Source organism: Leptodactylus fuscus, chromosome 2 (assembly GCF_031893055.1).
Source record: "Leptodactylus fuscus isolate aLepFus1 chromosome 2, aLepFus1.hap2, whole genome shotgun sequence".
Classification (NCBI taxonomy): domain Eukaryota; kingdom Metazoa; phylum Chordata; class Amphibia; order Anura; family Leptodactylidae; genus Leptodactylus; species Leptodactylus fuscus.
The window spans coordinates 47,298,079-47,370,167 of record NC_134266.1 but is presented as its reverse complement, the minus strand read 5'-3'; the positions used below and the strand labels follow the sequence as shown (position 1 = coordinate 47,370,167).

At 42.5% G+C, this 72,089-nt stretch overlaps 2 protein-coding genes across 3 annotated transcripts; one reads left to right on the top strand and one right to left on the bottom strand.

Moving 5' to 3' along the window:
* Window positions 1-21,974: 21,974 nt before the first annotated feature.
* On the bottom strand, window positions 21,975-38,247 carry CTNS (cystinosin, lysosomal cystine transporter). The gene is made up of 11 exons (XM_075263699.1): window positions 38,167-38,247; window positions 36,638-36,719; window positions 36,440-36,551; window positions 34,756-34,840; window positions 32,523-32,626; window positions 31,163-31,294; window positions 30,152-30,251; window positions 29,942-30,061; window positions 28,846-29,016; window positions 25,659-25,776; window positions 21,975-23,252 (listed from the first exon to the last, which is right to left on the bottom strand). The coding sequence occupies exons 2-11, from the start codon at window positions 36,708-36,710 to the stop codon at window positions 23,122-23,124; spliced, it is 1,146 nt and encodes a 381-aa protein (XP_075119800.1). The 5' UTR covers window positions 36,711-36,719; window positions 38,167-38,247; the 3' UTR covers window positions 21,975-23,121.
* On the top strand, window positions 38,228-63,369 carry SHPK (sedoheptulokinase). Of its 2 annotated transcripts, none has more exons than XM_075263698.1 (7): window positions 38,228-38,315; window positions 42,364-42,505; window positions 47,204-47,387; window positions 53,462-53,614; window positions 54,053-54,228; window positions 56,103-56,303; window positions 61,095-63,369. In XM_075263698.1, the coding sequence occupies exons 2-7, from the start codon at window positions 42,472-42,474 to the stop codon at window positions 61,484-61,486; spliced, it is 1,140 nt and encodes a 379-aa protein (XP_075119799.1). In that variant the 5' UTR covers window positions 38,228-38,315; window positions 42,364-42,471; the 3' UTR covers window positions 61,487-63,369. The 2 variants fall into 2 exon arrangements, with proteins under 2 accessions (XP_075119799.1, XP_075119798.1); XM_075263697.1 differs by lacking the exon at window positions 38,228-38,315 and adding an exon at window positions 38,493-38,669.
* Window positions 63,370-72,089: the final 8,720 nt, after the last annotated feature.

The window sequence follows — 72,089 nt, the reverse complement described above, 5'->3', positions numbered from 1 at the left end:
CGCGCACATAACTACCATATATATGCGCGCACATAACTACCATATATATGCGCGCACATAAATATGCGCACATAACTACCATATATATGCGTGCACATAGATATGCGCGCACATAACTACGATAAATATGCGCGCACATAACTACCATATATAAGCGTGCACATAAATATGCGCTCACATACTACCATAACTACGCGCGCCCATAACTACGCGCGCCCATAACTACCGTATATATAACTACCATATATATGCGCGCACATAAATATGCGCGCACATAACTGCCCTATATATGCGCGCACATAAATATGCGTGCACATAACTACCTTATACATAACTACCATATATATGCGCGCACATAACTACCATATACATAACTACCATAACTATGCACGCACATAACTACCATAACTATGCGCGCACATAACTACCTTATACATAACTACCATATATATGCGCGCACATAACTACCATAACTATGCGCGCACATAACTACCTTATACATAACTACCATATATATGCGCGCACATAACTACCATAACTATGCGCGCACATAACTACCTTATACATAACTACCATAACTATGCACGCACATAACTACCATAACTATGCGCGCACATAACTACCTTATACATAACTACCATATATATGCGCGCACATAACTACCATAACTATGCGCGCACATAACTACCATATACATAACTACCATAAATATGCGCACACATAAATATGCACGCACATAACTACCATATACATAACTACCATATATATGCGCGCACATAACTACTATATACATAACTACCATAAATATGCGCACACATAACTACCTTATACATAACTATGCGCGCACATAACTACCATATATATGCGCGCACATAAATGCCCTATATGTGTGCGCACATAAATATGCGTGCACATAAATATGCGCGCACATAACTGCCCTATATGTGCGCGCACATAAATATGCGTGCACATAACTACCTTATATATAACTACCATATATATGCGCGCACATAACTACCATATACATAACTACCATAAATATGCGCGCACATAACTACCATATATATGCGCGCACATAACTACCTTATATATAACTACCATATATATAACTACCATAAATATGCGCGCACATAGCTATGCGCGCACATAGCTACCTTATATAACTACCATATATATGCGCGCACATAACTATCATATATATAACTACCATATATATGCGTGCACATAAATATGCGCGCACATAACTACCATATATATGCGTGCACATAAATATAAAATTTATGTGCGCGCATATTTATGTGCACGCATATATAGTAGTTATGTATATGTTAGTTATGTGCACGTTATGTGCGCGTATAAATATGCGCGCACATAAATATGCACGCACATAACTACGATAAATATGCGCGCACATAACTACCATATATATAATGTGGGGGAGGTAGGCTCAGCGGTAGCAGCAGCGGACCCAGACAGTCAGAGACAGACACCAAAATCAGTTTGAACAGGGTTTTAGCCCTGTGCGTTTATTTTGCAAAAAGGTTTAAAGGTGCAGTCAAACAAAATAAACAGGCCTTTACTTCAGGCAAAAACAAACACAAATACTTGCCCGGCTAGGCGACTAACTACACAGAAGCAATCTGTCTATACGTGTGGCTTGCTTCAACCACACGGACAAAACAAAGCAACAAAAATACAAGCTGTGGAGCACTCACTGGTCTCACCAGTTTTCAGTTAGGATGGCCAGGACCTGGCTCCACCACTCTCCCCCAGGAACTGCCCAGGACAGAAGTCTGGAGAGGCTTTATAGGCCTGTGATTAGGCCTAACTGTTCCCACCTGTGCACACAAGCTCCTTCCTGCAGTAGGATGAGAAGAGGTTAACCTGCTAGATGCCTTGCTACAGCTATTGAAGCCCTCACTCACCACACATATGAGAGGACTCTGGGGGAGATATATCGTCCTTCCAGGACTTTTCCTGTCACTTTCTTACAATAACTACTATATATATGCGCGCACATAAATATGCGCGCACATAACCACCATATATATGCGCGCGCATAAATATGCGCGCACATAAATATGCGTGCACATAACTACCATAAATATGCGCGCACATAAATATGCGCGCACATAACTACCATATATATGCGCGCACATAAATATGCGCGCACATAAATATGCGCGCACATAAATATGCGCGCACATAAATATGCGCGCACATAAATATGCGCGCACATAAATATGCGCGCACATAACTACCATATATATGCATGCACATAAATATGCACGCACATAAATATGCACGCACATAAATATGCGTGCACATAACTACCATAAATATGCGCGCACATAACTACCATATATAAGCGCGCACATAACTATGCGCACACATAACTATGCACGCACATAACTACTATATATATAACTACCATATATATGCGCACACATAAATATGCGCGCACATAAATATGCGCGCACATAAATATGCGCGCACATAACTACCATATATATGCGTGCACATAAATATGCGCGCACATAAATATGCACGCACATAAATATGCACGCACATAACTACCATATATATGCGCGCACATAAATATGCGCGCACATAACTACCTTATATATAACTACCATATATATGCGCGCACATAACTACCATATATATGCGTGCACATAAATATGCGCGCACATAACTACCATATATATGCGCGCACATAAATATAAAATTTATGTGCGCGCATATTTATGTGCACGCATATATATGGTAGTTATGCATATGGTAGTTATGTGCGCGCATATTTATGTGCTCGCATATATATAACTACCATATATATGTGCGCACATAAATATGCGCGCACATAACTACCATATATATAACTACCATATATATGCGCGTACATAAAAATACGCACACATAACTACCATAAATATGCGCGCACATAAATATGCGCGCACATAACTACCATAAATATGCGCTCACATACTACCATATATATGCGCGCACATAAATATGCGTGCACATAACTACCATATGTATGCGCGCACATAACTACCATATATATAACTACCATATATATGCACGCACATAAATATGCGCTCACATACTACCATATATATAACTACCATATATATGCGCGCACATAAATATGCGTGCACATAACTACCACATGTATGCGCGCACATAACTACCATATATATAACTACCATATATATGCACGCACATAAATATGCGCACATAACTACCATATATATGCGCGCACATAACCATGCGTGCACATAAATATAAAATTTATGTGCGTTCATATTTATGTGCGCGCATATATATGGTAGTTATGTATATGGTAGTTATGTTCGCGCATATTTATGTGCTCGCATATATATAACTACCATATATATGCGTGCTCATAAATATGCACGCACATAACTACCACATATATGCGCGCACATAATTACCATATATATAACTACCATAAATATGCGCGCACATAAATATGCGCACACATAACTACCATAAATATGTGCACACATAAATATGTGCACACATAAATATGTGCACACATAAATATGTGCACACATAACTACCATAAATATGCGTGCACATAACTACCATAAATATGCGCGCACATAACTACGCGTGCACATAACTAGCATATATATGCGTGTACATAAATATGCACGCACATAATTACCATATATATAACTACCATATATATGCGCGCACATAAATATGCACGCACATAACTACCATAAATATGCGCGCACATAGATCTGCGCGCACATAACTACCATATATATAACTACCATATATATTTGCGCACATAAATATGCGCGCACATAACTACCATATATATAACTACCGTATATATGCGCGCACATAACTACGATAAATATGCGTGCACATATATATACGTGCACATAACTACCATATATATAACTACCATATATATGCGCGCGCATAAATATGCGCGCACATAAATATGCGCACATAAATATGCGCACATAAATATGCGCACATATAACTACTATAAATATGCGCGCACATAAATATGCGCGCACATAACTACGATAAATATGCGAGCACATAACTACCATAAATATGCGCGCACACAATTATGCGCGCACATAACTACCATATATATAACTACCATATATATGCGCGCACATAAATATGCGCGCACATAACTACCATAAATATGCGCGCACATAGATATGCGCGCACATAAATATGCGCGCACATAACTACCATAAATATGCGCGCACATAGATAGGCGCGCACATAACTACCATATATAAGCGCGCACATAAATATGCACGCACATAACTACCATATATATAACTACCATATATATGCGCGCACATAAATATGCGCGCACATAACTACCATATATATAACTACCATATATATGCGCGCACATAAATAGCGCGCACATAACTACGATAAATATGCGCGCACATAACTACCATATATATGCGCGCACATAACTACCTTATATATAACTACCATATATAAGCGCGCACATACATATGCGCGCACATAACTACCATATATATAACTACCATATATATGCGCGCACATAAATATGCGCGAACATAACTACCATATATATGCGCGCACATAACTACCATATACATAACTACCATAACTATGCACGCACATAACTACCATAACTATGCGCGCACATAACTACCTTATACATAACTACCATATATATGCGCGCACATAACTACCATAACTATGCGCGCACATAACTACCTTATACATAACTACCATATATATGCGCGCACATAACTACCATAACTATGCGCGCACATAACTACCTTATACATAACTACCATAACTATGCACGCACATAACTACCATAACTATGCGCGCACATAACTACCTTATACATAACTACCATATATATGCGCGCACATAACTACCATAACTATGCGCGCACATAACTACCATATACATAACTACCATAAATATGCGCACACATAAATATGCACGCACATAACTACCATATACATAACTACCATATATATGCGCGCACATAACTACTATATACATAACTACCATAAATATGCGCACACATAACTACCTTATACATAACTATGCGCGCACATAACTACCATATATATGCGCGCACATAAATGCCCTATATGTGTGCGCACATAAATATGCGTGCACATAAATATGCGCGCACATAACTGCCCTATATGTGCGCGCACATAAATATGCGTGCACATAACTACCTTATATATAACTACCATATATATGCGCGCACATAACTACCATATACATAACTACCATAAATATGCGCGCACATAACTACCATATATATGCGCGCACATAACTACCTTATATATAACTACCATATATATAACTACCATAAATATGCGCGCACATAGCTATGCGCGCACATAGCTACCTTATATAACTACCATATATATGCGCGCACATAACTATCATATATATAACTACCATATATATGCGTGCACATAAATATGCGCGCACATAACTACCATATATATGCGTGCACATAAATATAAAATTTATGTGCGCGCATATTTATGTGCACGCATATATAGTAGTTATGTATATGTTAGTTATGTGCACGTTATGTGCGCGTATAAATATGCGCGCACATAAATATGCACGCACATAACTACGATAAATATGTGCGCACATAACTACCATATATATAATGTGGGGGAGGTAGGCTCAGCGGTAGCAGCAGCGGACCCAGACAGTCAGAGACAGACACCAAAATCAGTTTGAACAGGGTTTTAGCCCTGTGCGTTTATTTTGCAAAAAGGTTTAAAGGTGCAGTCAAACAAAATAAACAGGCCTTTACTTCAGGCAAAAACAAACACAAATACTTGCCCGGCTAGGCGACTAACTACACAGAAGCAATCTGTCTATACGTGTGGCTTGCTTCAACCACACGGACAAAACAAAGCAACAAAAATACAAGCTGTGGAGCACTCACTGGTCTCACCAGTTTTCAGTTAGGATGGCCAGGACCTGGCTCCACCACTCTCCCCCAGGAACTGCCCAGGACAGAAGTCTGGAGAGGCTTTATAGGCCTGTGATTAGGCCTAACTGTTCCCACCTGTGCACACAAGCTCCTTCCTGCAGTAGGATGAGAAGAGGTTAACCTGCTAGATGCCTTGCTACAGCTATTGAAGCCCTCACTCACCACACATATGAGAGGACTCTGGGGGAGATATATCATCCTTCCAGGACTTTTCCTGTCACTTTCTTACAATAACTACTATATATATGCGCGCACATAAATATGCGCGCACATAACCACCATATATATGCGCGCGCATAAATATGCGCGCACATAAATATGCGTGCACATAACTACCATAAATATGCGCGCACATAAATATGCGCGCACATAACTACCATATATAAGCGCGCACATAAATATGCGCGCACATAAATATGCGCGCACATAACTACCATATATATGCATGCACATAAATATGCACGCACATAAATATGCGTGCACATAACTACCATAAATATGCGCGCACATAACTACCATATATAAGCGCGCACATAACTATGCGCACACATAACTATGCACGCACATAACTACTATATATATAACTACCATATATATGCGCACACATAAATATGCGCGCACATAAATATGCGCGCACATAACTACCATATATATGCGTGCACATAAATATGCGCGCACATAAATATGCACGCACATAAATATGCACGCACATAACTACCATATATATGCGCGCACATAAATATGCGCGCACATAACTACCTTATATATAACTACCATATATATGCGCGCACATAACTACCATATATATGCGTGCACATAAATATGCGCGCACATAACTACCATATATATGCGCGCACATAAATATAAAATTTATGTGCGCGCATATTTATGTGCACGCATATATATGGTAGTTATGCATATGGTAGTTATGTGCGCGCATATTTATGTTCTCGCATATATATAACTACCATATATATGTGCGCACATAAATATGCGCGCACATAACTACCATATATATAACTACCATATATATGCGCGTACATAAAAATACGCACACATAACTACCATAAATATGCGCGCACATAAATATGCGCGCACATAACTACCATAAATATGCGCTCACATACTACCATATATATAACTACCATATATATGCGCGCACATAAATATGCGTGCACATAACTACCATATGTATGCGCGCACATAACTACCATATATATAACTACCATATATATGCACGCACATAAATATGCGCTCACATACTACCATATATATAACTACCATATATATGCGCGCACATAAATATGCGTGCACATAACTACCACATGTATGCGCGCACATAACTACCATATATATAACTACCATATATATGCACGCACATAAATATGCGCACATAACTACCATATATATGCGCGCACATAACCATGCGTGCACATAAATATAAAATTTATGTGCGTTCATATTTATGTGCGCGCATATATATGGTAGTTATGTATATGGTAGTTATGTTCGCGCATATTTATGTGCTCGCATATATATAACTACCATATATATGCGTGCTCATAAATATGCACGCACATAACTACCACATATATGCGCGCACATAATTACCATATATATAACTACCATAAATATGCGCGCACATAAATATGCGCACACATAACTACCATAAATATGTGCACACATAAATATGTGCACACATAAATATGTGCACACATAACTACCATAAATATGCGTGCACATAACTACCATAAATATGCGCGCACATAACTACGCGTGCACATAACTAGCATATATATGCGTGTACATAAATATGCACGCACATAATTACCATATATATAACTACCATATATATGCGCGCACATAAATATGCACGCACATAACTACCATAAATATGCGCGCACATAGATCTGCGCGCACATAACTACCATATATATAACTACCATATATATTTGCGCACATAAATATGCGCGCACATAACTACCATATATATAACTACCGTATATATGCGCGCACATAACTACGATAAATATGCGTGCACATATATATACGTGCACATAACTACCATATATATAACTACCATATATATGCGCGCGCATAAATATGCGCGCACATAAATATGCGCACATAAATATGCGCACATATAACTACTATAAATATGCGCGCACATAAATATGCGCGCACATAACTACGATAAATATGCGAGCACATAACTACCATAAATATGCGCGCACACAATTATGCGCGCACATAACTACCATATATATAACTACCATATATATGCGCGCACATAAATATGCGCGCACATAACTACCATAAATATGCGCGCACATAGATATGCGCGCACATAAATATGCGCGCACATAACTACCATAAATATGCGCGCACATAGATAGGCGCGCACATAACTACCATATATAAGCGCGCACATAAATATGCACGCACATAACTACCATATATATAACTACCATATATATGCGCGCACATAAATATGCGCGCACATAACTACCATATATATAACTACCATATATATGCGCGCACATAAATAGCGCGCACATAACTACGATAAATATGCGCGCACATAACTACCATATATATGCGCGCACATAACTACCTTATATATAACTACCATATATAAGCGCGCACATACATATGCGCGCACATAACTACCATATATATAACTACCATATATATGCGCGCACATAAATATGCGCGAACATAACTACCATATATATGCGCGCACATAAAAATGCGCGCACATAAATATGCGCACACATAAATATGTGTGCACATAACTACCATAAATATGCGCGCACATAAATATGCGCGCACATAAATATGCGCGCACATAACTACCATATATATAACTACCATATATATGCGCGCACATAAATATGCGCACACATAAATATGCGCGCACATAACTACCATACATATGCGCGCACATAAATATGCGCGCACATAATTACCTTATATATATGCGCGCACATAAATATGCGCACATAAATATGCGCACATATAACTACTATAAATATGCGCGCACATAAATATGCGCGCACATAACTACGATAAATATGCGAGCATATAACTACCATAAATATGCGCGCACACAAATGTGCGCGCACATAACTACCATATATATAACTACCATATATATGCGCGCACATAAATATGCGCGCACATAACTACCATAAATATGCGCGCACATACGCATATATAAAATATAAAATTTATGTGCGTGCATATTTATGTGCGTGCATATATATGGTAGTTATGTATATGGTAGTTATGTTCGCGCATATTTATGTGCTCGCATATATATAACTACCATATATATGCGTGCTCATAAATATGCACGCACATAACTACCACATATATGCGCGCACATAATTACCATATATATAACTACCATAAATATGCGCGCACATAACTACGCGCGCACATAACTACCATATATATATGCGTGCACATAAATATGCGTGCACATAACTACCATATATATAACTACCATATATATGCGCGCACATAAATATGCGCGCATGTGCAGGGTGTCCCAAAAAAATGTATACACATTTTAGAAGCTGATAACTCAATTATTTATTCTTTCTTTACAGACTGAACCCATTAAACCGAGTGATGGCATACAGACTTGACTTTGAAGAAAGGAAATTTATTCTAAAATGCTACTGGAAGTGTGAAAACGCAGTGGAAGTGCAAAGACAATTTAGGAGACAGTGCCGCACCTCCCATGAGGCGACCTGAAGCGAGCGCTTCAGGCGGCACTATGCCAGGGCCTCAGGGAGGGCGGCATTTTTGCTAACCTAAGCCAGTCCTGGACTGGCTTATCACGGACCGGTGGTTTGGGGAGGCCACTGGAGTAGCGCTGCTCCGGCAGCCTCCCCTCACGCTCAGGCAGAGAGCAGGCAGTCTCCGGGCCTACTCTCTGCCGGCGAACGGGGCTAAGCCCCTTCACCCGGCCACGCCCCCGATCCACCCGGCAACGCCCCCAATCCACCCGGTCACGCCCCCGATCCCCCGGTCATGCCCCCGATCCGCCCCCTCCTCCCGGCGGGGGGGGGGGGGGGGCGGCTTTCTGCAGTAAGCTCGGGCGGCGAAAGGGGAAAGTTCACCCCTGTTAGGAGGGAGTTTAACAAAGAACCACCTACACAAGTTACCATCACTCGAATTAGAGATAAGTTTGAAGCTGATGGAACTGTTCAGGACGTCCATAAGAAGCGTTCTGGAAGACCATGTACCTCGACAAGCCCCATAAAAGAAGAAAGATGGGGCACCTCCACACTACCATGTGTTATTCTCAGGTCCCCAGTAGGTGCAATTGTGTCTGTTAATCGAACCATTTAATTTGAATGTGGCCTCATCACTCCACACAATCTTTGTGGGAAAGTGTGCATCTTTGTTACATCGTTCCAAGTACCATTCGCAATACTCTTCGGTCTGGATCATCGTCATTAAGAGCATGGACTAATCTTGGAATGTAACTTCTCCACTGACAACGTTTCATGATGCGATGGACTGATGATTTTGAAATCCCTACCTCAGGACTAGCTTGCCGCAAAGAGTTTCTTGGACTTCGTTGAAACGTTTCCAGTAATCTTTCTTCTTTTATGGGGCTTGTCGAGGTACGTGGTCTTCCGGAACGCTTCTTATGGACGTCCTGAACAGTTCCATCAGCTTCAAACTTATCTCTAATTCGAGTGATGGTAGTAGCATTTTAGAATAAATTTCCTTTCCTCAAAGTTCCAAAACACCGCTGTCCATGCTCGGCAACCATCAAACTTAACTGAACTTGAATTGTTTTGTAAAGAGGAATGGTCCAAAATACCTTCATCCAGGAACTGAGTAAAAGATACAGGAACCGACTAGAGGCTGTTATCTGACTAGAGGCAAAAGGAGGATCTACTAAATATTAATGTCACTTTTCTGTTGAGGTGCCCATACTTTTGCACCGGTCAAATTTTGGTTTAATGCATATTGCACATTTTCTGTTAGTACAATAAACCTCATTTCAATCCTGAAATATTACTGTGTCCATCAGTTATTAGATATATCAAACTGAAATGGCTGTTGAAAACACCAAAATAGTTAGAACTAAAAATTATTAAGATTAATAGGGGTGCCCAAACTTTTTCATAGGACCGTTCGCCTGAAATCCCGGTTTTTGTCTGTATTCAAATTAGTTCTGTTGCAGCACTGGGAGTGGGCCTCAGCGCTGAAACAGCACCGGGGGCGTCCCCAATTCTGCGAGAGAACTCTCTCCAGCGTCGCCTCCATCTTCGTCAGCAACGGCCTCTTCATCTCCTGCGTTTCGTTGTCTTCTCTGCGCCGCCATTCACCTGAAATCCTGTTTTTTGTCAGTATGCAAATAAGCTCTCACAGCACTGGGAGCGGGCCCCAGCACTCAGACAGCACTGAGGGCGGCCCTAATGCTGCGAGAGAACTCTCTGCAGCGCTGCCTCCATCTTCGTCAGCAATGGCCTCTTCATCTTCTTTCGGTGAGTGGTGGGTCAGAATTCAACGCATGCGCAAGTCGGCTTTGCCAGCGGACCTCAGCCATTTTTTTGTGGCCGCTTACATGAGCAGTTGCAGTACACTCCTGTAGTTCTATGGAGTTCTTACTGCGCCTGCTCGTGTAAGCGGCCACAAAAAAAAAAGGGCCACCCGCATGTGAAGTTGGCTCTGCCCGAGGCCCACTGGCAGAGCCAACTTGCGCATGCGTTGAATTTTGACCTACCGTGCGCCGAAAGAAGGTGAAGAGGCCGATGCTGACGAAGATGGAGGCAGCGCTGCAGAGAGTTCTCTCGCAGCATTAGGGCCTCCCCCAGTGCTGTCTGAGCGCTGGGGCCCGCCCCCAGTGCTGTGAAAGAAATCATTTGCATACCAGTAAAAAGTCCTTGTGTCGCCCTCTACTGGTCCATCGGAATAATGCTGCTTAATTGTTGCTTCTATATCTCTGTAAACTCACTTAACCTATTCTACTACTGCCAGTAAACAGTGTATAAGTGTTGTCACCCTGCTTTATCCAACCCCTGAATGAGGTATGGAAACCTGATGTTGACCCTTCCTTGTGCAGCAATACCTGCATCTGAACATTTCTGAACCTTTGCACCTGAAGAAGGGCAGAGTGTATGCCCGAAACGCGTAGTGTGTTGTTCCAATAAAGTCGTTTTTTTCACCTAAATCTATCAGCGCGGGTCCTCCTTGTCCTGGATTTGTAATCACAAATTGACAACTTGGTCCATTCTTGCATTTTCATACACCCACGTGGTGTGAGGTACCTCACAGCTGTACCCAACTATAGGATCCCTGCTTAGTGATCTTGTTGCTTTGTGAAGTGTTGTGTATCTACACAACTTTTGAAGGTGAGCCTACACTGTTATTTCACCAAATCTTAATTATACAGATCTACACTACGGTTTGCTCGGTGTCTTTTTTCTTTTGAGTTCTTCCAGCTGGGGTCACACTCCAGTGCCTGCACAGTCTGCTCTGCCATCAGGACTCAGGCAAGAGCCGAGTGTACAGGCCGGACAGCGGCCATTTTTTTGGAGGCCGCTACTCGTGCATGCACAGTACACTTCTGTAGTTGTATGGAGAACAGGAGCGTACTGCGCATGCGCGCATAGCGGCCTCCAAAAAAATGGCCGCCGGCCGGCCTGTGCACTCGGCTCTTGCCTGCATCCCGATGGCAGACAGACTGCGCAGGCGCCGAAGTGTGACCCCAGAGAAGACGCAGAAGAGGCGGTTGCTGTTGAAGATTGCTGTTGAAGAGGCGTCGCTGGAAAGAGCTCTCTGGCAGCATTTGGGACGCCCCCAGTGCTGTCTGAGCGCTGGGGCCCACCCCCAGTGCTGCGAAAGAACTCATTTGCATACCGGTAAAAACTGGTATTTCTACCGAACGACGGGCTGCAGATGGACAAAGGTAGGAGACGAATAGCCTTTCTTAAGGCTATTCCGATGGGTCAGCTAGAAAAAAAAAGTGTTTAAATGATAGGATCCCTTTAAGGCTATTCCGACGTGTTAGTCATAAAAAAATGCGTTTGAATGATAGGATCCCTTTAAATAATTGTACCCCTTCCCGACATCCGTAATAGTACATGCTGGACCTTTAAAGATGGTGGCCATCATAGTCACTGGGTCTTCACAGTATTGTATAATGGAGACCCGATACTAATGAGTGCAGCTATAACTACATCCAGGTATATCCCACTATCCCCCCATGTCCCACCAGTGTACCCCACATTACTAACAAGCACCGCACTATCCCCCATGTCCCTCCAGTGTACCCCACATTACTAACAAGCATCCTGCTATCCCTCGAGTGTACCCCACATTACTAACAAGCACTGCACTATCGTCCATGTCCGTCCGGTGTATCCCCACATTACTAACAAGCACCACACTATCCTCCATGTCCCTCCAGTGTACCCCACATTACTAACAAGCACCGCACTATCCCCCATGTCCCTCCAGTGTACCCCACATTACTAACAAGCACCGCACTATCCCCCATGTCCCTCCAGTGTACCCCACATTACTAACAAGCACCGCACTATCCCCCATGTCCCTCCAGTGTACCCCACATTACTAACAAGCACCGCACTATCCCCCATGTCCCTCCAGTGTACCCCACATTACTAACAAGCACCGCACTATCCCCCATGTCCCTCCAGTGTACCCCACATTACTAACAAGCACCGCACTATCCCCCATGTCCCTCCAGTGTACCCCACATTACTAACAAGCACCGCACTATCCCCCCATGTCCCTCCAGTGTACCCCACATTACTAACAAGCACCGCACTATCCTCCATGTCCCTCCAGTGTACCCCACATTACTAACAAGCACCGCACTATCCTCCATGTCCCTCCAGTGTACCCCACATTACTAACAAGCACCGCACTATCCCCCATGTCCCTCCAGTGTACCCCACATTACTAACAAGCATCCTGCTATCCCTCATATGCCTCCAGTGTACCCCACATTACTAACAAGCACTGCACTATCCCCCATGTCTCTCCAGTGTACCCCACATTACTAACAAGCACCGCACTATCCCCCATGTCCCTCCAGTGTACCCCACATTACTAACAAGCCCCGCACTATCCCCTCATGTCCCTCCAGTATACACCACATTACTAACAAGCACCGCACTATCCCCCATGTCCCTCCAGTGTACCCCACATTACTAACAAGCACCGCACTATCCTCCATGTCCCTCCAGTGTACCCCACATTACTAACAAGCACCGCACTATCCCCCATGTCCCTCCAGTGTACCTCACATTACTAACAAGCACTGCACTATCCTCCATGTCCCTCCAGTGTACCCCACATTACTAACAAGCACCGCACTATCCCTCATATCCCTCCAGTGTACCCCACATTACTAACAAGCACCTCACTATCCCCCATGTCCCTCCAGTGTACCCCACATTAATAACAAGCACCACACTATCCCCCATGCCCCTCCAGTGTACCCCACATTACTAACAAGCACCGCACTATCCCCCATGCCCCTCCAGTGTACCCCACATTACTAACAAGCACCACACTATCCCCCATGTCCCTCCAGTGTACCCCCACATTACTAACAAGCACCGCACTATCTGCCATGTCCCTCCAGTATACCCCACATTACTAACAAGCATCCCGCTATCCCTCATATCCCTCGAGTGTACCCCACATTACTAACAAGCACTGCACTGTCCTCCATGTCCCTCCAGTGTACCCCCCACACTCTTACTATCCCCCATGAACCTTAAAGGGCTTGCCTAGTCCCAACAAGCATTGTTTTATACTTTGGCTTTCTCCAGTGGTCTGAAATCACTGAAATGGATGGAGAGCAGCCATTCCATTCAGACTGGTGTGCAAAACACCCAAACTCTTATCACCCCTGTGCATGATGCCCACGGGAAGGGGTTACCTTGTGGTGACCAGATAGCTCCTATAAGCCTACCCCCGCAATGCTAGCATTTCACCAATATCCATATATTTCCTGTGCACCCCCTCACAAGCATTCTACATCTCTCTAGTGCACTCCCATAGTGTTAAGCACTCCACAGCTCAGAGCCCCCGAAACAAGTTTCCCACAGCTCCCCATGTGTCTTTTAAGGCTGAAGCCCAACGTGGCAGAAACACCACAGCAAAAACCGCAACATTTTACAGTCCCTGCAAAGTGGATAGGAGTCTAGCGAATCCCATCCACAAATATCAGAAAAATACCTGGGGAGTTTTTGTACATTGCAGCACATGGAAACGCTGGCAGACTCCCTATAAGTGTGACTAAAGTAGAAAGTCCGCAGAGGAAAACTGCACATTTTATGTGAAAGGCGCTGTGGGAAGATCGCAATGTGTTTCCACAGAGGTTTTTCCTGCAGGGCTTTTTGGCTGTGGCCCCTTATGTGGGGCTTTAACCTAAAGTACATTGTCAATCACCTCTGCACCGCCAATGGAGGAGTTTCTTTGTGCCTCTTATGCAAACCTTAGGCTGGGTTCACATGGGGTATTTTGGACCGGAACCTGAGGCAGAGGCTGCCTCAGGTTCCGGTCCAAAATGCGGGTAGCCGCAACTGGATGTCGGTGCAGTGCACCAGCATCCAGTTGAACACTCCACCTGAAGAATGAGCATGTCGGTTCTTTTTTACGGGAGCTGGAACAAACGGCTCCAGGAAAAAAGAATTGAACCGCTCCCATTGATTTCAATTGGAGCTGTCTTTATGGTCAGTATTTTGAGGCGGATACGGCCTCAAAATCCTGTCCAAAAGAACCTGTGTGAACTTACCCTAAATCCACCAAGCATCAACCATAGCTTGGCATCCCCTAAAGGAACACAGATCTAATTCCCCCCCAATTCACCAGGCACCCAACACTCCCCCCCAGTTCACCATGCGCCCCACATCCACCCCCCACAGTTCACCATGCACCCCACATCTCTCCCCCACAGTTCACCATGCACCCCACCTCTCCCCCACAGTCAATCGTGTACCCCACATCCAACCCCCACAGTTCACCATGCACCCAACATCTCTCCCTGTTAAATATCTTGTATTTGCAGGTGAGACTTGTGCCACGTGTTGTAGGCCTTATCACGATGGGAGGAGTCAGCTTGTTATAAATCAGTGTAAGGGTTTATTAATATCTTGAAGGAAAATACAAGAACAGGGAAATTGTCCAAAATAACACATATATCAGTCAATGTCAATAGGTTACATCCAGTGGCGTAACTAGGAATGGCGGGGTCCCATGGCGAACTTTTGACATGCCCCCCCCCCCCAACCGACATCAACATCGAAGACCTCGACCGGCCTCCTCCTCCGCACTCTATTATGTCCCTTAGTAGCCCCTGCACACAGTATTATGCCCCATAGTGGCCCCTGTACACAGTATTTTGTCCCTTACTGGCCCCTGCACACAGAATTTTGTCCCTTACTGGCCCCTGCACACAGTATCATCCACAATAGTCGCCCCTGCACTCAGTATTATGCTCCTCTGTGGACACCCATAAACAATTATTATACTCCGGGGTCTTTTCAGACCCCGGAGACCCGAGGGAATAAAAACATTAAAAAAATTACTGTTTCTTGCCTGTCCCCGGCTCCTACGCTGTCTTCTCCGCTGCCGTCCTTCTGAAATGACGTCAGACGTCACATGACCTGGGATGCAGGCCGGGTTCATGTGACGTCAGAGACGTCAGGACGGAGGCCTGGCAGGATCGTGGAGAGGTATGTAACAGTGTTTGTTACGTTCCCTTACCTCTCCCGGGCCTCCGATCATTATACTCGGGGGTCTGCAAAGACCCCCGAGTATAATAATAGTATTTGTGGGGCCTGCGGTGTCACTTACCGATCCCGGCCCAGCCAGGATTGGCAAGTGAATAGGGCCCGTAACGGCGTATTATAAACAAAACAAAAAAACGCAGCGGTAGCGGCTGTCACCGGGCCCCCTAATGGCCCGGGCCCTGTGGTAGCCGCCTCCGCTGCCTCTATGGTAGTTACGCCCCTGCTTACATCTTCAGATAAGTTAGGTTTCTTCATCTGGATATCTTGTAGTTACAGCTTGGTTCATGCTCGATCATCTGGTCTGGTCATCTGGGATATTCACGACATCTTGTCCAGGATGACAGAGAGGGATAGCAGACAGACCTGCCATAGATTCCCCATGGATTCCCATCATGGATGACGACCCCGACATGTGTGTCTGTCACTCATTTATGTTCATGACAGTGGGCGTTACCTTCCATCTTACAGCTATGTAAGGAGATGTCTACTATGGTGTACTCTAACCGCACCCATGTTCCCAGAATATAGCAAATATGATGTCAGTAGAGTGTTAACCCCATGTCTGCTAGAGAATATTGTAAATTTAATATTTAACACTACACCACAGTACACCATGCACCCAACATCTCTCCCCACAGTACACCATGTACCCCACCTCTCCTCCACAGTCAATCGTGTACCCCACATCCAACCCCCACAGTACACCATGCATCCCACATCTCTCCCCCACAGTACACCATGCACCCCACATCTCTCCCCCACAGTACACCATGCACCCCACATCTCTCCCCCACAGTTCACCATGCACCCCACATCTCTCCCCCACAGTTCACCATGCACCCCACATCTCTCCCCCACAGTTCACCATGCACCCCACATCTCTCCCCCACAGTTCACCATGCACCCCACATCCCTCCCCCACAGTTCACCATGCACCCCACATCTCTCCCCCACAGTTCACCATGCACCCCACATCTCTCCCCCACAGTTCACCATGCACCCCACATCTCTCCCCCACAGTTCACCATGCACCCCACATCTCTCCCCCACAGTTCACCATGCACCCCACATCTCACCATGCACCCCAAATCTCAGCATGCACCCCACATCTCTCCCCCAGTACACCATGCACCCCACATCTCTCCCCACAGTACACCATGCACCCAACCTCTCCACCACAGTCAATCGTGTACCCCACATCCAACCCCCACAGTACACCATGCTCCCCCACATCTCTCCCCCACAGTTCACCATGCACCCCACATCTCTCCCCCACAGTTCACCATGCACCCCACATCTCTCCCCCACAGTTCGCCCTGCATCTTCCCCCTCACTACACCCTGCACCTCGCAGGTCTCCATGTTGCTCCACTACACAGGATACAGTGGTAGGTCCTATCCAGTCATGTGACCTTGTGATGTCAGAAGGTCCTTTCGGCGTCTAGTATTTAGCCTTTACCGAAGTAAAATACCCCCATTCTGGGGATTATTGAGGGTATCATTGGTCGGACCTCCACTGGTCAGCAATTGGATAGGTTAGAAATAATTCTAGTGGCATAACCCCTTTAACACTTTATTTGCAGAAATTTCTCTCCCCCACATTTCACCATGCACCCCACATCTCTCCCCCACAGTTCACCATGCACCCCACATCTCTCCCCCACAGTTCACCATGCACCCCACATCCAACCCCCACAGTTCACCATGCACTCCAATTCTCTCCCCCCAAACTACACCCTGCGCCCACACCTCTCCCCCAAATCTTACTTCTCTCTCCCTATACATTACTCCCTGCAATCCACCTACTGTATCTTCCCCCTCACTACACCCTGCACCTCGCAGGTCTCCATGTTGCTCCACTACACAGGATACAGTGGTAGGTCCTGCTTGCAATTAAAGACACGCCTATCCAGTCATGTGACCTTGTGATGTCAGAAGGTCCTTTCGGCGTCTAGTATTTAGCCTTTACCGAAGTAAAATACCCCCATTCTGGGGATTATTGAGGGTATCATTGGTCGGACCTCCACTGGTCAGCAATTGGTTAGGTTAGAAATAATTCTAGTGGCATAACCCCTTTAACACTTTATTTGCAGAAATTTCCTTAGTTTACATACGTTTGTCCTGCTTACTGCCATATTCACTGCTCCTTGCTGTTACACAATTAACTTGCTCTGCAGGAACGCTGTAAAATAATGCAAAATTTGCAAAAATACCTAAAATTCGAAAATATAGGGATTAAAGAAAAATAAGTTTATATAGGTAAAGCAAGTTCCTGTATATAAAAGTCAGAAAGAGTTGCTGGAAGCTGGTAATGCACCTTGTGTAACAGGAGCTTCTTCAGGGTCCTATAGAGTAGACATGTCAAACTCAGGGTACCACGAGGGCCACATGAGTAACAAGAGGTTGTTGCGAGGGCCACACACAGCAGCTAATGGTTAGGGCCTAGGGGACTGATCACTAATACCATGCATCGCAAAAATCCGGCATTTCTATTGCAGGCTACATAGAGTAGCCTACAATAGAAAGTATAGAATGACAGGCTGGAGCCTCACAAGGCTCCCGGCTGCCATAAAAATGCACGCAGGCCCCGAATCTTGCTCCAGGTGCCTGCGATTGCCGGTAAAATGGCACCTCAGTTAAAGCTGGCAGACACTATTATTGTGTTGAAGTGCTGGGGAAGGGTTGGAGTGCTGGGGGAGGGGGGCTGCTGGACGTCTGGCCCTTCCTTGGGCCTGAGGACTTTTTTCCCACCCACTTGCAATTCTTGCACTTGGGGGTTAATAGGAGCACTACAGACTGTAATGCTCCAATTAACCCCCAAGTGAAAGAATTACAAGGTGGGTGGGAAAAAAAAACGGTCCTCAAGCCCAAGGAAGGGCCAGACAGACATCAAAAAGCCCCCCCTCCCCCAGCACCCCAACCCTTCCCCAGCACTCCAACCCCTCCCCCCCCCCCCCCCCATCATCATAAATCTACTATGAAATCCCCTAGGGGTTAAATACTTGAAAAATCACAATTTCTTCTGCAGAAGCTTACCTGCTTCTGCTCTTCAGCCTGCGCAGCGGTCTTGTGAGACCGCGTAGGACGCAGGCACACGTCAGGTGCCCGGCGTGTGGGGAGGAGGGGGCAGAGTGGAGGGGGCGGAGAGGAGGGGGCGGAGCAGGCAGGGAGACCTGCTCTCTGCGAAGGGTGAGGGGCAGCCGCTGGAGCAGCGCTGCGTCCAGCAGGGCCGCCCCAATCCACCGCTCACTTTCCCTATCGAGATGGTGACACTAAGCCAGTCCAGGACAGTTTGTCCTGGACTGGCTTAGGTCAAAAAATGCCGCGGTCGCTTCAGATCGCCTCATGAGAGGTGCTGCGCTGCATATGACCTGCTTACGTGATCAGCAGCCAAAGTACACACGTCATGGATTGACACAGAGCTAGTTGGTCGGCTGCTGATCACGTAAGCAGGTCATATGCAGGGATGTGGGATATATCGTGAGTTTTGTACATCTGCAGCCCGCACAAAAGTCTCAAACTTTGTCTCTAAAGTTTAGAGACAAAGTTTGAGACTTTTGTGCGGGCCCAGGGGTCGCATGTTTGACATGCCTGCTATAGAGTACACAGAGAACCAGAATAATAATAAGATATTACCTGATATCCAAAGGAGCTGCTCATCCTGGTACAGTTTGAGAGAAGTACAGGGAATGGCAGTACAATACATGTAGAAAATGATAGAGAGAAGTACAGGAAAATAGTACAGTACTTGTAGTTTTGGCAGAGAATATTACAGTACACTTAGAAAGCAGTACAATACATGCAGTTTGGGCAGCTAGGTTAAGGGGATATTGTCACTCCTTAGGGAGAGACCACCATATAGCTGTGTGGAGTCTTATCAAGCCATTTGCGCTCCACTGTGAGGGATCATGGGAAGAATACGCAAATCTGTTTCCCATGATGTTAATATAGGGAGACAGTGCCTCAGTCATGCAGCCCACTAGGGTGCGCTTCCTTTAGCTGTCCTCGGCTGAGAGACTGACTTGGTAAAATCCCACATCATTGCAGCAAAGGCCTCTGGGAAGGTCGGGCATAATGTTAAAGGGAGCGCCCCCTAGTGGGCTGCATGACTGAGGCACTGTCTCCCTATATTAACATCACGAGAGACAGATTTGCATATTCTTCCTTTGGGCAGCTAGTAATGTAGTGCATGTAACACAGGTAGAGGGCGGTACAGTACATGTTGGCAGTAAAGTACACATATACAGTAGGTCAGTACTTTACATGTAGCACAAGTGGAGGGCAGTATACATACTACTGTAGTATACTGCAAATAGGTTCTACGGTACAGCCAATTAGCATTTGCATTATAGTCATGTAATACTGGCAGAGGGTAGTACTGTACTCCACAGAGGTACTATACAGTGCCATAGTGTACAGTAGAACCACTGTGATGTGCTGGATGACCGCTTCACCAGGTGAATGTGCTTATTGATGGCCTAGTTCTTCACATGCACCGCCTGTGCCAATATAACGTGAATAAGGATCTGCTGACTTCGGTAACTGTGGTACAAGCAATGTCCCAATATATGATATGGTCTCCCAGATTGGAATGTGTAACATTTCCCTATTAACCTCTTGTTTCGGTGGTCTAACTAGGCCTTCACACAACCTTCACATTGTAGGAAACCTACTAAATTCTTTGGAGCCCTACTATATCTTTGTTTTCCTTCCGATTACATACAGCATTCCTCCTTTGATACTGAACACGTAAGCATACTCCATTGTGTCGGACAGTCTAGTCTGCTATATGGTGTCCTATGGAGGCACCACGCAGTGACATATGGGACGTGAACTCTTCCTTACTTCACAACTGCAGGGACGCCATGTTTTGCTATTCAGTCTTCATGCACACAGCTCTGCTGCAAACCTGAGGACTTACTGTCCAGACAAGATTTAATGTTTTTGCAGCTGAAAAGAAGAATCTGACCCAGGACCAGAAGGTTAATAGTTGCAAAGCAAGCCAAAATCCTTCATGTGACCTCACACTATGTAGACAGACATAAAAAAATGCAGACAACTACAGCTTCCCCGTAGCATACACTAGATATACATTGTCATGTGAGTATGAAACTGCTGTGTATGAGTCTCAGAAATAACAAGTGCTTAACCAAATAAAGTTGTTCATCAGGCAGATATTTATTGTAGTATAGCATTCACATACCGGCAAAGTAAACCGTATACAATGGCATAAAAATAAAAATCCTTTGGTTGTAACAAGTCTATAAAATGATTTGGCAATGTAGTAACTTCGAGTAACAGAGGTATTTGATCATATGATAGCAGGCTGATAGAAAAGTGCAGGTTTCTGTTTTTTTGTAATAGTCATGTACTCTGACCCATCATCTTTGATCCATGTTTATAAAAGAAAATGAAAAAATACTAATAGAAAAATTCAGTACGGTCTTGGTCGTAATATTTAAAGCCAAACATCTCAAAACCTGAAAATTCAGACTAAAGAGGTTGCCCGGGGTTTTAACAGAGTTGCCTAAAGAGGACCTCTCATATCCTCACAGATCGGTGGTATTATATTGCTAGAAAGCCGACAGTGCACCCGGGTGCCAAAGATACTGGTGCCTTTAGATTTAGCACTGAAATCCTTCCACTGTCAGAAGGGCGGGCCTTACAGCTCAGCATCATCATTGGCCAGTGAGTAACGCCCCCATGCCAGTACTCTTCCCTAGCCTTGTACAGTCAGGGGGATTGTTCTTCACAGGCTAGTGATGATGTCAAACTGTAAACCCAGCCCTTCTGCCAGTGGAGGGATATCGGTGCAGAAACTAAGAGCACCAATATCTCCGGGACCCGGGCGTATACTGGCAAAGCTGACAGAGGATTGAATTCATTTTTTGCTTACAAAAACGAATGCAAAATACTGAGCTATGAAAATGCCCAAAGTCTGTGTGTAACCCCAGGTTTAGACTGATTTCCACATTGTAATATGGCTACATTTTATTAGCCATATTACTGCCCAGACACCCACTCCTCCACAGGTTATATTGAACAGAGCTTAGCTCAAGATTTGTATTTGGTTCCACGGTGATCTAAGCTTGGTTCAGCAGAATCCTATGGGGTATCGTGCTGTCGACCGGCCTTAGACTTCAGTCACTTATGGATTGCTACATAAGTCACCTGATATATATATATATAGGCTTTGTGGTATTCAAGTTTCTTGTTTCTCATATAAATATAAGTTAAGGCACAATAGTCAAAAATCATAAACTCTGGTACAAAAGGAGAGAGCGAGTGCATCTTCTATATATCAAACATTCTGATATCCTTGAGTCTTTCTATATAGACAGTAGTGCTGAGTTATAAATACAATGTCAAAAATAATGGAGAACAGGCCCAAACCAAACTTTGTGGGGTCGCCGAATATTAACTTCCATTCATCTGTGGGAAGAAAACGGTTTTATTATTTACAGAACTTTGTCTATTCACATTTTTAATGGATTCTGCCTTAGTCATACAATGGATTCAGCAGTTTTGGCAATGCCAATGTTACCACAACCTGAACATTTACATTGAACGATTGACAGATGAAGTATGGAGAGCAGAAAATCTCCCTTTTAGGGTAAGTTCACATGGGTTTTTTTTGGTTAGGATTTTGAGGTTGTATCCGCCTCAAAATCCTGACCAAAAAGACGGCTCCCATTGAAATCAATGGGAGACGGTCTGTTCTTTTTTCTGGGAGCCGTTTGTTCCGCGGATCTGCCTGAAGACACTCCCTCCCGACTAGGCCCATTCATTTGGGCCTAATCTGTAGTGGAGTGCGCGACTGGAAGCCTCAGGTTCCGGACCAAAAAACCCTGTGTGAACTTACCCTCATAGTGTCCATATTACAGCTGTTATATCCAGACCTCCTGCAGTTCTAATAAACCAAACTTGGATTAATATAGGAATATACATTGATCTGAGTTCAGTTGGCTAGAACTGCAGGAGGTCCAGGTAATGCAGCAGTAACATGGAAACAACCATGAAGCCAAGCTGGGCAATGACTGCATTCAGCACAGCTAATAAAAACTATATAAAGTTGTGCTGCAACCCACAAGCTTCCATAACCATGACATGGTAATCCTACAAGATTCATCAGGTTTGGAATTTTTGCATTTATCATGTCAAGGAAACTTGCAAGTCACAAACCAGGTTCACATTTATCACCTATAATGAATGCAACATTACTCTTCAAAATGACCATCCTGCTTCACTCATCCAATGATGCGCCCCCTCTGTCAATTGGGCAGTAGACCCAGTGTCTGATCAGACCGCACCTGTATTTACATATCTGCCCAAGACATAACTGAGTTAAGCAGGAATCTGAAAATTTCTATTTGGATGCAAATCTGGATTTTTTTTTCAGTCAGTGTGTAAAAACTAATCATATACTATATATAAAAAAAACAAACGGAAATTTCAGTCAGCACATCTTAGTGTGAACAGTGGCAAGCTGCTATGGCACTTTTACAAATACAAAAAATAAAACATCACTCTGTACAGGACACCAGGAGTTACATAGCAAAAAATGCATTACTGCTATTTGTTGTTAAATGGGCTGCTATTATTTAATCATATAAGTTATAGGTTCTTGGTTGTACATATTTAATCAAACAGTAAAAGCCCATCTGTACCAACAAGGTGACCACATTCAGATGGGGCCCTATAATAAACATACCTCACTTGCATGCCATGTATTCATATTGTAGGCCTATTCTGGGCCCAATACAGATATGTCTGGTTAGTGTAGGGTAACCTTGTCGGGGCAGATGGGCTTTTACTGTTTGATAAAATATGTACAACCAAGAACCTCTAATTTATATATGTAGATAACCTCAGCCCATTAATAATAGCAATAATACGTTTTTTGCTCTATAGTTATATGTCCTGGTGCCATATACAGAATGTTTGACTAGGAAGCTAGCTATAAAATCACAGATGGTACAAACAAACTCGGTTTATATGAAGAACAAGTTGTGAAAAATTATAATGGAAGCCTTGTGTCTGAATTCCCTTTAATGTGAAAAAAATAACCTGATGTATATTAAAGGGGGTGTCCAAAAGCAGCAAGAGCATGACCAGTATTCTTATAACATAAAAGTAAGGATCTTAGTGCTTAGCTTCCATGAGCAAAGAAGCCCTGATCACCCAAATAGAGGAGCTGTCACGTGATGCAGCCGCCTCACCCTATTGTATGTGTTACTGATCGCACAGAGGGAAAGAGACCTGGTATTTGAGCACATACATGGTCATGTAAGAGGTGGACGGCTGGAAGGTGGAAAAAACAAAGCTGGAGGGGGCAACACAGTAGCTCAGTGGTTAGCACTGCAGCCTTGCCACACTGTAGTCCTGGGTTTGAATCCCGCTAGGAACAACATCTGCAAGGAGTTCGTATGTTCTCCTCATGTTTGTGTGGTTTTCCTCCCATTCCACAAAAACATACTGATAGGAAAAAAAATGTACACTGTGATCCCTATATGGGGCTCACAATCTGCAAAAAAGAAAAAAAGAAAGCTGGAGGAGGAGCAGGTGGAATTCGTAACCAATGACATCAGAATGGGAGGCCGTTCCCTATAACAAGGCATAGTTTCCGAAAAGCGACTTTACTTTTGGCATCATGTGACCTCTCTTGCAACTGGACGATCAGGGCATCTTTGTTAATGAACCATATAGTAAGTGCCTTAATTTTACATTATAAGGGATATTGTGATATAGTTGTACTTCTGTATAATGATCCCTCATGAGCTCTTCCAAGGGACAGGATCCTGCACAGCGCCCTTACAATGTGTAACTCTTCATACTCACCATTATTATAAGACTGCAGAAACATCTGGATGATGCTAAAGCTGCCACCTGTAAAATCTAGCAGCACATTGCCAATGCTCCAGCCTTCTGTGCTTTTCCGACGGAAATTCATGCAGGCCTAAGTAACAAAAAGAAGTGAATCGAACCATATCAGAGGCATGTATATTATCATGGTGAGAGTTAGTGCAGCCACTGAACACATGGGAACACCAACCTGCAGTAGACCTCTGCAAAATATAGATCTGCCATCTACCTGCCCGTCATGTTACTGAGTACAGGCCTGTTTGCATGACTTCATATATGATTTGTATTGTCTATGGTCATATTTTTTATTTCAAAAATGGGTCTCTGTACAGATCCCCCCACAATGGGAAAAAAATAAATAACTACAAGAAGTACAGATCTCCTGGCTATGTTGGTACATAATGTCAACACTGGGTTGTAATTACATAGACAAGTAAGTACAACGGGATACTCCCAACAAATCACTTTTACACTGAAGAACCTGGTAAAAGCATGTGGTGCACAGTGCATACCAAAGGGTGTAACGCCATGTAAACCTGCATGTAAAATTTACAATATACTAGTTATAGCCCGCGACTTCGTCCGCTGTCCCCTCCCCCTTGCGCGATCCACCTGCAGCACGGCCCCCCATGGCCCTTTCCTTGCATCCAGCGCGGTCACCTCCCACAGCGTCATGAGCCAGGACCCCACGGCCCCACTGCTGCACCTCTGGCCCTCCCCTTTCCCCCCACCTGCACCCCCGGCTCTCCCCTTACCCCCCACCCGCGTCCCCGGCCCCCTTTCAAGTTACAGTCACCTCCTACCTCTTCCCCCCAGCACCACCCACCCGTGACCTTGGTTACCCCCTTCCCCCACTCGCCTTCTGCCCTCTGGTGTGAAACCCAACCCCCCCCGGCCCCCTCTCTAACCCCTACCACCAGCACCACCCCCAAACCAGCAAACCCCCCCCACCCCCTACTGATCACCCATGCCCCACCACCCCTCTCACCCTTAAGCAAGCTGCTCCCGCAGCTCAGCTGATTAAGATGGCATTTCCTCTGCCGGCGCTGCGTGGTGTGTGTGCGCCGTGCCGGCACCCGGAGCAAGCTGACCTGTCCTGATGTCCTCTGCTGGTGCGTGGGCGCTGCGCTGCTCCTTCCCCGCTATATTCCTTCTCCGCGTCGGCAGCCGGACCAAGCTGCGGGGCCGGCGTCATGTTCCTATGGTAGCCGGGAGGCGTGCGCAGGGTCCCTGGGCTGTCGGTCTTTCGCTCCTACTGCAGCCTATGGCACGTAGCCTGCAGTAGAAGCGCTGGTTTTATGTTAAGCTATACCAGCGCTTCTACTGCAGGTTACGTAGCCTAGGCTGCAGTAGGAGCAAAAGACCGACAGGACGGGGAACCTGCGCAAGGCTCCCGGCTGGCATAGGAACATGACGCCGGCCCCGGAGCTTGGTCCGGGTGCCGACGCGGAGAAGGAGCAGCACCCTCGCACCGGTAGAGGATCGTTGCGGACACCGGACACCCCCCACCCCGCTGGACTCACCTTGTGTACGGTGTGTAGTCCGCAACATCTGCCGGTCCTGTTTAGCCGGCCGGCATGCTGGCAGTGTGTAGGCGGGCTGGGGTGGCAGCGGCGGCTGGAGCATGTGGGCTGCCGCCATGTTGATTATGGTCTTCCCGGTGAAATCGGCCCGCCCACACTTTGCCGGCAACGTATGGTGCTGCAGCGCTGGCTCCCTAGCCCGCCCACACCCTGCCATGCACCAATAGGAGGAATAGGAGGTGCGTGGAAAGACCTGGGCTGGCAGAATGCCAGCTTCTATAGCCGAGGCAGAGGGGTCTTTGGAGGGTGACGGTGGCGATTTGGGGTGAGTGACCCACATTTAAAGTAGCCTATGCATATTTTGTGGGAATTATGTAGGTGTGTGTGAAATTTCCCCCCAATCCGTTCAGCCGTTTGGCTGTGATTGAGGAACAAACATCCGAACATACAAAAATAATATTAATAGGATACTGGACCTGCAGGGATCAACATACTCAGTATTCTTCTATATAATAGGGACTATCCAGATGATACATCCCCTGCACACGATTCACATATTTTATAGACATTGACACCGCTCTTCTGTCATTTCAGCCATTATTTGCTCGAGAGTAGAGATGCGCGAGTAGTATTTGATCGAATACTACTATTCAATCGAATACTCGTATCGGTCGAATACCACGTGGGAAAATTCCATTGAATTCAATGCAAAAACCCCCTCGTGCTCCTCATCCTGCTACTTCCAAAACTTGGAGGATCCAAGGTGTCGAACTTTGGTTTCCATGGAAACCGGAACAACATTCCCGTTTTTTCCCATAGACTATAATAGGATTCAATATTCGAATGAATACTACTCGCTCATCTCTACTAGAGAATTCTAGCAGTAACTAACACGGCTTCCAATAAGCTCTTTCAGGTGTTTTCTAGACTTTAGAATGGCTTAAACAGAAATTTCCTTGTGGAGACCACCAAGTTGGTGTTGGGAGTTTTACTGGCCAAGCAATGTGCCCTGGGAAAGAAAGAAAACAGTCTAGCCCAATACGTGTCCAGCTGTCACCAAAAGAGGAAGATGAGACTCCACAGACTGTTATATTTATCCCAATACACCCGCCCCCCCCCCCCATATAGAGGTCACCAACGAAGAGGAAGATGAGACTCCACGAACTGTTATACCCCAAACCACCCACCCCATACCCCCATACCCACCACTCACCCACCTCCCCCCCCCCCACTTTACTAGCTTTGGCAATGCCAAATATCTATTCGGACATGCCAATAAAGCTTTTTGATTTGATTTGATTAGTGACACCTATTGTATGTAGCAACCCTGTAAGTCAATGTCTGAGCCTTTAACAGTTCTTTCAATATGGCTAAGGTTAAAAGCTAAACTGGAAAGCGACTGAATAACGAAAAGCATCCAATGGCTATCCTTAGCTATGTTGCACGGCCTTTTAAAACTCGAGGCATTAATATATACGTGGCAGTAAAGAGGCAGAACTGCTTTGCATATCCTATGTAGGGGTCATGAAAAAAGAAGCAGATATGCTCCATAAATATACTTCTCCTATGGAGTATATCTTTCTATATACCGCATTCATGAACAGTACAGTTAGATGTCTAACAATCTCAGTATATGTTACCTGTGGAAAGTATTTCATCAGTGTAATTGCCAACTTTATATAGGAGAAGCAGAATAAAAACTGGAGCCAGCTCACTTTCCCAGCCACGGCCACAAACAGCATGGAGAAGGCAAAGAGCCAGGCAATGATCAAAACACCAACCGCTACTTTAGAGACCTTCTGGGCACCTCGCTGCAAAATACAAAGGAGGACATAAGAAGAATAGGTCTGTGCAGAGCCATTTGTTACATACATAAAGAATAATAAAAAATAAAAAAAATTGTGTTGCCTCTGACTAGCTGTGTTATATGTGCGTCACTTAAAAAAACCCTCATAAGCACCTTTTCTGATCTCACTAAAAGGTTTGAAGCAAACCCTTGCCTTCTTTCTTACACTAGGACCTGATTTTGTAATTTAGTTGGCAATTGTATGGATGTTCTAAAAAAAAAATCCAATCATCTTCTTGGTGTAGAGTCTTAGAAACTCCTTCACCTAGCTGGATGTTCTGCTGAATCTGAGTGAATTACAATGGACACAGCCAGGAGCAGCATTCTGTCGGATCTCTCTACTGTTCCCCTCCCTTTTGTCAATGTTAGAGATGGTAGTAGAGAGCGGAAAAAGATATATACAGCAGATTAATACCGTATGTGGAAGGAAAGAAAGCATCCAAGTCTTCAGGAAGAGCGGATCACTCAGGCTGCAGACAGAATGTAGTAGAGATCACGAGTATAGAATGGAAATGCGGATCAATAGTATACAGAGGAAAGCACCACCCAGGAGGAGGAATCACACACTGCAGCTAGAGAAAGCAGCAGTATCCTGGACACAGACCTCCTCACATCCAGTATGTAATACTAGGATGGACATATTATATATCTGTATAGTAATATATTATATAATAATATATATTATGAAGACTGAACATTAAGAAAGTAATGAAGACTGAGGCCTGAAATGTAGCCACCACAGCCTCTAAAGAGAGCTGATAACCTGATATGTTGGATATATGAACATAAGCTTACAATAGTAGATCTTAAGTGTCTCATTGGCATTATCATTGACACTTTATTCACAGCCATCTGACATTTTATAGAAATAATCCACTATTACCACCTACCTCATAAATACAGCACTGAATTATTGTAACAAGTGTTAGGAGCACAGCATGTAAGCTAAAAAACACGTCATTGGCATCCACTGGGATGACGCCATTGGGGTAGATCTGAAGAAACTCTTCCTGTAACAAATACATGCAAAATTTTATCTCAGAAAATAATGTTATGTAAGAAATAAATGTCTGAATAAATTACATGCACAGAACACATACCCTAACAAATGGGATCCAGAAGAGGCCAACGTTGAAGACACTATATGCAATAAAGCCAGTCAGATTTAATGCCAAGAAGTCAAAACTCAGGCCCACAACACTGGAATAAAGAGAAAGGATGTGAAAACGCCATAATATATCATATATGCACTATAAAAAGCAGTAATCTCAGTTTCCAGTGTGAACATAAACCAAAATTACCCCAATGAATGACCCACCCTTAGATTAGGTTATTTGATATTGGTGGGGGTTAAACACCCAGGAACCTCCACTGATCAGCTGTTCTCTGCATAATATACAGGGCCGTCTGCATCTGCTTCATTTAACAGGAACCGGGTTAGGTTAGCACAATGGGCCCCTATACAGTGTATGGAGCCTTCTGCTTCCAGCTCCAGGACTATGATCTTGTGAATGGATCTACTAAGACCACGCTGCTGGAGATCATGATACTGAAAGTAAGGGAGTAGAGATGAGTGAGTACTGTTCGGATCAGCCGATCCGAACAGCACGCTCCATAGAAATGAATGGATGCACCTGGTACTTCCACTTTGACAGCGGCCGGCCGCTTAACCCCCCGCGTGCTGGCTATGTCCATTCATTTCTATGCGAGCGTGCTGTTCGGATTGGCTGATCCGAACAGTACTCACTCATCTCTATAAGGGAGACCATTGTGGGGGAATAAGGAGGGAAATAGGCAAAATAATATAGCTAAGTCATCAGGGGACCATAACCAATAAAAGGATGCTGTGAATTTTATTTTTTTGCGTTACAAGACGGGACCTTTTCCCAGTAGCACACGTGCATGTTTGTCTAAAACAATGCGACCCCCCCAATTAGTGACAGATATTAACACAAATGGCAGCAATTTCTGTACAGTGTTGTGGAATATGTTGGTGCTATTCAGTAACATTAAATGTGCCACAATGTAAACCTGTAATAAATCTCTATGAAAAAGATAAAACCATCAGGCAGAGAATAAGAAACACATATATATTTCTTAAGAGATCATACCTTTTTCTTTTCCAGTTCTCAAAAACTTGGGGGTAGAAAGACACAGACCAGGCCAAGAAATATGTCCAGCCAATAATCTGACCTAGCACGTCCACTGCAAGGCTGTGGATCACAAGGAACCGTATCCGTGGCCTGGAAGCAAAGGTGGAGAGGTTATGGTGGTACGGACACTGCCGAGATGCAGAAACTAAGTTACACCATTTACATTGAGGGTTCCCATGGGCCCCAATTTTGAAGTATTTTATAATATCGGTTTTCATATAGTAAAATCCAGCAAAAAGAGGACCAAAGAGGATCTCGGGTACAGAGGCAAGTGAATCCTTTGGGGTAGGAATAGCTCCAAATCTGATGGAAGGCTACATTTTTACTGTATCATTAAATAGGAATTTCTTACAGTCATGTTGTTATGGGAAATGCTTACATAACTGTGGAAAAGCACCAAATACTATCAGGCATCAGTTTCTGGACCAAAAAAAACCATGTGAACCTGGCCTTAGTGATTTAGCAGTAGTGCAGAAGTACAAGAACAGCTTGGAGGTCTTTTTGCCAAGGTGGACAGACTGAATTTTAAGATGAGGTTCACACAGGGCAGGAAATGTCTGCCTAATATTATAAAAGCGTTACAGACTCATAGATTATATGACAATGCAGCAATATATCTAACTACACATACATATAAGCGTAAAGCCTAACAGGGTCATTGTATACAGAATCATCACTACATCACCATGTACTACATATAAGAGCATGCATCTGAACGTCTACCATGTAGTGCTACATTCCACCTACAATGACTGCTGCAGGGAAAACGTCAGGCAAGAAAAGGCTTGATCCAGTAGTCAGCTGTATGTCGGGGTGGGGGAGATCTCTGATGATAGAGCTCTCTGCTATTTCATTCAGTTCCATAGCATTTCAATGGAGTTACAGCATGCATATTCCATTCAGAATCCTCCTCATTGTGGTCTTGCAGTGAGGAGGAACAGGAGGTTTGGTACCTTGGTTCTAGTGTCAAATGGGGGTCCCTGCAGCTGCACCTCCAGATGTGACATTGCATGAGAACCCTTCAATTGAAAGTTATAAAGCTTCATGCACATGGCTGTATTACATACAAAACAGAGCTGTAGTTGGTCTTCCATCTACTATATGCAGAGTAATATGGAGACAATAGAAGTGATGACATGATCAACCGAAAACGCTATATACAAGAGAGGCTCCTCAAATAATCACACTATACCTGCACACAGATACTTATTGGATGTATGGGGCAAGCTGTGCGGTTTTACTACGCTTACAGCACTAAGAATATTTTTCAGGTCTGACCAACCAAACAAAGCACTGAACGCGTTTCTTGTGAACTGACCTATTGTTGTTAGGATTATCGCTCTGCAGATAGGCAGTGACCTGTCCCACATCTTCTGCGCTCACATTAAATACTGTATGGTCCAAATTTGCTAAAAGGATAATCTGGAAGGAAACAGAAACCGAGAAAATGTGTATATATATATATATATATATATATATATATATATATATATATATATATATATATATTTATATTTATTTATTTATACACACATACAAATGCACACAAAGACCTGAGGATCCACTGGCTGAATACAGGTCACAATTCACTGCAGCCTATATACTGCCTATGTATTGTCCACAGGGTGCTGGGGATTCAGAATTTCTTCAGAGGGCTATTATCAGATAACAAAATATATCACTTGAACATATGAAATATATTATAAGAACATATTACTAAGAGTATTAGAGTAGGATATTACTGGGAAAAACAGGAAAGAAACCGAGAAAATCATCTCCACTTACAACTAGCCAGATCTCGGCATGGGGTCTTTATTATCTCATTGATATTATTTAAAAGGAGTCTATCATCTCCCCTAACATATTCAGCTGTCAACACTGTATTACATTACAGTGATGAACAATATACCTATGTTATGTATGTAGATTTGTAGAAAAAAAGAATACCGGCAGTTGGTGCACTGGGGGCGGGCCCTCAGCTACCCTGGACCATTTGCTGCTCAGACCCTTGCAATCTCTTGCCTGCGCCACCCAGGGCTGTCACACTTGATCCTCCCACTGCTATGACATCACCCATCCTAAGTGAGCAGCAAGAGCAGTGCTCCAGGATCTGAAGGCCCCGCCCCCAGTGCACCAACTGCCTCATCTGAATAAGACTGCATACTTGCTTTCACAGATAGCATGCAAGAATAAGGATGTTCAGTGGCTTCCGAAGGTCAACCTACATTTAGAGGGTATGTTATGTCAGCCCAACTGGTATTGGTCTTTCACTGCTGTGACCCCTTCACGATCACCATTACTTCACTAGCCATAACACTGCATTTCCAGTTGGTTTATTAGAGGCAGCATGGCTTGGCCATTATAGTCATTGGGCATGCCGCCATTAGAGGAAGATGAGCAGAGACATTAGCATGTTATGCAAGATTGTAGAGATCAGAAGAAGGGGGATCATCCCTCATCTAACACTGATGGGATCTTCTATCAATATACCATCAAGGTCTCTCTTGCTGGAAACTAGGCTATGAAAAACCTGACAGAAAGGTGCGGGTCTCGCCTCTTCCACTACGTTTTCAGTAACTCAGGATAGGTATAATTGATACGGCAGGTAAAATGCCCCCACCCCCCAGGCTTCCTACAAAGATACTGAACTTTTTAATAAAGTATTTTTATTCCAACTTCCTTGTATTATTAGAAGGTGTCCATTCAATTTTGTTCATTTACTTGGAAATGGTGTTAGAGGAAGTTCAGTAACTGGACAGATTAGATGAGGTAAAAAACTGAGCCTGAAAGATAAAATGTCGCTCTGACAATACGGTTTCCTTCCCATTTTTAACAGTTTTACTATTCTCAGCAAAAAAGCAAAGTGACAAAGATTCATTTATGAGCAGCAATTGTTAAGGTGAATGTGTCAGCTGGACTTGTTGTAAGTAAGGGCAGCAATTTACAGACATTGCTCTGTACTCCTAAATATTGTGCCTACTGGCGAATAGGAGCAATAAAAGAATGCATGAATATGTATTCATGAGGACAGCGCCCCCTGTGGGTCTTCCAGCCAGACAATATGAAGACGACAAATCCGACAAGTCTAAGTCTAACTCTATGACTGCTCCTATTAGATGGCTGGTATTATTTACCAAATGGAACGTATATGACGTCTAAAGAAATAGGGGCTGGAGTCTGGATGCTATACGATAACGGCCATGTTACATAAGCTCATTATTGGGAACAGCCATTCCAAGGAACAGTCACTCTCGGTGTCAACAACTGAACAAATGCTAACTTTTTGGTTGACTGCATCTTTTACATGACACCTACAATCATCTTTTGTCTGCAACACATTACCCAGTGATGCAAACTGTATGAGGATGGATGATACAATCATCTCCATACAGTATTGATGGCAGCTGCGTGTGAATACCGTCAATGATCAGTAGCAGGCTTTTCTAGGCATGCCCATTCCCCATCATAGCCCTTCTTGTTGGCCCTATTAGTTTGTAATACCCCACAACTACGGACACTGGTGGTCAGCCTTATGCCTACATAATACTTACTTCTGCTGGAAGACGAACGATTGTTGCGTTTTTTGAAGAGTATGTAATGTTGAAAGTAAAAAGAGTAGTTTCATTCAAGGGGGCACTGTAAAAGAAGGAAAAAAAAACAAAAAACGCAATCATATATACAACATGGCAGGATGCATATGTCTAGGAGCATAAATGTAATCCAATACCTAGCACGCACCAGTGAGCAATTCCAGTTCTGTGACAGAATATAGCTAACAATACTTACTGCTTAAGGGTTTGTTCACACCAGTGTTTGTTATTTCTACTGTTCTGTTCTGTTATAGGAACAAAACAATGAAAATGACTGATGTGCCAGAACTGAGCAGAACAGCAAAAATTATTGATGCATCCCATTCACTCACTATGATGGAGTTCATTGGGTTTCAGTCATAGGAGCAGATAAAGTAACATTGTCTAACTTTTCGACAATGCAAAGTTAGTTTAGACAGTCTTGGGATCTTTCACCATCTCCAAGTCCAGCTCTTTACATAATTTAATAGCTGCTGCTCCACAGATTATGGCACAGTTGGAATTATTTATTTAGCCCCCGCCATTCCTGAGCAACCAATGCTTAGTTTTGGTGTCTAAAATGCTATTTAGACTCTGTACTGTGGTAGGGGGTTGTCAGGGAGGAGCAGACAAGGGGGTGCGATTCTGAGCTGTGACACTGGCTGAATGACACCCCTGCCAGACACCACCCACCTGACATTACAGAGAATAAATAGCACACATCAAAATTAACTGCACTTATTTCTTAGGAATGGTGAGGGCTAGAAGGAAAATTCCAACAATTCCCCAAGCGGACCTGAAGAACACAAACCCAACCGCTATTGTGAACCTAGCATCAGAATGCTTTCAGAAATAGAAGGGTTAATAGTTTATTTTTGTCTAACAAAATGAAGTGAATAAACAAAAGAGAAATCTAAATCTCATCATTATTTAGATTTCTCTTTCCTTCATTCTCTTCATTTTAAAGGGCTCTATCAGCAAAATTATGCTGTATGAGCCCCACATATACGTGAATAACCTTTAAAAAGGCTATTCAGGCACCGCTAATGTTATTCTACCCCCCCCCCCCCCCCCCCGTTTTAAAATAAAACTATAAAAACATATATGTAAATCATACCTATCGTGCACGCTGGGCGGTGATGCACGATATGACATCTTCTGGCACGCCTTCCTCTTCTTTCATCAACGCCCTCTGGTCCTGGCTCTTCCCCGGCTTCATCATCGTCTTCTTCCGGCGGTTCAAATCCAATTGGTTCAAATCCGGCGCATTTTACTCAATGGCAGTGCGCACACGCCGGATTTGATTATTCACGCATATGTGGGGCTCATACAGCATAATTTTGCTGATAGAACCCCTTTAATTGACGGAAATAAGCTATTAACCAGAGATGATTGAGTACCATTCGAAACTCCCGTTTCCAATAGCACGCACCCATAGGAATGAGTGGCCGCTTCCATTCATTCCTATTCAGGAATTTCAAATAGTACTCGCTTATCTCTACTATTAACCCTTCTACTTCTGAAAACATTCTTACTTTACACCATTTGTCCACACCAACAAACACTTTTGCACAATACTATAAAAACTGTCATTAAAATAAGACAAATCCACCAACAGCATTCTATAAAATATACAAAGTAAATCTCTATGTAATAAATCACTTACCTTACAGTAAGACTTAAGTTTTTTGAACTTCCATTCTCTATAGTGACAACCTCTGGGATAGAAATCCTGTGCTCGGCATCAAACTGCACAAGCGATGGGGAACCCTCAGCACCTGGAATACAAGAAAAGGGTCACAATACTGACCCCAAGAAATGTAATGCTGGCAGCAATGGGGCTAATGACTTTACTATGACTTACCGCAGATTATTAAAAACCTGAATAAGAAGAAGGCAGCGAGTACTGTAGACTTTGGGTTCAGTGTCACGTCCATGGCTGTATGCTGTGGAGCAGAGATTCACATGATAGATAGATAGATAGATAGATAGATAGATAGATAGATAGATAGATAGATACTAAGGAGATAGCTATCACATAATAATACCTCCAGCGATATATATCCCTGCCCCTAACTACAGACGTCCATGTAAATGTTACATTGTTGTCTCCTGAATGATCCCTTGACCCTCATTCCATTAGTGAAGAAGCAAATTTCATAAAGAGAGTAAATGGAGACGTGGCCATGCATGTTCCAACTTCTCTCTATGGCAGTCACAGTTCAGATGTTCCAGTTACTCCATTTAAGTAAATGAACAGAGCTGCACACATATGCGGCCATCTTTCCATGCACTCCCCACAGGGATACAGTGGCTGCTTCTCCATACACGATGGGGGTCAGTAGATTGCCTCTAAGACCCACACCTTTCCCACGCCAAAGTCTCCACTGGACCTGATTCTTTCAAAAATGGATTTTGGAAGTGGCGGTACTATTACGAAAAGCCAAAACCTTCCCCTGAACTCCATTTTGTCATGGTTACATATAACCCATACAGCCTTGCACCTCTCCAAAAGGGAGTTCTGTCTTCATCACGACACGTGCACACAATGAGGATTTACATGCAGAAAATGCACACCAAGAAGTGTATGTTTTCACATATGTACATGTGGATTTCGGTGTAGACTTTCACCTGCACCAGAACACAGAAATAAGTGGAGAGGAGGCGGATTTCAAATTCTGCACCATAGGTCAATTTATGAGTGTAATAAAAATCTGCATCATGTGCATTAATTTTAATGCTAATGGATTATGTTGCAGATTCTCCATAGAATCCTGATCGTGTGCACGTAACCTAAAAGGAGTACACTGTAAACTCAGCTGCGATGTTATAGGAACATAGCGTACATGTGTATATAAGAAGGACGCCATGCCTCTACTATAGCAAAAACAAATCCAAGGGTTGAATTGTTTTGAGTTTATTGCAAAAATCCAACCAAGCAGGGACCAAACCCCATTGTAGATCCTGTTGGAGTCCTCTGGGCTCTTTCTCCCACCTGATATGACCCCCTTGGGTGGAGGGCCCTACCTGACGAGTATTTGGAATAGGCCCTGTACACATCTATTTAATCCTATCACACAATGTCCCAGCTTTAGTCTCCATATGGGATGTCTGTATCACACTATTATTCCCATTAATAGGAGACTGCTTGGTACCCTGTCCATGGGATTATAGATATTACATCAGCGGGGGTCCGACCACTAGGCTCTATATTGGGGTACCCCAATCTCCAGACCCTCACTACTTGCCCCTAAATCAGGAACAATTAATGGAGGGCAGTCAGGAAGAGTCATAGTCACATGTCTCTGTAGTGTAATGTTACAGTAACCTCAGCCCCCTCCCCCATGTCATTGCCCTGTCCCAGTCCTATGTTCCAGTCTACAGGACACTGACCTGGGTGCAGACTCCTCCTGACCGTCCGTCCTCTGTACAGACCAGTCACTCCATCCAGCCAGCCAGTTCCTCAGTTGTCAATATTATCATTCAGCTCCTCCCTCTTCCTCATTTACCCCATGATAGAGGAGTGACATAACTGCAGACAGGTAAACAAAGCTACACAATCTTCTTCGATCATGGATGGGCGCCATTTTCCTGAAGTCCGCCCGCAATCCATTTAAAGGCGTGAGCCTCGGAAAAATGGCTCCTGTACTGGAGACAAAATTATGCAGTATTTCTTGCAGTCCTGACAACATGGGCGGTGCTTGTGGGCGGTGTTGTCAGTGACTGTCAAGTGCTAGTTGTTACACATGGAGTCGGAGCAGGGGTGCTTAGTTTTGGGCATTGATGTGGGCACAAGCTCAGTGAAGGCCGTGTTACTGGAGCCTGTATCCAGAGAGGTGCTGCACAGCCAGAGCCGGGACACAAGGGCAGGGCGGGAGAGTGAGTGTGGAGCCCAGGTGAGAGCGGCCACAGCCGGGACATTGGGTACAGGGCATGCTAGGACTTGTAGTCCTCCAGCAGCAGGATGTGTGATGTATAACTTGTGTCAGTATACAGAGAGGGCATGGTGCACTATTAGGATACATCTGTGCAACCAATCAGAAGTGGCCGAAATGTCACGTGACTCCTACCTACTAATATATAATAACTCCAGCCTTCCTTGTCTGACAAGGCTGCAAGGACAACAAACTGTGGATATATTCACACTATGGAATGTTTCCTTGCTTCAGGAATTTAAAGAGGATTTTTTTTATGTTCTTGGACATTGGCGGTAGTGGCAGAGATATTGTGGTGTTAGTTTCGGCACTGATATCTCTCCACTGTCAGAAGGGCGGACCTTACTGCTCAGTGTTATCCCTGAATAACAGGCAGGAATATGTCACCCTCCCCGACAATGCTCTTCCATAGGCTTGTATTGTCGGGGACACTGTCACATTTCTAACGATCTTTCTACCACCCAACACTAAAGGGGAGTTCACGCTGCCCCTACTAATGTCCGTTGCTGTCTTCCGTCATAGGATGACATCAAAGAACATTAGTTGTCACAGACTGATTCTGTGTCCGTTCTCATTGACACTAATATAAACAACATGGCGGACACTTATCTTCTGTCATTATTGTTTAGTCCTGCAGGACTAAAGAATCAGTCTGTGACAGCTAATGTCCGTTGCTGTCATCCTATGACGGAAAACAGCAACGGACATTTGTCGAGGTAATGACCCACTAAGGACATGAAAGGTTCTCTTTAAGTATAAAGAAAGAAATAACCTCATAAGTTCATCTCTTAACACTGATACCTAATGGACAATGGGCAGCAGTGTACAGCATATATCATAGATGTCCATTGTTCCCCATGTTTGGATTCCAGCCCTGGATTTGGCTTTAAAACAGCAGATTGTAAAAATGTCTACCACAGAGAACTCCAATCAGTCGAATTTCATCAGGTTCATGTCAGCGGTGCTCACCGTCTTTATCCATTAACTTTTCATGAAAACTCAAGTACCCTTTATAGTACCCTTTAATGGCTAGTTCACACGTAGGCAAAGGGGCGGATTTCGCTGCAAAATCCGCCCCTTTACAATGGTGGTCTATGTAGACCACCGGGCTTTTTTTTTCCGCTAGCGGCGGGCTGCGGCTAGCGGAGAAAAGAAACGACATTCCCTTTCTTCAGGCAGAAGCCGCGCGGCTTCCGCCCCCGGCAGCTCCCTCCTATGTCGGCTCATTCATTTGAGCCGACAGCGGAGGCGAAAGCCGCGACCACGATGGTCGCGGCAGGCGGGTTTTGACAAGAGAGAGACGCGGCTCACCGCGTCTCTCTCTGTGTCAAAACCCGCGCGGGCATGGATTTTGGTGCAGAACTTGACACTATATTTTGCCTTTATTGAGCAGGGCCAAATGAATTAAGACTGGTACACAGAACACCAGACTTAACAATTCCATAGGTTCATCGTTTTGCTGGATGATAAATCCATGCAGTACTTTTTTTCTATTGGATTTTTTCATTTTGCATCATAGGCTTGGGATGAGACCTTCAACGCAGACACAAAGTTGCCTTAAAGGGACTCTATCAGCAAAATAATGCTGATAGAGCCCCACATATGCGTGAATAGCTTTTAAAAAGGCTATTCAGGCACTGCTAAAGTTATATTAAACTACCCCCCCACCCCGTTTTAAAATAAAACCCTAAAAAAGAATATGCTGTACTTACCTATCGTGCAGGGTCCGACAGCATCTTCAGCCATGTCTCCTCTTCCAGTGATGTCCTCGGGTCCCGTCTTCCTCTGGCGCTCGCGAACTGCAATTGATTAAAAAAAAAAAAAAAAAAGGCGAGGTGCATATGCAGTAGCATGCTGCTACTGCGCATGCATCTGCGCTATTTTTTATCAATAGCAGTTCGCGAGCGCCGGAGGAAGACAGGACCCGAGGACATCACTGGAAGAGGAGGCATGGCTGAAGATGCTGTCGGACCCTGCACGATAGGTAAGTACAGCATATTCTTTTTTAGGGTTTTATTTTAAAACTGGGGGGGGGGGGGTAGTTTACTATAACTTTAGCGGTGCCTGAATAGCCTTTTTAAAAGCTATTCACGCATATGTGGGGCTCTATCAGCATGATTTTGCTGATAGAGCCCCTCTAATGTGGTTTGTTTCTGTAGCAGAAGCATGGATTTCTACAAGCCCCATTCAGACAAATGAGACAATCACAGAACTGTCTGCAACAAATCTGCCATGTATGAATATACCCCTAGTGATCAGTGGGTGCCTCAGTATTCTATCCCAGGGAGTGCACAATTTGCTCTGTGAAAGGTATGCTACATGGCCCTGTCACAGCCAAGGACATAAGTTGGGGACAGTGACTTTTCTTTTGTTTAAAGGGGTTGTCCCATCACAAGGATCCTATCTATACTGCTGGTTAATGTGGATGTAAGACTTTTCCTAAATACATTGCTTCAGCAAAACTGCTTTGTTTGTCCACTATCTTACTTTATTCACTTCTTTGTGGCCACAGCCCTGACCTAGCTGCTCCTGAGTCAAATGATGTATCTGCTGCTCTCAGGGGGGAGGGAGGAGGGGCTAAGTGCAGGGAGCGAGCCTGTGTATCTAGCTATTCCTGTGTCTACACCACATGACCTAGCTTCCTGCACTCAGATAGGGGAGAGGAGCTGCTTTCATTTCTTCTGTTCTCCCAGCTATCAGGCTAGCTAATTCGTGTTCATTATGGCAGAGACAGGCAGTCTCTGTATGTAACACAGAATGGAGTTGCTGCTGCCTGTACTTCATAGTCCAATGTGGGAGGGCGGAGCTACACACGAATTTGGGGGCGGAGCTAAACGGCAGGTTGCCTGTGAAACCCCGCCCACCAAATGATGCAAGAAACCAGGAAGAAAGAAGATTTTACAAGAGTGAAGACTGGTGAGTATGTGAGGTGGGAATACCCCTTTAAGGCTGACTCCAGAAAAATATGATCTTTGTCTAGAATAAAAATTAACCTTACAATAAAACTTGATAAGCAAACCTGGACTGTAGGCAAATAAGGCTTCTCTTCCAGGGGTTTTCCATCTTAAGTGGCAGTGTTTTTTTTTATGTAGATTGTGAGCCCCACATAGAGCTCACAATGTACATTTTTCCCTATCAGTATGTCATTTTTTTGGAATATGGGATGGAAATCCATGCAAACACGGGGAGAACATACAAACTCCTTGCAGATGGTTTTTTGCCCTTGGCAGGATTTGAACACCAGGACTCCAGTGCTGCAAGGCTGCAGTGCTAACCACTTAGCCACCGTGTGGCCCCTTAAGTGGGAGTTTTCATTACTGAGGACCTATCCTCGGTTTCAGGCCAGAAAGCTCCTCACTTTTAGGTTATACACACACTAAGGGATATGAAAGCCTTACATGGTCAGCACGGCATTGCATTTATGGGCATTTTGTTGTGGGTTTTTTAATACCTTTTTTTCTACATACCACACTTCCTATATATTTCCCATTCCTTTTGTAGCAATTCTTGTCGTTAGCTCAAAAAACGCATCAAAATCTGCGACAAAAAAAGCTGTGTTTCCGCAACGTGGGGCTTCAGCCTTAGAAACACTGCGGTGTGAATGAGACCGTAAAATAAACTGAATTCTACTTTTTTTTTTTTTTTTTTTCCTCAGGGAAAAGAACAAGATGTCTCTCAAATAATAAGGTCTCTAAATGATTGCCTGACTGCCCTACCCAGAGAGAGGCTGCGGAAGGTTTCACGAATTGGGGTGTCTGGACAAATGCATGGCGTCTTATTCTGGAGAAGTAACCAAGGTGTAATATCTAGTTAATATTTATTTGTTTTTTTTTTTTGTTTTTTTTTCTGGTCTGTTTCATGAAGTTCTTCATAAAAAGTGCCTAGTAAGGGTATGTTCACACGGAAGAAAAGGTCATGGAAACCTTTTCCACCTTGTGAACGTTCCGCATGGTTAGCCGCGACAGAATGCCGACGTAGCATCCCGCTACTGATTAGGTCCGAATGAATGGGCCTAAACAGGAGCGTGTCTCAAACCACGGACCCCGTGGCTGAATCAGCCGCGGAATCTGCAGCAAGATAGTTCATGATGCTTCTTTTTCCCACTAGTAGCTAGCAGGAAAAAAAAAGCGAGCGGCTCCTATTGAAGTCAATGAGAGCCATTTTTGCAGGCAGATTCCACATCAAAATCTACCTGCAAAAAAAACTCTGTGTGAACATACCCTAAGACCAAGGCCCTACAGGTCGGAAACGCCGTGGAAAAAATTAAAGCGTCTTACAGTACTTCAAAAGTGGATGATATTCATGCGTATCCCATGCCCACTTTGCGGAAAAAATTACAGCGCGGACACACTGCGATTTCCAAAACCATTGCAGTTTTGAAAATCGCAGCATGTCAGTTATATCTACAGAAATGCTGGCGGCTTTCCTATAGATATAATTGTAACAGAAAGTCCGCTGAGGAAAATTCCGTGAATTTTCTGTTCAAAGCGCTGCTGAAAAACTGTAATGTGTTCAAGCCGCGGTTGTTCCCGCAGTACTTTAGCACGGCGTTTCCGGCCCGTGGGGCCTTAGCCTATGGCTGTGTTCACACGGCCACCTCTGGTTCCGGGCCAAAAACCGGGTAGCCACGACTGAAAGCCAGTGCACTGCATCGGCATCCAGCCGCGCACTCCGCTCTGCATTAGGCCCAATGAATGGGCCTAGTCCGGAGCAAGAAAGTGTCTTCAGGCCAATTCACGAGGCGACTCGGCCTGAAGAATGAGCACCTCGCTTCTTTTTTTCCGGGAGCCAGAAGAAATGGCTCCCAAAAAAACTCCTGAGCGGCTCCCATTGATTTCAATGGGAGCCATCTTTTTGGTCAGGATTTTGAGGTGGATACGGCCTCAAAATCCTGACCAAAAAACTACGTGTGAACTTAGTCTTAGGATGTCTGTTTCTGAAAACTCATTTTCAGCTACCCTGTTCAGATGTTCTGAGTTGCTCTATGGTAATCTGAATTTGGTTCAGTAGAACCAAACACCTTTCCCCCCAGGTATTATACTTGCTAACTCTCTGAGACTCCCAAAAAGAGGAATGACCTCCTGGACGAGCAGATAGATCTTCTAAGGGGCTAGTTCACATGTAAAAACAGCCTGGCTTATTTTGGTCCCATAAAAAAACGCTTCCTAATTAGGAAGTGGTTTTTTGACCTTGAGGCATTTTTTAGAGTGTCTTCTGGAGCAGTTTTTCGTAAAAACTGCTTCAGAAAACGCCAGCCAGTTTTCCCCTCCCCTAAAATGAATAGACTGTAGAAAAAAAAAAACGCTAGGCGTTTTCGGTCACGTTTTCGGTGAGGCTTTTCGCCTCCCATTCACTTCTATTGCTTTCCTCAGGCGGAATCCGCCTGAAGAAAGGTCATGTCGCTTTTCTTTTCTGCTAGCAGCAAAAAACTGCTAGCAGAAAAAAAAAGCTAGCAGTCTCCATAGACCACCATTGTATGGAGGTAGATTTTGAGGCAAAATCTGCCTCATTGCCCCCGTGTGAACTAGCCCTTCGACTAACAAAATTCCCCCACATCTGATGAGCTAGCCACTGTAGCAGGGGAAAAAAATTAAGATCCAAACCACCGTTTCACCTCCCATAAAAAGTGATCAAAACATCAAACATTCCCCAAAATGTTACTAATAAAAAGTATATCTGTCCCTGCAATAAAAAAGAGATACCTTATAGGGACAACACGGTGGCTCAGTGGTTAGCAGTTCAGCTTTGCAGCGCTGGAGTCCTGAGTTCGAATCCTGCCAGGAACAACATCTGCAAGGAGTTTGTATGTTCTCCTGTGTTTGTGTGGATTTCCTCCCATTCTACAAAGACATACTTAAATAAATAAAAAAATTTTTTTAAAAAGTACATTGTGATCGCTTTATGCGGCTCACAATCTACATAAAAAAAAGATAACTTATGCGTCCCTGTACACAGAAATATAAAAAAGTTACGGGTGTATGGCGACTCCAAAATAAGGGGTTAAAAAAACCATAAAAACCCTAATTTGGTAGCGCTGAATATGTACGATCTATAGAATACAGGTGACTTGTCAGTTTGACAGCACAGTGACGCCGTAAAAATGAAGCTCTAAAAAAAAGTTGCACTAGATTAAAGAGGACCTTTCATGGATTTGGGCACATGCGGTTTTATATACATCTGGAAAGCCGACCGATCTGTGCCCCGGATGAAGAGCTATCGGTACCGGTACCGTAGCTGTTCACACTCAAAAGGGCGTTCCTGACAGTCAGTCAGGGACGCCCTTCTTCACAGCAGCACTGTACTTTGAGAGCGGAGAGGAGTGCCTCCCTCCCCTCCTGATAGCACTCGTCCTCTCCCCTCTCACAGTACAGCGCTATAGGCACTGCTGTGAAGAAGGGTGTCCCTGACTGACTGTCAGGAACACCCTTTTGACGGTGAATAGCTACGGTAACGGTCCTCTTTAAGTGTTTTAAGGCTCTCTGAACGGAAAAATAAGAAATAATTTATTTATAAATTATTCCACAAGGGTGTGCTGTGTTACCTCTTGCTTTATGAAGCTGTGAGAATCCAGCACTATAAATGAAGTAGAGGTACAGCATGGAAGCGTCTAGTCCTTTCTTCCTTACTGCAAATTACTTTGCAAAAACAAAGAAACCTCTAACTCAGAACTTAAAAGAGCATTTTCAGATGTTGAAATAGTTGGCCATGCACAGATACTTATATCCCTCAGAGCAGAGTGAGCATGTTTATTTCCATGGAGAGAGAGACCCCTCTGGCAGTGAAGAATTGCACATTGATGGTATAGAGGTGGAGTGTAGTAAGTGACAGGGCAGGACATTATTATACTATAACATTTCTTCCTGGAGGTATTATACTAATGATCTATTCTCTGAACAGGCCATCAGTATATGACCAGTGGGTGCTGGCACCCAGACACCACACTGATCAGGTTTCCTATAAAGGGTACCTGAGTTTTCATGAAAAGTTTAAATATATGTAGGGTCTTTCTGGGCAGTCTGTTCTGACTGTATTAGTCTTCATACGTGGTGTGCTATCAGTTTTTCTGCTGCTAATAATCACATTATGGCTGCAGCACATTTTACATTTACTCTCTCAGCTAGGAGACGTGTACAATAAGCAGCAGTCTGCACCTTTCTAATCCATTACTGATAATATTCTGCCAGCAGTAATTATACAATTGCAAACAAATAGCTGAGAAAAGCCCAAGTGCCCATAATGTAGAAGAACAAGGAAACCTGAACTGTAATACAGGGCAAATACATACAGCCAAAAAGATAAAACACAAGGAAAAAAAAAGAAAACTGCTTACTGTCTGTGAATAATATCCCATGTGTAATCATACAAATAGCCAGAAGTAGGTTCAAGTACATAGAATAAATGTGAGATTTGCACAATTCTCAGAAACAGTTTGCAGACATATCTGTGCAGGCTGTGAGGAGAATCAACCCTTTCCCATGCACTATGTGAAGAGAGAAAAGTGCTGCCTCTACACTCACTGAGATAAGTAAGGTGGAGTGGAATGTATCTAAGGACGGACCTCTTTGGTAACAAAAGAGTGAACTACAAGTTAGCTAGAAGGGAGACACCTAGTGGTAGGAACTTTGAAAGGGTTTTCAGGCAAAAGGTAGTCACCTTATAAAAGTGATTGTCCAGAATAACCTTTTTTTCCATATGAGAATGGGAAAGGTGAAAACATTAAAAAAAAAAAAAACAACACAGAAAAAACATACTCACCTTTCCCCGGTACTCTGGTGTCTCCCAATGTGGTCCAGTACTGTTGCTGCAGTGTTTTCTTCTGGTGGAATTCACCACTGTACTTGACTGCTGAGGTCAATCTATGGCCTCATCAATGGATATCCATATCCTTTACTTAGGCTGCTGATTGGCAACAGCAGTCACGTGCGGCAGGGACTTCCTCAGGAAGAAGGGAACGCTGCGCTACTCCATGGGTCTTCAAACAAACACACACTTTAATAAGGTTTCAACACACACGACGCTTAAGACAGCGTTTTGGGGGACAACCCCTTTGTCAAGTGTATAACAGATACACATGAGTATCCTTACAGGTTGTCACAAGACAGGCCTCCTGTATATGGCTGTGTGTAGAACGACTGTAATTACTGTTTGTTACGTTCCCTTGCAGAGTAGCGCAGTGTTCCTTTCCATCCTCTGGTGTTTCTTCACATTATTCCACCCCATTGGGGTGTTGGGTGTTTCTACTGCTGCCGAATACCTCCGAGTCTCCTGCACTGACTTACCTCCAAGGAATCACTGTAGGTGATTTAAGCGGGTTGCTCGGTACTTCCTCTTTTTGTATTCCTCAGGAAGAAAACACTAGACCATGGGGACAGGCGAGTATGGGTTTTTTAAAGAAAAACTTGCACCTTCCCCGGCTTCTTATGAAAAAAGAAAAGATTATTCCAGACAACCACTTTAACTAAAGTAACTAAAGTACTACTTTTTTTTATTTTGAGGATGTCATTGGGTCAACAGTGAAAATCTCAGGATCTTTGAGCCAAGAGAAGTGAGTAGTCTAGTCACCTGGGAAGATGGAAGATGTACTACAGACTTCTTATCCTCTTTGCCTCAGCCGCAGTCCCACCTTAATGTGGCATCAGGATTTGGCTGCACTACTATATTTTGGTATTTAAAGAACAGGTAACATATAAACCTCTAAATATATATATATATCATAAATAAATTACTATTGTATTGTATTAAAAATTTGTATCAATTTATAATATCTTCAATTATATATAGTCACAATCAAAGGTATTGTAGCTGGGAAGATGTCAAGAATCTGTACCTGCTATGTGGTAAACGGTATCCCTGGCACAGGTAGCCAACTTATCTCATCATCTTCAGGTCCGATAAATTCTACAAACCTTAGTAATTGGTGGGAATTAAGATATTTGGCATATACTGTAGTTTGTACTCCTTACAAGATTTACAAACCTTAGCAGTTTCATTCAAGAACACTTAAAAGGTGGGGCAACACGGTGGCTCAGTGGTTAGCACTGCAGCTTTGCAGCGCTGGAGTCCTGAGTTTGAATTCTGCCACGAACAGCATCTGCAAGGGGGCTATATGGGGCTCACAATATACAAAAAAAAAAAGAACACTTAAAAGGTTCCTATCATAGTGAGAAGTTTTCATTGGTCCAGGTCTGAGTGCTGTACCCACTAGCTGGTTAACGATCTCCTAAATGGTTAAAGAAGGCCAAAAATGCTCAGCTTACTGCTGTGGTTCTCGCTTTTGCTTGGATTTCTTCAGAGAACTGGGTATGTGGTAGACAAATTCACACACATGCCCACACGCTTTGTGAGGATCAGACAAACGGAAACAAATGGGCACAGTCCTGAGCTAAACATTTCTGCCACTTGTTTAAGCGAGAGTCTCAGCATCTGAACCTCACAAATCCAAACTTCTGGCATATCATTATGTCAGAAGTTTGTAAAAATGATAGGTACCCATGAAAACGAACTTATGTGATTTTTGCTGCACAGGCTGAGAGCACGATATAAAGCAATTTATAACCTGCGTACACTCTAATACATGGAGAGCTTTACTCTGCTTTGTATAGAAATTCTACTATAAGTCATTTAACTTTATATATCACAGAGCTCAGCTTCTCTCCTCTATCATATAACCCTATATATCACAGAGCTCAGCTTCTCTTCTCTATCATATAACCCTATATATCACAGAGCTAGCTTCTCTCCTCTATCCTATAACCCTATATATCACAGAGCTCAGCTTCTCTCCTCTATCCTATAACCCTATATATCACAGAGCTCAGCTTCTCTCCTCTATCCTATAACCCTATATATCACAGAGCTCAGCTTCTCTTCTCTATCATATAACCCTATATATCACAGAGCTCAGCTTCTCTCCCTGTATCATATAACCCTAAATATCACAGAGCTCAGCTTCTCTCCCTCTATCATATAACCCTATATATCACAGAGCTCAGCTTCTCTCCCTCTATCATATAACCCTATATATCACAGAGCTCAGCTTCTCTCCCTCTATCATATAACCCTATATATCACAGAGCTCAGCATCTCTCCCTCTATCACATAACCATATATATTACAGAGTTCAGCTTCTCTCCTCTATCATATAACCCTATATATCACAGAGCTCAGCTTCTCTCCTCTATCATATAACCCTATATATCACAGAGATCAGCTTCTCTCCTCTATCTTATAACCCTATATATCACAGAGATCAGCTTCTCTCCTCTATCCTATAACCCTATATATCACAGAGCTCAGCTTCTCTTCTCTATCATATAACCCTATATATCACAGAGCTCAGCTTCTCTCCCTGTATCATATAACCCTAAATATCACAGAGCTCAGCTTCTCTCCTCTATCATATAACCCTATATATCACAGAGCTCAGCTTCTCTCCCTCTATCATATAACCCTATATATCACAGAGCTCAGCATCTCTCCCTCTATCACATAACCATATGTATTACAGAGTTCAGCTTCTCTCCTCTATCATATAACCCTATATATCACAGAGCTCAGCTTCTCTCCTCTATCATATAACCCTATATATCACAGAGCTCAGCTTCTCTCCTCTATCATATAACCCTATATATCACAGAGATCAGCTTCTCTCCTCTATCATATAACCCTATATATCACAGAGATCAGCTTCTGTCCTTTATCATATAACCCTATATATCACAGAGATCAGCTTCTCTCCTTTATCATATAACCCTATATATCACAGAGCTCAGCTTCTCTCCTCTATTATACACTCACCGGCCACTTTATTAGGTACACCTGTCCAACTGCTCGTTAACACTTAATTTCTAATCAGCCAATCACATGGCGGCAACTCAGTGCATTTAGGCATGTAGACATGGTCAAGACAATCTCCTGCAGTTCAAACCGAGCATCAGTATGGGGAAGAAAGGTGATTTGAGTGCCTTTGAACGTGGCATGGTTGTTGGTGCCAGAAGGGCTGGTCTGAGTATTTCAGAAACTGCTGATCTACTGGGATTTTCACGCACAACCATCTCTAGGGTTTACAGAGAATGGTCCGAAAAAGAAAAAACATCCAGTGAGCGGCAGTTCTGTGGGCGGAAATGCGTTGTTGATGCCAGAGGTCAGAGGAGAATGGCCAGACTGGTTCGAGCTGATAGAAAGGCAACAGTGACTCAAATATCCACCCGTTACAACCAAGGTAGCCAGAAGAGCATCTCTGAACGCACAGTACGTCGAACTTTGAGGCAGATGGGCTACAGCAGCAGAAGACCACACCGGGTGCCACTCCTTTCAGCTAAGAACAGGAAACTGAGGCTACAAATTGCACAAGCTCATCGAAATTGGACAATTGAAGATTGGAAAAACGTTGCCTGGTCTGATGAGTCTCGATTTCTGCTGCGACATTCGGATGGTAGGGTCAGAATTTGGCGTCAACAACATGAAAGCATGGATCCATCCTGCCTTGTATCAACGGTTCAGGCTGCTGGTGGTGGTGGTGTCATGGTGTGGGGAATACTTTCTTGGCACTCTTTGGGCCCCTTGGTACCAATTGAGCATTGTTGCAACGCCAAAGCCTACCTGAGTATTGTTGCTGACCATGTCCATCCCTTTATGACCACAATGTATCCAACATCTGATGGCTACTTTCAGCAGGATAATGCGCCATGTCATAAAGCTGGAATCATCTCAGACTGGTTTCTTGAACATGACAATGAGTTCACTGTACTCCAATGGCCTCCACAGTCACCAGATCTCAATCCAATAGAGCATCTTTGGGATGTGGTGGAACGGGAGATTCGCATTATGGATGTGCAGCCGACAAATCTGCGCCAACTGTGTGATGCCATCATGTCAATATGGACCAAAATCTCTGAGGAATGCTTCCAGCACCTTATTGAATCTATGCCACGAAGAATTGAAGCAGTTCTGAAGGCAAAAGGGGGTCCAACCCGTTACTAGCATGGTGTACCTAATAAAGTGGCCGGTGAGTGTATAACCCTATATATCACAGAGCTCAGCTTCTCTCCTCTATCATATACACCTATATATCACAGAGCTCAGCTTCTCTCCTCTATCATATAACCCTATATATCACAGAGCTCAGCTTCTCTCCTCTATCATATACACCTATATATCACAGAGCTCAGCTTCTCTCCTCTATCATATAACCCTATATATCACAGAGCTCAGCTTCTCTCCTCTATCATATAACCCTATATATCACAGAGCTGAGCTTCTCTCCCCTATCATATAACCCTATATATCACAGAGCTCAGCTTCTCTCCTCTATCATATAACCCTATATATCACAGAGCTCAGCTTCTCTCCCTCTATCATATAACCCTATATATCACAGAGCTCAGCATCTCTCCATCACATAACCCTATATATTACAGAGCTCAGCTTCTCTCCTCTATCATATATCCCTATATATCACAGAGTTCAGCTTCTCTCCTCTGTCATATAACCCTATATATCACAGAGTTCAGCTTCTCTCCTCTATCATATAAGCCTATATATCACAGAGCCCAGCTTCTTTCCCTCTATCTATAACTCTATAAATCGCAAATCTCAGCTTTTTTCCATCTATAATATAACCCTATATATATATATATATATATATATATATATATATATATATATATATATATACGCGAACCTCCCACTCCTATCTCCAAGACTCATCTTGAGGTGCACTGGTGCTTTAAAATGCTCTACCCCAGATAAACCGATTTATACCCGTCTACAGCAGCTTTAAGATTACATTTGTTTAGGCAGGTTTATAACACAACCTGATCACATTGTTCTGCATTTCCTCATTCTACGCTACTATTTCTTATTCTAACCTGACCCCTCCACCTAGAAGTTACCCTGTACTTCATGTACTTAGTATCTGTATATTCACAGATAGCGGCTAGTGACAGCTCATACAGCTTCAGTTATATGTCCTAATCTATTAATAGATGGCTGTACCATTGTACCAAACAAGCCCTCTTACCTCTTGTGTCCCTCTATTTCCTAATCCATTGTAAGCTTTTGTGAGCAGGGTCCTCACTCTTATTGTTTGACGTAAGTGGTTTACATTGTAATGTCAAATATCTGCTCATGCTCCTGATTTGTAAAGTGCTGCGGAATATGTTGGCACTATATAAATAAAATTATCATTGTGTATATATCAAAGAACTCAGCTTTTCTCCCTCTTATGTCCTTCCAGTTAGGATAGTGGCTATAACCTGACAGACTCTCTTTACAGGAAATTCCAGAACTGAAAAAGCTACAAAATTCCATTGTACAATAATACTGCTTTGCTTTTTTTATTCTGGGCTTCTTTTCCTTCTCCATTCATGTCTTAAGCTAATTCTAGAATCCTGCTGGTTTCTTGTGACAGATTCATAGTCATTAGCAGCCGGTATGATGCTACACTGGTGTCTATTTTCAAGGCAAACACATATAATTTGGAAAGATTGTTGAAAAAAAGCATGAAATAATTGAAATCTCAAACACTTACCAGACCCAATGTCATAGGAAGTTAATTACCCTGTCAGTCTGTATCTGGACTGAGAATATAATGTAGGAGCGCATGCAAACGTGAGGAGGACAAACAGAATCCATGCATGCTGCCCTTAGACCTCTAAGTGAGGACCTTCTGTTCTCCACTCTGTCACCGTCTCCCTTACATGAAATAATGCTAAGCATATAAAATAGTAATATTATCATGTGAGATCTTATCTCTAAAATTTCCTTTGGAATCAATAAAGTATTCTATTCTAAAAACTATCTGTTAGATAAAGTACATAGAGGATGAGGCCATACATAAAGGCAACACCTAAAATCCTGGCAGATCTGGGTAACACCAATTTTTGGAGGGTACGGAGTCTCCTTATTGAGATCCAGCGGGGGTAAAGAGTCATACAGACAGTGCTCTGTCAGGAAAAATGTGTTAATTGGCTCTCCTCCAGAAGGATGAAATGTTACTTATAGGTGGCACCAGAGGGGCTGTTTTTTTTCTTTTAGGGGTCCTTTCAGACTCCTGGGCTCTGGCACTGGTCTTCGTCCTCTTCCAACCTGCTGAATAATATCAGGAACCACTGAAGCCAGTAATTGAGCCTCACTAGGCTCATGCAATGTTGTGATGTTTGCGTCTTAGTGTCAAAACACCATGGGACCTCTGAGGCCCAATCACAGGCCTCAGCAATCCCTGATGTCACTCAGGAGGCCTGAAGAAGACCACAAGCAGCACTAGAGTCCATGGGAGGTGCATAACACTGTTTTTATTTTTGATCGTCTCCTACAGGGACTCCGCTTATTATACACTTTATACACAGCCAAGGTTTTCTATCTGAACAAAATATCTGGGCAAATGTCACGAGATGAATCATGCAAGATTTTCCCCAACACATACACTAAAAGTCATGTGGGTTTTTAAAGGGGTGTGGCCTAAATAATCACCATCGAGGTAAAAAGCCCGATTAATTGTGATTTAGATTCAGGTCATAGTCAGATTATCAAAATCTGCGCAAAGACCTCAGAAATAAGTTATACTTATAGTAGAGTTTCCTTCTATGTCAGTAGGACATGCCATGAAGCGCTGGTCTATGGTGTGTGTGGTCTCTACAACCCCCGCTAAACCCAAGAATGCATGTTTGGTCACTCTCCATTGGAATCCCAACATTCACAACCCCATTATTATTGTATTTTTCTATGTATTTACTAGTATGTGTTATGTCCAGGCCTGAATTCCTTCAGCAATATGATGCCGCTGGTACCATCCAGGACTACGTGGTCTCCATGCTGTGTGGTCTCCAGAAACCTCTGATGTCTGTGCAGAATGCTGCGAGTTGGGGGTATTTTAATACCCGGACAAAAACCTGGAACACAGATATGTAAGCTATGGTGACACGTTTTATTGTAGACATTTGCTTTTATGCCATTTCAGGACATTTCTTGATTATATTGTATTCTCCAGTGCAGTATATGAGTAATGTATAACTGAGAGACCCTAGAATAAATTAAGTTATCCTATGAGGTCATCACAGCGGCGCTGCTTCTAATTGGGAAATATCCTATAATAGTGGAGTAATTGCATGTAGAAGTAGTGCTGGAAGTGGTGAAAATTATAATGGTATCTAAATGCTAGTGTGAACATCCCCTAGATGGATGGCAGATTGGGTGACTATTTTTTTCCACAAACTCTTCAACTGGACAATTCAAGAAATTTGCTGATGACTTTTGAATATATTATGCTGTTTTGTTTGTCTTGTTTGATTTTTTTTTATTTTTTTATTTTTGTGATCCTTTTGGAGTTTGTGTTTCCATATTAGATTACAAGAGTGGAGGTTTCCTGTACCAGTTCTCCCTGATGTCCTGGATGCCGGGTGTATAGCTGGGAAGACTTCCTATGAGTGGTGTGGTATCCCACAGGGGGCAGAAGTCGGTGTAGCCTTGGGAGATTTCCAGTGTTCAGTCTATAGTTCTTTGAGTGAAAGCACAGATGCAGGTATGGGTAAAGTGCAAGTCCCCTACTCCTGTTCATTAAACGTGGATTTATAGATCATGTATGACATAGTATGTATCTGATATACATAGGTGATCTAGAACGGTTTAAATAAGTTCTCCATCATTAAAGGGAATCTGTCAGGGCGATTTGGGACACTAAACCACCCACAGGTCCTTATGGACTGGGGGTTTATTGTCCCAAATTGCCCTGTTATAAAGCCATCCACGCCCGCAATAAAAATAAAAAAGTTTTATGCTCACCCTGCCACTGTACTCCTTGTGCCGCTGAAGTTCTTCACTGAAGCCAAAGGAGTACACCTTAACTTCAGTGCACATGCCTCGTACCTCCGGCACTTGCGCAGGGAAGCCAGGGTGTACATCCTTGGCTTCACTAAAGATCGGCACAGGAGCCGGGGAGTCTGCTGAGACTCATCCGACTCTTCTCTTGGGAAGTATAAAGGGTTTTGTTTTTTAAAATGAGGGCATAGAAGGATTTATAAGTGGGCGATTTGGGACACTAAACTCCTGTAGGTAAATCAGAGTAAGATCTAGGAGAGAGACTGACAGATAAGGAGGGATGAGGATCGAAGGGGGTTGAGAAAGGACCAGAGTCAAGGAGGACGATAAAAATAATGAGACCAGAGCCAAAAAAGTTGAAGGCATGGGTTGAGTAGGTGTAAAAGGTAGGGACGCATGCTTATACTGCTCTTTGTGTACGGACTATTGGAGTACGGATTTCATGAGCGCTTCAAAATAAGTGATCGGAGAAGATGAAGGAATTAAAAGGAGAAAGTAGTAGTAGCTCCTGAGATATTGCAGTTACTGCTGTCCTTTTTCATTCAGGGTATTAATGTGTTCTAAGTAATACAGACAATACCATCATAAGTGTCCATGTCATAAGAATCATGTTCATTGGCATTGTGGCAGCGCGCCAGGATGCCACTTTACTAACCGCATCTGGAGAGTCTTCACAATGTCTACAACTAATTATTAAGAAGACCCCAGTCTGTTTATCTCCAGGATTGTAGGATTACTGTGATGATATCTACCTTGGGAGCAATGTCTCATATTTTTTACCTATCTGTAATTTCCTGGAAAAACAAAGTGAATTGTGGTGAATGAGTCTTCTTTATTACAGATTACTGGAATTTTAACTAGTTGTGCACTTTCCTTTTTTTCTGTTGAGTAGTAATATAATTTTCTTAATCTCATCTACTCGCTGCAGAAATCTTCCACATGGCTATTGTTCTGTGTTGTCCGAATTTACTGCCCTGGTTCCACGACTTCTGTGGAGTCAGAGTTGGGACCTATTTTTGGTGGAGCCAGAGTTAGAAAAAAGTTACTGACTCCAACCGTGGCTTCAAAATAAAATGATTATTTTCAATTCTATTATAAAATTATTAATATTGTATGATTAATAAGCTATATAGCATGTTACATATTTACTTTCACAGGAATTCATTCAGTCCATGCATATGACCGTGTGCTAGTTCAGTGTGCCATCCATGTTTTTCCTGGATAGAACACTGACCCATTCATATGTAATGGGCCCATGCACACAACCGTGATTTACATGTGCAGGCCAACAGACCATGCTGCAAAACTCAGGACAGGTCCTGTTCCTGTCCATTTTTGCTGCCGTGCTTGCTGGCCCCAATACATGTGGCCTCAGAAGCCCAACCGGTGCATGGGAGGCACACGGATGTCATCCATGTGCCGGTCAGTCATGGCCAGTTCCATGTGTTTAGAGTCCCTAGAGCTATATTTAAGGTTACACTAGTTCCACCCTTCGCGCTGCCATAGCCTTATGACTACTATGTAAATACAAGATGAAATATATTATTATATTAAATCTTCATCAACTACTTTTCTTAGTTCTGAATATCAGCACTTCTGCTCAGTTGACCTTCTCCATGCCAGAGGGATTCCAGCCTGAAAACCACCCCGGTCCTGTACAAGCGGTGACATATTTTCCTTACTTCGAGGATCGGTATTTGGCAGTTGCAGCTTCCTTGAATGGAGGAAATGTCTTTGCATCCTTTGTCACAATGCTGGCTCAATGGACAGCAGAACTAGGTAATTTCTGAACTGTTAATACATAAACAGATGTGTCCATCAGAACTTTAAAGGGGTTGGCCACTTTCAGACCAATATTGACAGACAAATATACAATAAAAGGATATACAATTTTCCAATACACTTTCTGTATCAATTCCTCACGGTTTTCTAGATTTCGGCTTGCTGTCATTCATTCTGTTACTTCCAGAGGATAAAACTCTGACCATGGTCATGTGACTTACAGTCCATGGTCATGTGATTTATGGTCCATGGTCATGTGATGAGCACACAGGTGCCGCTCATTATAGTCACAGCACAATAATCAGACATCTGCCTGGCAATCGGCTGTGCACCTATGTGCCCATCCCATGACCATGGACCGTAAATCACATGACCATGGTCAGACTTTTATCCTCTATAAGTAACCGAATGAATGACAGGAAGCAGAGAACTAGAAAACTGCGAGGAATTGATACAGAAAGTATATTGGAAAATTGTATATCTTTCTATTGTACATTTGTTTGTCAATATTGTTCTGAAAGTGGCCAACCCCTTTAACTTAAATTTAGCTAAAGACTCCAACTCTAGCATTAAAGAGGACATTTCACCACCCCAAGCCTGTGCAGTTTTCTGCACCATGTTATAGGCGCTGCTGCACAGACTCTGAAGCACTTTGAATTATCTCTCTAGCCCCCCTTATTGCATAGTTCTGAGCCCTGTTATTTCTGGCGCCCTGTATGTTAATTAAGCCCTTCACTGTCAGACATCAGACACTGACATCGCTCCTCTGGCTCTTTTTCTCAGTCCCGTACAGAGAGAAGAGCATGATCTCACGAGAAGTCACAAGATCACGCTGCTGAAGCAGCTCTGACACTGTTCTCTGCTAATTGGACAGTGTCAGACTGATGTAGCTGCTCCCTTCACTGTCAGAAACGCCCTTCTGACAGTGAAGGGCTTAATTAACATACAGGGCGCCAGAAATAACAGGGCTCAGAACTCTGCAACGAGGGGGGCTAGAGACAAAATTCAAAATGGCCCAGAGTCTGTGCAGCAGCGCCTATAACATGGTGCAGCAAGCTGCACAGGCTTGGGGTGGTGAAAGGTCCTCTTTAAACCATTTCATTACAGTATTATAGCATAATAGGAAAACCCTTGACAGTTCCAGTCCACATTATAATTGTCAGATGGCCACACATGGATGCTTATTTGATGCACATTTTGTGATGGAATATCACAAAATCATGTTGTTTTGAAAAGTTAGTCATCTTATGACACACAAACCTGGGCATGTCAGACATGAGGAAAGGTAATGAAAGACGTATTCACATGGAATCTGTATTCTGTCTCCTTTTGTGTATATGTGTCTGTTGGTAGACATCCAATTTACAATGTACAATCCTTTTTGAGTTTTATAGTACAAGCTACACTGAAAATAACTATTTACAGCCCCTCTAGATTTTGACGGAGGAGCATTATGTTGGTATATTTGCAGCCACTAGTATAACTCTATTACAGTATTATACTAGTGTCCTTATATTAACAGGTCCGTTACAGTGACAGGGTCTCTTTTAGGGTGACTTCACACACAGCATGTATTGGAAAGACTGCTCTGCAAATGTTGATGTTTTTTTGGAGCCAAATCCAGAAGTGGATTTAAAAGGAATATAAACGGAAAAGAAAGGGCTAAAGACCCATTCTATCCCCAACTCCAACTATAGCAAGTCCCTGGATCAGTTTCAAAGTCGTTCCGATCTTACTGTACAGAAGCCCCAGCCATGACTGAGGTCACTCCATACAATTCTGTAGGGCTGCCAGTGATCGACATCCTGGCAGTCCAATAAAAGTGAATGGAGTGGCCGATATGTATGTGCACTACAGCTTCTTTCACATGAAGTACTCAAGGGGACTTGTGTGTCCCCATTCTTGTGATCGCTGCTGGACACCTATTGATCATATACTTAATCCCTATCCTGTGGATAGGGGATATCTAGAACTATATTTCTTGGTTCTTTCTACATATATAGTTCATTCTGAAGGTTCTTAGGAAGAAGGAATCTGGGATGTACAGTACTCTAGAAATCTGCCTGTAAATTAAAAGAATGTAACACGATTAGACAAATGCAATCTGATCTCAAGACGTCTCCTATTTCCTCTGGCCATTAGCTGATGTGTTGTGAAGACAATGACTGCATTCTGCTAGTTTTCTGGATAAAAAGCTTTTCTGTGGCTTCTCTGTTTGTGCCAACAGGATTGTACAACTAAAATGCAATAAAGTTTTCCATCTGCAAAAACTTTAATATTGTAGTAAAAGTTGTATTTTGTTGGGGTTTTTTAAAGACCTTTTTTAATATCCATTAGATAAATTTATACTGGATTCGCACATACAATTTTTGGTACAAGGATTGGACCCAAGAAGTAAAAAAAAGGAAAACTTACAAAAATCTGCTACTATTTGTTAGTATGGAGTATACCTGTACGAGTCAAGATCAGTGTTAATACTTAAAGAGGACCTTTCACGTCCTTGGGCACATGAGGTGTAATACACCGCTAGAAGGCCGATAGTGCGCTGAATTCAGCGCGCGATTGGCTTTCCCGTTCTGTGCCCCGGTGAAGAGCTGCCGATACCGTAGCTCTTCACTGTCAGAAGGGCGTTTCTGACAGTTTGTGAGGAACGCCCCTCCTGACAGTAGAGTCCATAGCCCTGTACTGTCAGAGGGGGCATTCCTTACCACCCAGCGATGACGCTGAGCGACGTGAAACGCCCCCTCCTCCTCACAGTACTCATCCATCATGTTTTTTTCAAACAGAATGTTTTTTGGGGGGGGATTTTGGATTGGCATTGAAATATGCTACTTTTTTTTAAAGCACCTTCATGATCTAGATTTTAGATGTAACAAAACACCATCTGTCTTGTAAAGCATATAGCTATTAGCAAAGAAGGGCAGAAGTATTGAAAATGTTACTGATATGTGGATCGAGTTATGGTTGACGTAGTCTTTGGTTAAGGAGAAGGATCACATTCAGTATTATCTTTGGGCAGTCAAAAGATTTATTCCCACCTTATAGATTTAGAGCATATTGCAAGGCTATGTCGTCATCTTATGATTGGTGGAAGTCCAAATTCGGAGGCCAGTGGAGATTTAGTTGGTGTAGCTCTTCATCCCCTTCACAATTTTACCATTCACAGCAGATGTCTCACTACATCAGCTCTGTGGCCCCTTCATTTTCAGGATTAGTGGCCCCCACTGATTAAAAGGTGAACGCAAATCCTCGACCTATGTTGTCACTTTGAGATGGATACATAATATCAGTGTCAAACAACCCCATTAACATGAATGCTCAGATCAGAATAAGCCATTTCCAAAGTCCTCTGTCAACATGTATCTCGGGGTATAATAATAATAATACATTTTATTTATATAGCGCCAACATATTCCGCAGCACTGTACAATTTATAGGGTTCAGATACAGACATACATAACAAAGAACGTCATTTCACACAATGGGACTGAGGGCCCTGCTCAAAAGAGCTTACAATCTATGAGGTAGAGGGGGTGACAAGAGGTAGGAGGGGCGGCATTGCTTATACAGTGTTCAGACAATTTTGTAATAGAGGTTACAGAGTCATTACACAAACAAAACTTTGTGAGCCGTCACTAGTCGTGCCCTTTAACATGTGGATAGAGCTTGGACAACTATGTTAGGCTGAAAAGGCATCAAGAACGGAAGGGTTAGCATTAGGAATTGTGATAGGCTTGTCTGAAAAGATGTGTCTTTAGTTTGTGTTTGAAACTGTAGAAGTTGGGAGTTAATCTTATTGTCCGGGGTAGAGCATTCCAAAGAAGTGGTGCAGCTCGGGAGAAGTCTTGTATACGAGCGTGGGAAGTTCTGATAATAGAGGATGTAAGTGTTAGGTCATTGAGTGAGCGGAGAGCATGGGTTGGGCGGTAGACAGAGATGAGGGAAGAAATGTAGGGAGGTGCGGCATTATGGAGAGCCTTGTGGATGAGAGTAATAACTTTATATTTTATTCTATAATGAATAGGCAGCCAATGTAGTGACCAGCACAGACCCGAGGCATTGCTGTAGCGTCTAGCCTGATAGATGAGCCTGGCCGCTGCATTCAGAATAGATTGTAGAGGGGAGAGTTTAGTGAGGGGAAGACCGATTAGTAAGGAGTTACAGTACTCAAGGCGAGAATGAATCAGAGAGACAATAAGTGTCTTTAGTGTATCTCTGGTAAGGAAAGGACGTATTCTGGAGATGTTTTTGAGGTGGAGGTGACATGAACGTGCGAGTGATTCAATATGAGGGGTGAAGGAAAGGTCTGCGTCAAATATGACCCCGAGGCAGCGGGCATGCTGCCTAGGAGTTATAGTAAGGCCTGAGACTGCAATGGATATATCAGGGACAGATCTGTTAGATGGTGGAAACAGTAGTAGTTCAGTCTTAGAGAGATTTAGTTTCAGATAGAGCGAGGACATGATATTAGAGACAGCAGAAAGACAGTCACTGGTGTTCTGTATGAGTGCAGGGGTGATGTCACGGGAAGATGTGTATAATTGGGGTATAACAAATATTCGTACTCGTTTATATCCAGCCTAGCTTTTCCCTATTGCCACTCATGTATTCCACTGGGGTTAGTTAGGTTTCCGTACACATTAAATTACATTTACATCTTTGGATTCACCTGTATCTGTTTATAGGTGTACATACTTGCATGCAATGTGTCTGATAACTTTAATCTGACATTTTGGATTCTGCAGAAACTCTGAGAGTCTGTCATTGACTTATTGTTTTTTGTTACAGGTCTTGAAACTACTGAGCCCAATATATACTCCAGGGTGATCAATGCTGCTCTGCCTGTAAAAGACCCCCAACTTACTGTGTGTCCTACACTCTTTGGAGAGAGACATTGTCCGGACAGTCGTGCTTCTGTTTCAAACCTGACATCTACCAACCTGTCACTAGGTAATGTGACCAGAGCACTGTGTCGAGGGATTATCGAGAACATCCATTCCATGTTACCATCGCAACGCCTGAAAGACTCTGGGATTAAGCGAATCATTGGGAGCGGAAGTGCATTGGCAAGAAATGCTTCTTTAAAGCAGGAGGTGGAGAGAGTATTCCCCTTCCCTGTAGTCTATGGAAAAGATGTTGATTCTGCTGTAGGGGCAGCTATGGTAATGGCCCAACATTAGATACGACATGACATAATACAATGTGTGGCCATGAAGCAGGGCCGCATAGAGCCTATTAATTGTAATGCAAAATGTACACAGCTTGCCTTTATAATAGGACAGTTCTGCTCTGCTCTGCTTCCTATAGATTATTAACATGTATTTTGCAGTCCAAAGTACAGAATGGTTAAGAGAAAAATTAAAGTTAAAATATTTTTTTTTTGAGTATCGTTTTAAGCAATGACCTGAAACATTGTATAATGATAAAGAGAAAGCATGAAATATGTGTGTGTATGTATATATATATTATCATTTTTTTAATGTAGATTGTGAGCCCTATATAGGGCTCACAATGTATATTTTTTTTCCTATCAGTATATCTTTAGAATATGGGAGGAAATACATGCAAACATGGGGAGAACATACAAACTCCTTGCAGATGTTGTCCTTGGCAGGATTCGAACCCAGGACTTCAGCGCTGCAAGGCTGCAATGCTAACCACTGAGCCACCGTTTTGCCCCTAAGTTGAAATATTTTTTGTTTTTGTATGTTCGGATTATTTAAATTCACATTACACAAGATGGAAGATGTATTTCATGTTATATTCACATTATAAATGATACTGTCCATTTAAAAAAAAAAAATTGCGAAGGTCCATCAATAATAAAGGTGTTCTCTAAGCCAGTACAAGGTCATAAAAGGAATATTCCACATAATAGATGACAATAGATTAAATCTATCTCGAGTACCTCATAATTGTCAGTCCAACCTTCTCTACCTTCTGTTTATAGTCAGATGTCTTCCCAAACTTTTCTGTGTCTCTTCAGAGGATAGAGAGGAATGTAGTCTTACAGTACTTGGGTTACTAGTACATCACCCTGAGCTTACAGTAGCGTTTGAGTCTCAGTATGAAACTTCTTCCCCAATTCTGCTTAAAATAAGCGGAGAGAAAAGTCCAGCAAGGACATGTTTCTGCGTGTATCCACTGTAGGGAAGTTAGCTCGGTAGAAGCAGTGGTGTGGACCTCAACAGTCAAGACAGGGACGCCAAATGCAGCACGCTGGTTTATTTAGAAAAAAACAGGAAAATAAATAAACCTTGACTTCGGGCACAAAATCCAGCCTTAACTTCAGGCAAAAACAAAATAAAAAAACCTGCTCGTCTGAGCAACTAACTAGACAGTGGATTAACCTAACTATACATGTAGCTTACTTCCAGCCACACGAACAAAACAGGATCAATATTGTCTCGCTGGACTCAGGGTTACAGGACAGGGAGGAAGCGGAGAGCTCCTCAAGCAATGAGATATCTGCACTATAGAGAGACTGTTCTGTTTCACTACACAGCTGGATTATCAGGAATTACTATCCAGCCCTTTCCTTATAGGAAGGATTCATTTAATGCTGTAGATGTCACTATGTTTCTGTCTTTCTCTTCTTCCTCTTTCCATAGAGCCCATTGTAAACTGATCTGCTTTGTGTACTGAGTCTGGACATTGAATCAAATTAAAAATAAAGACCGGACTAATACTTAAAGACACAGGCACCTTTTTTTGCACTGTACAAACTGTAGTGATCAGTGTAGCTACTGCAGCGCTGCCCAATAGACTTAAATGGAACAGCACTGCAGTACCCACACTCGCTGTTATTGTACGGTGAGTGAGCAGCGAAGGGCGCGGTATGTTGACATGTAAACATTTTTGACCATTATGGAGAAAATGTAAGAAGAAATGGCCTGCCACGCTCCGGTACTACAAAATTACTTCTTTATTTAGTCCATTAAAAACAGATCCACATAGAAGACATCAGAAAAAGATAGAAAAGATACACATGGTGCTGTAAAAATCGCTTACGCGTTTCGGGGGTAAGAAGACCCCCTTAATCATAGCATACAAAATATTCAGACTGGACTTCTTTATATAGTCTACTGACCAGTACCCAACTCATTGGGTTTACCTGATTAATCACATTAGTCACAGCTGCAATTGTGTTGTTAGTTTCTGTCTATAATAAAGTTGTGCTGTTCAAAAACATACATGGAGTTAAATAAATACTCGATTTATATCTTAAAAGAACCATAACATTCATGGAGTTTAACAAAGATTTATACCTTAAATCTTTAAATATGTAAAAGATTTGAAAGATTTAAAGAGTAAATACAAACCGAAAGAAGAAGCGGATAAATACTATTCAACATGTGAACAATTGAATATAATTCCGATTAGGAGGAGACTTTTCAGTAACTAAACCGGAGGAAATAACTCCCATATAGATAAAGATAGAAAATGAAGAAGCCAAATCAAAACTACCTTATGGTTTTATGGTCGATCCATTGATACTAAACGATAAGCTGCGCAGTCAGACCAGACACATGTATAAATCCATGAATGGATCTGTAGCTCCGCCTCCCGGGTCACGTGGTACAAAAGAACCAATCGGCTGCTGTTAAATCAGTTAACATACTGATATAGCGAACGGAGTAAAACCTTCTGACATAGCGGAGTGATATTATAATAGTAAGTTAATATCTCTATCTATATGGGAATTTGCAAGGAAAGAAAAAGGAGAACACTTAGTATGTACATTAATAAATATATGAAAGATCAGTTCTAATGTTTAATCCTTGTGGGGTCCTGCTGTTAAACTTGTGAATGAACCAAGCTTCCCTCTTGAACAATAGAGCCTTAGAGTCACCGCCCCTTGTAGATGTATTAACTTTCTCTATTCCAGAAAAACGCAGTGTCTGAATACTGCCGCCATGGTATATGGCGAAATGTCTAGAGACTCCAGACATGTTAGTATTATCAACTTTATTACCGTCTCTAATGTGTTCGATAATTCTTGTTTTTACATTACGAGATGTGCATCCAATGTAATCCAATTTGCATTGGATACATTTGACACAATAGACAACATTGGTGGTGTTGCAATTAATATGAGTTTTGATTTTATGTAAAAAATTTCCTGAAAAGCTGGTTATCTCGTCTCCCTGAATACATAAACTACACACCTTGCACTTAGGGCTTTTACATCTAAAAAACCCAGATTTTAAAGTTTGTTCCGAATTTGATGGTAGATGACTTGGTGAGAGGATATTCCCCAAGGTAGTTGCTCTTTTTGGAACAAAACTGACACCGTTTTTAAGTAACCTTTTTGTGACGTCATCTATTTCAAGGATGGGTAGATTTTTCTTAATAATTGCAGTGATTTTATTAAACTGCGGACTGTATTTAGTAGAAAAGACAATATTGTCTTTATCTTTTCTAGCATAGTTATCTACTGAAATTGTTTTAGATAGGTTTTTTGTTCCAGACAACAATGTATCTCTATCCCTTTTATTGATTTTCTTAAGTGCTCGGTTGAGCATCCAAGTGGGGTATCCCCTATTTTTGAAACGTTCTATGGTTTCCCTGTTTATCTGATCATAGTCGCTCTGTCTACTACAAGATCTTTTAGTTCTTATCATCTCACCTATTGGGATACTTTTTATAGTGTGATTGGGGTGACAACTGTCAGCTTTGAGGATGGCATTACCCGCAGTTTTTTTCCTATGTAGTCGAGTAATTACTTCACCTGTTTCCACCGAGCCCACCAAAGTGATGTCTAAAAAATCAATAGAAGAAAAATTGTGTGAAAAAGTAAATTTTAAACCAAATGACTGTAAATGAAGAAAATTAATGAACTCTGGTATGGGCGCTACATCTCCGAGCCAAACGATGAGTATGTCATCGATGTAGCGCCCATACCAGAGCAAATGAGACAAAAAAGGATTGGAATTAGAAAAAATAAATTTCTCCTCCCAGTAGGATAGGAGGAGATTAGCCAGCGACGGTGAAAAGGGGGCACCCATCGGTGCTCCCCGAACCTGCAAGTAATATGTGTCTTTAAACATAAAAAAATTGTGAGATAACAGATAAGATGTTACAGATAAAATAAATTCACAGGTGGGCTCGGTGAAGGTGCTATATTTATAAAGGTGAAAAGCAAGTGCCTCGAGAGCTGCAGAATGAACAATATTAGGATAAAGTGCACAGATGTCACAACATAACCAACTACAATTTTTGTCCCAGGTGAAGTCTTTAAAGCTTCGTAATACCTCCCTACTATCCTTGATAAACCCTGTGGTTCTCCCTACGAGGGGCTGTAAGATACCATCCAACCAAATTCCTAATTTTTCATTTAGGGAATTATTACTTGAGATGATAGGTCTCAAAGGGGGTGGTAGTGTTTCTTTATGGAGCTTAGGAAGCCCATAAAGAACAGGGGTACTGTGTGTGGGGTTAAACAGAAAATCCACTTCCAAGTTGTTAAATAAACCTAAAGATTCCCCCTCCTCCAATAAAGTTTTTAATTCCAAACTAAATTTGTCTGTTGGATTGAAAGTAAGTTGTTTATATGTAGTGGCATCTGACAATATTTCAAAGCAACCCTTCTCGTAGTCGCTACGATTAAGGACAACTGTTTTTCCCCCCTTATCTGCTCTTTTAATAATTACAGATTCCAGGTTTTTCAATTCATTTAGAGCTGTAATTTCCTTGGGGGTAAGGTTTTTTTTGTTTTTAGATTTACCTCTACTGGTTTCTTTTAAAGTTTTTAAATCATCCTCCACCTTCTGTTGAAACAACAAATAGCTTTGTCCCCTGGATTGAATGGGGTAGAAGCCAATATTGGTTCGTTTCACCTTGATATCCTCAGTAGTTTTTATCTGAGGTTGATTATCATGCATTAAATCTAATAAATTTTGTGTGGCTACGTGTTCCTTAACCTTGTGGTGTAGCGGTAATGCACTGCAATCAGAAAAAACATAATCGTTGACTACATCACCGCTGCTACTTTGATCCGAATTCACAGAGAAAAAATGCTTTTTTATTGTTAACGTGCGTATAAATTTATTAACATCCAAAATCGTTTGGAATACATCAAAGTCCTTTGATGGTGCAAAGTTGAGGCCTTTTTCTAATACACTTAGTTGGTCTTCAGTCAGTTCAATAGAGGAAAGATTTACTACACAAGATTCCGTTTTTTCATTATTGAAAGATCTTATAGATGTTTTTTTCTCGTGTTCTAATGTTTCTATCATTGATTTTTGACCATTATATGACATTATATAGCAATAATGAAGAATGTAGCGGTGAATCCAGTACTGGGGTGAGGTAGAACACTTACTAGAAGCTGCATCAGCATCTCTGTTGCTCTTTTCCTGCAGCTGCTCTTTCCTTCCCTTTCCATAGACATCTATAGGCAGCAGCTGTAATCTGATCTTTCAGTGAATTACTAATCCATTTTATTTCTGTCTATCTGAAAATTTTATCAGTAAATTGAGAGTGAGTGATCAGTGCAGGGGGAACAAGGTCGGAGTCAGGAAAGTGAAGCAAGTTTTTTTTATCTGTATTAAGATATACAGTATGGCAGAATTTCTTAATATTGTTTGTACTTCTAGTAAAGAATAAATGCATCAAGTGCCCAAATCTCAGGAATTGTGAATTTTGTCAGTACTATCATGTGTTAAAGTCCAGTCCATCACATGCAGACTTACAGAATCGGCTGATTCCTGGAGCCGTCATTAACAATTCTCCGGCTCGCATGTCAGCCAGGCTCATTCCTTACTTACTTAGTCACATGCTTCAGCCACTAATATTATTGTGATTTAACCGAAGCAAAAAACATTTCCACATCATTTCCCCCGGATTGATAGCTGGACCTTAAAAGGCACTTAGCGAAACCACAATTAGCGCTGGCGGTCACATGATTGGGTGGTAAATGTTAGATCCATTTTCCCTTGACTATGTGGTCAAGTCATCTGTAACTTTCTCAGACATGATCTGTGCCGTACTCAAGACACAATGTGCTATTCAATGTGGTTTCTTTATAGTGAAGAGAGATGTTCTGTATCTTCGGGATTTTATCTGTTAGATCGGTAACCATAAACAGTTAAACTCATTGAGTTTGTGGCCACATTTGTTCAGTTTACCTGGCTGGCTTCATGTTATACTACATTATACTACATTGAAAAGGTTTTTCATGGTGTTTTATTTTTATAATTCTTTTTTTATTTCGATTTTATATTCCTTTTTATTTATACATTTATTTTTGCTTACTTGTATAACACCAACATATGCCACAGTGCTTTTACAGACTCTTCCCATGTCGGACTCACAATATATATATTCCCTATGAGTATGTTTTGGGCATGACAGACTCACTTCAACCACTTCCCGCATATTAACGTAACTGTACATCCAGGTGATGAGGTACAGTGTTGGCCAAAAGTATTGGCACCCCTGCAATTCTGTCAGATAATACTCATTTTCTTCCAGAAAATGATTGTAATCACAAATTCTATGGTATTATTATCTTCATTTAATTTGTCTTCAATGGAAAACCACAAAAAGAATTGTCAAAAAGCCAAATCGGATATAATTCCACAGCAAACATAAAAAAGGAGGTGGACAAAAGTATTGGCACGGTTTGAAAAATTATGTGATGCTTCTCTAATTTGTGTAATTAACAGCACCTGTTACTTACCTGAGGCATCTAACAGGTAGTGGCAATAACTAAATCACACTTGCAGCCAGTTGAAATGGATTAAAGTTGACTCAACCTCTGCCCTGTGTTCTTGTGTGTACCACATTGAGCATGGAGAAAAGAAAGAAGGCCAAAGAAGTGTCTGTCTGAAGCAAAATTGTGAGGAAGCATGAGCAATCTCAAGGCTACAAGTCCATCTCCAAAGACCTGAATGTTCCTGTGTCTACCGTGCGCAGTGTCATCAAGAAGTTTAAAGCCCATGGCACTGTGGCTAACCTCCCTAGATGTGGACGGAAAAGAAAAATTGACGAGAGATTTCAACGCAAGATTGTGCGCATGGTGGATAAAGAACCTCGACTAACATCCAAAACAAGTTCAAGCTGCCCTGCAGTCCGAGGGTACAACAATGTCAACCGGTACTATCCGTCGGCGTCTGAATGAAAAGGGACTGTATGGTAGGATACCCAGGAAGACCCCACTTCTTACCCAGAGACATAAAAAAGCCAGGCTGGAGTTTGCCAAAACTTACCTGAGAAAGCCAAAAACGTTTTGGAAGACTGTTCTCTGGTCAGATGAGACAAAAGTAGAGCTTTTTGGGAAAAGGAATCAACATAGAGTTTACAGGGAAAAAAAAGAGGCCTTCAAAGAAAAGAACACGGTCCCTACAGTCAGACATGGCGGAGGTTCCCTGATGTTTTGGGGTTGCTTTGCTGCCTCTGGCACTGGACTGCTTGATCGTGTGCATGGCATTATGAAGTCTGAAGACTACCAACACATTGTGCAGCATAATGTAGGGCCCAGTGTGAGAAAGCTAGGTCTCCCTCAGAGGTCATGGGTCTTCCAGCAGGACAATGACCCAAAACACACTTCAAAAAGCACTAAAAAATGGTTTGAGAGAAAGCCCTGGAGACTTGTAAAGTGGCCAGCAATGAGTCCAGACCTGAATCCCATAGAACACCTGTGGGGGAGGAGAGATCTGATGGCAGTTTGGAGAAGGCCCCCTTCACATCTCAGGGGGGACCTGGAGCAGTTTGCCAAAGAAGAATGGTCTAAAATTCCAGCAGAGCCTTGTAAGAAACTCATTGATGATTACCGGAAGCGGTTGTGCGCAGTTACTGTGTCTAAAGGTTGTGCTACCAAGTATTAGGCTGAGGGGGCCAATACTTTTGTCCGGCCCATTTTTGGAGTTTTATGTAAAATAATCAATGATTTGACTTTTTTTTTTCATTCTCTTTTGTGTTTTTTTCATTGCAAGCAAAATAAATGAAGATATTAATACCAAAGAGTTTGTGCTTGCAATCATTTTCTGGAAGAAACTGAGTATTATCTGACAGAATTGCAGGGGTGCCAATACTTTTGGCCAACACTGTAGGTGAAAAACCTTCACATAAAGTTACATCAGGGTGAGTATACAGGCTCAGAAGCTGGTGATCGACAGCCAGGTTCCCACAGTGAAAACACTGATTTTGGCTGTTTAACACCAATGTCCATTCACATGGAGGAAATTGGTGAGGAATTTGGCGTGGAATTTCAGCGCTGAAAAAAAGGCCTCCATTGACAATGGGAGGCTTTTTTTTCAGCACTGAAATTACACACCAAATTCTTCACCATTTTCCTCTGTTTGAATGGACCCTTTGATGGTGCAGTTTCTGTTGACTTAAGTGACTAAGGAGTTTACAGAAACAGGCTCCCAATGAAGAATATTGCCACCCTAACAAGTGATCATGGGGTGCTGATGGTTGTTATGGTAGCTGAGAGTCTCACAATGGCCTCATGGTTTGCTATAAGTCAACACCAATTACTACCTAAGGGAGCCTTCACACAGAGTTACGCTCCGCTCATTCTGAACGTAAAAACTCGTTCAGAATGAGTGTGTAAAAACCAAATCCCATTGATTTCTATGGGTGCCAGCATACATGCGCTACACATTGTAGTCAATGGGAGGCTTTTTTACCTATTGCTTTTAATGTGATACGTGCGTATCACATTGAAAGCAATAGGTAAAAAAAAAAGCCTCCCATTGATTTCAATGGGTAGCGCACGTATGCCGGCACCCATAGAAATCAATGGGATTTGGTTTTTACACACTCATTCTGAACGAGGTTTTACGTTCAGAATGAGTGGAGCGTAACTCCCTGTGAAGGCTCCCTAAAAGATTGCCTGACAGCACTGACTATACCACAGCATTATATCAGTGAACCCCCCACCCAATGGTACAGCAATGTATAGCACCATGGAGTTAATATATTAATGTGCAGCACCATGGAATTAATATATTAATGTGCAGCACCATGGAATTAATATAATAATGTGCAGCACCAGGAATTAATATAATAATGTACAGCACCATGGAATTAATATAATAATGTACAGCACCAGGAATTAATATAATAATGTGCAGCACCAGGGATTGAATGTAATAATGTGCAGCACCAGGGAATGAATATAATAATGTGCAGCACCAGGGATTGAATGTAATAATGTGCAGCACCAGGGAATGAATATAATAATGTGCAGCACCAGGGAATGAATATAATAATGTACAGCACCATGGAATTAATATAATAATGTACAGCACCATGAAATTAATATAATAATGTACAGCACCATGGAATTAATATAATAATGTAAAGCACCATGGAATTAATATAATAATGTACAGCACCATGGAATTAATATATTAATGTGCAGCACCAGGAATTAATATAATAATGTGCAGCACCAGGGATTGAATGTAATAATGTGCAGCACCAGGGAATGAAGATAATAATGTAGAATACCATAGAATTAATATAATAATGTACAACACCATGGAATTAATGGCGCTGTCTATATATATATATATATATATATATATATATATATATATATATATATATATATAAAGTTAATCTATGGGAAAGTCTGCTGTTATTTTATATGGCTGTAAACACGGATTGTGGTCAGGCTCCCAAAATATGCATAAAATGAGTGTTCCCATGTGTTTCTCTCTATATGTCTCTGTTATCTTCTTCCTAATGAATGCCTGAAGTAAAGATAAAGCCTGGACTGGGACATTTCTGCTAAATGCAGACTCCACATGGGTAGAGCTCCCAGTAAAAGCCTTGATAACTCTTGGGAATTGCCTCCACTCCAGGCTCTTCCTCACTCATCACATTATGTATCTGCTGAAGCTTTCTGGGCTGTGAAATATCAGAAGAGAGAAGAGTAATAGCTCAGCCCCATCTATGCAGCATCTCCGCATCCTGATACAGTCCTGGGCTTTGGTCCTGAGGAATACTTGGCACTGACATAAAGAAAGTCTATGTAGAGCCAGTGGAGGAAGCTTAACTACTACAAGGCAACTCTACCAGGTAACAGATGGAGGACTTTATGGATTGCATAGAATTTCTAATGTCATATGGAACTATGGTTTTATTAAAACATTCTCTATATCATTGTATCACTATAGCAGAACTGAGTTTGTGAGTATAGAAAATTTTGGTTTGTTGATGTAGCAGCATGAGATTTAACACTACAGTGTAGTAGAGCCGAGTTGGCAATCTGGTATAGTGTGAGATCAGAATGTAGTAACTATGATTTTTCTATAGGATTGAAGGTACGAATACTAGATTATAGACACAAAGTTATTATTGTGTGAACATAATAAATTTAATTTAGCTCTAAAATTCATATATATATATATATATATATATATATATATATATACACACACACACATTTAATATCTATATACTATATATATATACACACACACACATTTAATATCTATATACTCTCTCTATATATATATATATTTTTATATATATATATATATATATATATATATAGTTATGTGTGTGTGTGTATATATATATATATATATATATATATATATAATATAAATATTTAATATCTATATACTATATATGTATAGATTTATGTGTGTGTGTGTGTGTGTATATATATATATTTTATATATAAATATTTAATATTTATATACTATATATATATATATTTATATGTGTATAATAATTTCTCTCTCTATATATATATATAATCATTTACATATTTACATACATAATACATGAAATGTGCAGAATATTTATATTATACACTTA

Coding starts and splice junctions, on each gene's coding strand:
- CTNS (XM_075263699.1), bottom strand. CDS start 36,710: ATGGACGTGACACTGAACCCAAAGTCTACAGTACTCGCTGCCTTCTTC. Junction 29,017..29,941: donor TTCAGTGCTGTATTTATGAG/GTAGGTGGTAAT, acceptor TGTATTTTGCAG/CGAGGTGCCCAGAAGGTCTC. Junction 25,777..28,845: donor TGATGAAATACTTTCCACAG/GTAACATATACT, acceptor TTTGTTACTTAG/GCCTGCATGAATTTCCGTCG.
- SHPK (XM_075263697.1), top strand. CDS start 38,520: ATGGAGTCGGAGCAGGGGTGCTTAGTTTTGGGCATTGATGTGGGCACA. Junction 53,615..54,052: donor AAAACCTGGAACACAGATAT/GTAAGCTATGGT, acceptor TTTCCATATTAG/ATTACAAGAGTGGAGGTTTC. Junction 54,229..56,102: donor GAGTGAAAGCACAGATGCAG/GTATGGGTAAAG, acceptor TACTTTTCTTAG/TTCTGAATATCAGCACTTCT.